Below are 72,089 nucleotides of genomic sequence, written 5' to 3' on the forward strand. Positions count from 1 at the left end.
GTATCATATAACTGATTTGTTTGCAGTTAAAAGCATTCTCTAGAGTCTCCTTGCTCCTTTATCTGTTTAAAACTTTCATTTAGTGGTTCACTGCTATTTTTCTGCTGTGATAAACATTTCTGTAGTGTTTCCTGTCTTCTGCCTGAAATAGTGTAGCTAGTAGCTGTAATAGTTTCACACCCTCCCTCCCTATTGATGTCTTGTTCTTATACTTGGTGGCTTTGCAGTTGCGTGCCCCTACTGTAAATTTGATCTGGGACACTCCTCCCAGTCTAGTGTCATTATCTCATTCTACCTAATACAGAGAGAACATTTGAGAAGGCCAACCCACTTAGGTTCTTAACCTTGAATTATCTTCTATTCCTCCTTTCTCCCTTTCCACTTTAATAAAAAAAAACTTTGATAGAATCTCCTTGTGTTCTGACTGAGTGTGCTTCTCAAACAATCTGGAAATATAGAGCAGATAAGTATATTTTTTGGCACTTTTTAACTGTTCAAGTTGAATAAAACAATAATTGAATTCAGTTAAGAATACAGTTTGAATAAATTGCATTTATTTAAACTGTATTTGCTTTAATATTGCTACACACTCAAGTGTGCTAACTTGTATTGCACTTGAATTGTTTTTAGTGCAGTTTTAGCTGCTTTTCTGTAAAAAAATTCTAAGTCTGTTTCCTGCCTTTCCTGTAACTAGTCTAGTCCAGATACAGATTTGCTGTATCCAGGACTGTTTGTAAGCTTCTGAGCCCCCCAAGCCTTTCTGTGTTGGAGGGAGGTCTTCTAGCTTATCAGTGGGAGTGGTAAGCACTAGGTAGCCTATCTACCACTAGATGAGTGGTTTCTGGCCCAGAAATTGTAGTTTATTGGCCATTTAAGGAGTTTTTCCATCTCTTTCAACATTCTGGTTTAAAAGCCTACGTTTGTACTTGTTTCCCACCTTTCTGTAACTAGTCTAGTCCAGATACAGATTTGCTGTTTCCAGGACTGTTTGTAAGCTTCTGAGCCTCCCAAGCCTTTCTGTGTTGGAGGGAAGCCTTCTAGCTTATCTGTGAGAGTGGTAAGCACTAGGTAGCCTATCTACCACAAGAGGAGTAGTTTCTGGCCCATAAATTGTAGTTTATTGGCTGTCTGGGCAGTTTTTCCATCTCTTTCAACTTTCTGGTTTAAAAGCCCATGTTTGCACTTGTTTCCCATCTCTCCTGTAACTAGTCTAATCCAGATACAGATTTGTTCTATCCAGGACTGTTTGCAAGCTTCTGAGCCCCCCCAAGCCTTTCTGTGGTGGACGGAATCCTTTTAGCTTATCAGTGGGAGTGGTAAGCCCTAGGTAGCCTATCTACCACAAGAGGAGTGGTTTCTGGTCAGAATTTGTAGTTTATTGGCCATTTGGGCGGTTTTCCATCTCTTTCAACTTTCTGGTTAAAAAGCCCATGTTTGCACTTGTTTCTGGCCTTTCCTGTAACTAGTCTAGTCCAGATACAGATTTGCTGTATCCGGGTCTGTTTGAAAGCTTCTGAGCAGTGCTAAAAAGTCTGCTCTTCACTTTTTCCCTTAGATCTGCTAGTTCTCTCCTCTCCTGCACTTTTACTAGCTTATTAGTCTAGCAGTTTACCAGACTTCTTGTAGCAATTACTGTAGCACACAAAAGTGCTACCAGCACTAAATGTTTGAATGAATGAAACAGCTCCAGTACTTATTATTAATGACCACCCCTCCAGGCATATCTAAAGGTCAGTTTTCTTTGCTTTCTCCTAGTAACCTAGTGAACTTGGGCATCCTGAGGCAATGTAGCAACTGCCTCATGTAGATCAACAAGCCTCTCCTCTTACCTCCCAACACTCAGACTTGTGAGAGATGCACTTATATATCCAAATTTGAAGTCATGCACTCTCCAGTCAAGACCAGAATAGCTGGTCAAGAGGAGAAGGTCAACACTTGCACCACAACACATGGAACACATAGCCCTCCAGAACACACACCAGCACTGCCTTCACATAAAACACAAACCACACACCCACCTTCATGGAGGCTCTCAATAAAAATCTACCCAAACAGTAGAGATCTCCAAGGCAGAAATGCACTCGACCACCACAACACAACACTAATCATAAGACACATAACTCTCTTAAACAGTATGCCACTCAATCAAAGCTCCTAAGGCAAAACAGCATGCCCAACACACTAGTCATAGGTGACTCAATAGTGAGGCACACTGATGTCCCACTCACTAGGTTGAATAAGGAGAAAGTAAAAGTCAGCTGCCTGCCAGGTGCCAGGATCTGCCACATATCGCACACACTCAGGTCCCCTCAACAATAGGTACAAATATGACTCTGTCATTGTACACGTGGGTGTGAATGAATGTACCTTCCTGGACTATATGAAAAGAGACATGGAGGAGCTCTCGGATTATGCAGCCCAGGCGGGTATGACCCTAGCCCTGAGCAGTATTCTACCATCACCCAGAATGATACCACAGTACAAGCAGAAAATGATTTCAACAATTGGATAAGTTTCTGGTGTCATTCTGAGGGGATCCAGTATCTATCTGCCTGGGATGATATGATTGACAGACCTCGATGCTTTGCCAGAGATGGCCTGCATCTGCCACCATGGGCTTCCGGATACCGGCCACGGCACTTGACACCTCTATAATGCCTTTTTTAAGTGGTGTTCCAAAGACCAAATTACCTCCATAAAAGCTACAAATAAATACAGTCTGAGGGTCATGCTGCTCAATGCTAGAAGTATAAATCTCAAAATGCACTCGCTGAAAGCACTCCTTAAAATGCAGAACATCGACATTTGTGCTGTAACAGAGACCTGGTTCAAGGCCAGCAGAAAACACCATTGCACTACCAGGCTATAACTCATTCCACACCTTTTGACCCCAGAACTTGGACTGAAGCTCAAAAGGTGATGGTGTTTCCATATTCATAAAGGATGCGCACACCCCAGACTGGTAGCTCAACATAATGCATCAGAGATGCTTCAGGTGCAGCTAATATTGGGTAAAACAGCAACTCAGGTTGTAGCCTGCTATAGGTCCCCAACCATGTTCCAAGACTCACACTCTACATTCCTAAGAACCCTGGAGAATATTAGGGTCCAACCTAACACTCTCATACTGGGTGACTTCAACTACCCCTCCATTAACTGGGAAAACTACTCATGTACAAATACACTTGCCCAACATTTCCTGGAATTCATTAATTTCAATGCCCTGGACCAGGTTGCTATTACCCCCACTATAGGTAGCAACATCCTTGACCTGGTCATTACTAACATGGGTGACCGTTGCTCTACACTAATATTCAACTCTTTCCTGGTTAGATCTGACCACAAACAAATTACCTTGGAAATTCACATCCCCCCACAAAGGTAACGGCCATGAAAAACTTCTCTAAAGTTAACTTTGAGTTCCTAAAAACAGAGGTGGCTAACTTCATGGCACCCATGCAAATGGAGAATAACTGCATGACCACAGAATCATACACCAATGCACTATACGAACACATACACAAATGCATGGATCTTGCCATCCCCAATAGAACCAAGATGCTCTCCTCCAAAAAAAGGAAGCCAATCTGGTGGTCCCCTGTCATAAACAAACTCTACAACAGAAGGAGGAAACTGATGTGGAATAAGGTGAAGTACCAAGACTGGAAAAACGTCCTTATCAGCCTCAACAAAAAGTTGAGATCCCTCATGAAAAACTCTAAAGCTAGTTATGAAAACAGAATTGCAGCAGATAGTAAAGACAACCACAAGGTCTTCTATAATTATGTAAAGAATCTCCACGGCAATACCCAGATTTGCTCTGAGCTACTCCACAATGCTACCTCCTATACCGAGCCAACAGATATTGCCAATATACTGGCCAGTAGATTCAGTGCCAACTTTACCCCTCTCCCCCAAAGGACCAATCACAATACCAGTAGATTGCCAGGAACCCAGTATTACTGCTGCACAGATTAAAACAGCACTGTCCAAGGCCAGGAATGCAGCTTCTATGGGACCTGATAATATCCCTGGCTGTGTTCTACATGAACTGCAGAGTGAACTGGCACCTTACCTGTGTGCCCTGTACAATCACAGCCTCACCTCAGGCTTTGTCTGTACCAAATGGTGCACTACTACAGTCATTACTCTCCACAAAGGAGAAGCGACTATAGACCCTGGGAACTATTGCCCCATTAGCCTGATGAGTCTGATATGCAAAGCTATGGAATGCATCATCATGAACCTAATAAACAAGGATATAGGGAATCTCCAAACTCTGGATCCTACACAGTTTGGTTTTGTGAAGGGTAGATCATGCCTGCTCAACCTATTCGACTTATATGAGTCAGTCACCAGAGCTGTGAATGAAGGCAAGGTGGTTCATACAGCCTACCTTGATCTGGCCAAGGCCTTTGATACCATTCCCCACTCTGGAATCATAGAAAAACTCACTATGCTAAGCAACAACCCCTATATCACTAGGTGGGTTGCAAACTGGTTCACAGATAGAACTCACAGTGTAAAAGTAGCTGATTCCAAGTCAGACTGCTGACCAGTCATGAGTGGAGTCTCACAGGGTTTGGTTCTGGGTCCTCTCCTGTTTGGAATCTACTTCTCGGATGTCCAGGCCAACACAAAGGGACACTGGCTGACAAAGTTCGCAGATGATTGCAAGTTGGGAGCTATTATTAACTCCCCAAGTGATGTTGACATCCTACAGAAAAGCTTCACTGAGACCAACTACTGGTGTCAGAACAATGGCCTTAAGCTCAATGCCAAAAAATGTGTTGTCATCCCCTTTGGAAAAAACATGGTTCCCATGAATTACAACATCGATGGTAGTTCACTGAACACAGAAGGCATTATAAGAGATCTGGGAACACAGGTTGACAGCAACCTCTCTTTTAACCACCACATTGCCACTGTGGTCAGAAAGCTCTTCTATGTGGCACATGTCATTACTAAGGGTTTTGCATCCAGGAAGAAAGAGGTCATTATCTCCCTCTACTCTTCCCTCATTAGGCCAGTCCTCAAGTACAATTCCCCATTTGTCATGCACCTCACTAAACACCTGCAACAACTGGAGAGGCTGTAAAAGTACCTCACTAAGAGGATCCTAGGCCTTAAACACTTGTCCTGTATAGACAGACACAAAAAACTCCAACTATTGTCTGTCTCATATCGCCTACTTAGAGGCAATCTCTGCTTGACTTGCAAAGCCATGTCATGAAATTCTATTCCCTCCACACCACACGCTCCAGAGACCTTAGCTGTATTACCACAATCAACAGAAAATGCTGGAGGGACAGGTTCATAACCCAGGGACTCCCCATGCTATGGAATAGACTTCCCATACATGTCAAACAGAGCACCTCACTGGGCTTCTTCAAGAGAAATCTTGATGAGTAGATGGGAAATGGAAAATTCACCCTGGGGATCACTCCAGTGGCTCTGCTTGACAGAGGCACTGGGAACTAAGGTGAGGTGGCACAATGCCAGGGTAATCCTATGAGCTAGGCTTGTAAAGGCTCCAGGGCCGTTAGCCTAGTACACACCTATGAACACACCAATGAAAACCCATGTGTCCATACACACACACACACACACACATATATATATATATATATATATATATATATATATATATATATGGGTTCCTATCACATCATCGAACTGTGTAATCACCGACACTCACCTCTTCGACACCAATCCATCGACGTCCATATCATCGACAATTCCGGTAAGCGATCTTCCCCCTCACAGGACCCATGGTAGCGCTTCTTCCTGTGTTACACCGATCAGGGTTTACGTGATTCCGTAGAATTCACCTTGAAAGTGCTACCATGGGTCCTGTGAGGGGGAAGATCGCTTACCGGAATTGTCGATGATATGGACGTCGATGGATTGGTGTCGAAGAGGTGAGTGTCGGTGATTACACAGTTCGATGATGTGATAGGAACCCATATATATATATATATATATATATATATATATATATATATCTAGGGTATATATTAGAACATCAAAATTTCAAAACTTTGAATGTTCTAATATCGAACCCTATTCAGTGAAAGCTGAAAACATCGAACATACAGAACAGCAAATTTTTTCCTAGGGAAAAAATTTGCTGTTCCAAAACACATACACACAACACACACCAAACAAACAACAATCCACACACATACACCTAAAATCTTACACCTAACCCTACACTAAACTATAAACACACCACTAACTATCCACTTACCTTAACCTAAACCCTAACCCCAAGGTCCGTCACTATCGAGCAGTCACCTCACCTGCGCCCTAACCCTAACTCACTTACCCCACCCTAACCCTCATGTCCACACAATCGCACACTTACCTGACCCGCGCCCTAACCCTAACTCACCTAACCCACCCTAACCCTCATGTCCACACAATCGCACACATACCTAACCCGCATCCTAACTCTCTCCTTCCAACAGACATACTCTTGCCACTACATATCTACTCCCCTCACTAATGTACGGCACTCCTCTACTAACAAATTTATCTGCCCCTCTCTCCTCTAAATTGGAAGTCTGTTATAATAAGTTTTCTAAATTTGCAAACAAAGCCAAATTCTCCTCCCATCATTGTACTGCCCATCATTTGTTAAATTGGCTTGAACTCTCCAACCATCTAGACTATCTCCAAATTACTACAGCCCACAGACTAATTTTTCAACCTACTAAGTGCCCAGCACTAACCAGCATCCTTCAACCTTACACCACTCAGAGAACTCTAAGATCTACTCACCAAAACCTAATCACATAATCACTGTCTGCAAACCCAGTCGTCCTGCTGGTCAGCTTCTTCTATCCTTTTCCTTAACTAAAAAATGGAATTCTCTTCCTTCCTCTCTAAGAACTTGTGAAAACTATGAAAACTTTAAAACTCAGCTACATTCCTTCCTACCTTTCCTGTAACAGGAAATGTAACTGCACTCTTCCCACCTAGGCTAATAATCAATCCACCCCTTAAACTCCTGACTAACTCTGAGTACAAGATAACCTAGCATAAATGTACATATTGTAAATAACATAATTGTACATATTATAAATAACCTATCCCACCTTTTTTTCTTTTTTTTCTCTCTTTTCCTTCTAAGTCTTTATTCTCCCTCTCAATTAAGTTACCACTGCCATCCTAAATATTTAGGTACTATGTAACCACAGAATTTATTCCTGTTCATTAGCATGGAATGAAATTGTAATTGTGTCTTCTTTACTATGATTGTATATGTAACTAAACTATGTAATGCAGAGCTTTTCTCCCTGGGCCACCACTGAAAACAGGCTCCCTGAGCCCAGTGGACCTCCCCAGTCATCAAACTGGAAATAAATAAATAAATAAATAATGGCTGAAAAACCTTTGGGTTTCAAAGATTCCTTTATCTGATGTCCATGACTGTTGTATCTGTTGTCTGAGCCCCTGCCCATTTCAATGTCCCTAGTGAGATTTGTAAATCTTTTAATCCAAGGGCTTTAGTAGACAGGAAAAATAAATTGATTCTGAATGGACTTCTCCCTATATTTTTTCAGAGTCACTGGCTGGAGCTGAACCCTCCAAGGTAGGCAACAAGAAGTCAAGAAAATGACTTCATGAACTGTCTGGATCCTCCACTACTGCTTTGGATCTGAACAAGGAACTGGCCCTGAAGATTTTGAAATGGTCAGATCTGAAGACCAAATCCTCAGATCCAACCGTCTCAGATGCAAGTTATGACTCATCAAATCCAGTCCTTGCAGGGCCAAAAGAGCTCCTCTAGACCCATTATGCATCCTCTCTGGATCCAGTCTCCTCACAGCTGCCTTCCTTCTTTTTAGATATGTACAGACACTCTAGATCTCTCTCCTAAGCTTGTTCCCATTCTTCCAGGTGTCTTACAGAGGCAGATGTGGATAGAATGAAGAGGAAGTTTCTCTTGGTGCAGATACAGATGGGAATTCCCCTGGCTCCTACCACTTCAGGTCAGGACACTGTTGTTAGTATCTCTCCACCCATTTTGGCTCCTTCTCCAATCCATCCTTCAGCTTTGGAGCCCTTGGATCTGAGCTTCCTGGGACCATCTCTAATGGATCTGAAGATGGTTGTATCTTTGGATCTGATAACTTCTCTGAGTGGAGTGGTTCCAAATATGTTAGAGCCAAATGACTCTCAAAACTGAAGCTCTGTTGACAGCTCCAAGGTGCTAGAGTCAACTCCGAAGTTGTCAGAGACATCTTTGCCCCTTGGGGCTTTGGCATTGGACAGCTCGGCTCTGACTTCTGCCTCAGGTGGACTGCCTTTGGGTCAGAGGAAGCAGATGGTCCAGAAGTATGTCTTCTCAGCTCTGTCTGCTTCATTCTCCCTGGGGCATTCTGCATTTGATGTAGTAGAGCGAATACTCCCTTTAAGAATTCAGACAGTTCCACCCCCCTCAGATCTGTTATTTGGTTCCCAAATGTCTTGTGCCATGAGCCTCATCAATCTACTCCTCAGGGACAGCCAGCCTGAAGTGTCCAGGCCACCCAACAGGATATCCTTATTTCTTCTGGTACTTCTCTAGAGCAACCCACTGAAGAAGTCCCGAGGAAGAGGAAGTGCAAGAGGAAGTGCTTAGATTCCTTTCAGGAGTCAATCACAGAAGATACTGATTTTGATGAAGGGGAAGGGTCCCCAAGATAATCACCTGATGACATCTCCTTTGGAGAAATTTTAGAAATCCTTAAGCAAAGGGGAGGTTGGTCTACTGATAACCATTCCCAAGAGAAATCCCTATTCCTGGATGTATTTGGGTCTGGCCCATCTACTTTCTGAGTGACTCCACCTATGGTTGAGCTCATTCAGTTGATCTCTTAGTGGGCATGGAGGGAACCCGATTCTGTTGAGCCATTCCCCAAGAGATCAGATAGGATCCTGGCACCACCAAAGGGAAAAGACTTTAGGAGCAACGGAGTACCAGTAGATGTCATGGTTGTAGTGGTGGCCACAAAGAAGAAACTTGCAGAGCAGAGTTATCTATTCATCCCCTAACAGTGGAGAAGCATGTAGAACCAGTGGTCCAAATATTCCTTCCCTGAAAGACCCTACCAGTGCTTCTGAAAGTAGGCCCAATTGTCCACCTCTGGAGGCAGTCAGGGATTGTTTATCCCTGGACCAGTGAGCTGGCTATACATTATAGAAGACACATGGGTGCAGAGGGTTATTGCCAGAAGTTATATAATTCCCTTTTCTCTACCCCCACCTTCAACAGTAAACAAAATTCTCAATATTCCACCCAGTCAGAAGAAAGCAGCAGCTCTGACAATAAAAAAAAGCTGCTAGAAAACAGTTATCCAAGAAGTCCCCCAAGACTAGAAAGAGTCTAGAACTTACTAAAGACTATTTTTAGTGCTAAAGAAAGCAAGGGACTGGAGACCATAGGTTCATAGGTTCATAGGTTCATAGGAGTACCAGTAGATGTCATGGTTGTAGTGGTGGCCACAAAGAAGAAACTTGCAGAGCAGAGTTCATCTATTCATCCCCTAACAGTGGAGAAGCATGTAGAACCAGTGGTCCAAATATTCCTTCCCTGAAAGACCCTACCAGTGCTTCTGAAAGTAGGCCCAATTGTCCACCTCTGGAGGCAGTCAGGGATTGTTTATCCCTGGACCAGTGAGCTGGCTATACATTATAGAAGACACATGGGTGCAGAGGGTTATTGCCAGAGGTTATATAATTCCCTTTTCTCTACCCCCACCTTCAACAGTAAACAAAATTCTCAATATTCCACCCAGTCAGAAGAAAGCAGCAGCTCTGACAATAAAAAAAAGCTGCTAGAAAACAGTTATCCAAGAAGTCCCTCAAGACTAGAAAGAGTCTAGAACTTACTAAAGACTATTTTTAGTGCTAAAGAAAGCAAGGGACTGGAGACCATAGGTTCATAGGTTCATAGGTTCATAGGTTCATACTAGGCTATCTGCCCAAGGGCATTTGTAAGCCTAGCCCATAGTTATTTGGCTTTTGCCACCCCTTTAGTTTGAATAAAACTATGCCTATTATTTTGCTGTGCCTCTGTCAAGCAGTGACACTGAAGTAATCCCTGGGGTATGTCTGCGATCTCCCATCCATTGGTCAAGATTCCTCTTGAACAAGGCCAGCGAGGTGCTCTGCCTCACATATACCGGGATTTTGTTCCACAGCATAGGGAGTCTCTGGGTGATGAATCTGTCCCACCAGTTTTGGATCTCAGCAATTTGAACAAATCAGTTCAGTATACAAAGTTCTGGGTGATCATGGTTCAGTCCATTTTGCCTTTCCATCACAAGGATGACTGGATGTGCTCAAAAAATCTTCAGGATGCATATTATCACATGAAGGTGATGCAGGAGATACCTAAGCTTCTGGCTGGGAGCCAGTCATTACCAATTTAGAGCACTGCCCTTTGGTCTTAACACAGCCCCCAGAGTGTTCACCAAATTCATGGCAGTAGTAGTGGCTCACGTGATACTACATGGATTCCGAGTGCTTCCTTACCTGGATGACTGGCTCATAACTGCCCTGACCAGGCATCTACTGATCAACGCATGAGATTATGTACTCCAATTATGCTCTCACCTAAGCATTACAGTCAGTCTCAAGAAATCTCAGGTAGAGCTAACTTAACTGCTAGAATTCATAGGAGCATTGTTCAGCACTATCAGGGACAGCTGCCCTTCCCTTGTCAAGGGTGCAAATGATTTGATTTCAAGTCCAAAAGATAATTTAAAGTTCCTTGCTGTCAGTCTGATTGATTTGGAGTTGATGTCTGCTGGCATAATTCTGGTTCCACTGGCAAAATATCATATGATAATTTTTCAATGGACCTTGGCAACTCAGTGGTCCATCCTATACCAGCCCTTGTCCACCCAGATCATAATAACTCAGTCATGCAAAAGATATCTCAGGTGGTGGATTTGCTCAGAAAAAAATGTACAGGGACCAAGGCCATAGTGACCATGGACGCATCCCAATTTTGGTGGGAGAACACTTCTTGTGAAAGACAGTCCAAGGCACCTGGTCCCCAAAAGAGGTTAACATGCATATCAATGTCCTAGAAATGAGAGCAGTTCTCCTAGCATTGCAGGCCTTCTAAGATTCACTCCCTTCAGGCACTATTGGGATTCAGATGGAAAATATGTCAGAAGGCTGATAGATCAAGAAACAAGGAGGAACCAGATCTTTCCCCTAATGTCAAGAAACTCTGATAGTATGGCAAACGGTGATCTCATCCAATTGATTTTTGACAGCAATGCACATTCCGAGGAAATCTAACATGATAGCAGACAGGTTGAGCAGGTCCATCCTATTGCCTCACCAGTGGTCTCTCAACAGGAAAATGGTGGAGAAGATATTCTGTCAATGGGGCTAACCATGCTGCAAGCTCTTTGCATCTCCCCTCAACAACAAGTGCAGCAGTTCTTTTCTCTGATCACCCACCGGAGGAGTCACTGAGAGATGCTCTTCTCCACAACTGGCACCCTGTCTCCTCTACTCTTACCCCCCAACTCCCCTGTTCCCCAAATTTCTTCAGAAAGAATTTAAGTTGAAGAGCACAGTACTTCTCATTGCCCATTATTAGCCTTGTCAGATTTGGTTCACCTTCCTTTGACTTCATCTAGTTCATCTTCCTTGGATCCTGAATCCAATTCCAGACCTTCTGTTTCACCCTACAGACTTGATTCATCCAGACATTGTGGGTCTAAAGTTGACTGTATGGTGTCTCCATTTCCATTGATAGCTAGACAGCCCAGACTCTCCTCCCCCATCTGCCACATTATTTTGTCTTCACAGAAAGCTTCCATTAGGAACATTTACAAAAGTAAACAGAAAATATTTTTTTTGTGCACAACAGAAAATCATTGACCCTTTTTCAGCACCAGTATCTGTAGTTCTTGAATTTTTGGCTTCTATTTTTAATGAAGGTTTCAGTTCATTAAAAATTGGATGCTATTTCTAATTTTCATGTCAGAGTTGAATTCTACCCTAGCTTCATCATGACTCTGTAAGGCATTTATAAAAGGAATTCTTTTACTGAACCCCACCCCCTTTAAAGATCCTACTCCACCATGGGATTCGAATTTAGTGTTACAAACCCTGGCTCAATCACCATTTGAACCAGCTGCAAAATGTGAATCAAAGTTTCTAACTTGAAAAACAATATTTTGGTAGCCATTACTTCAGCTAGGAGAGTTTCAGGACTGCATGTCTTATCTACTAAACCTCCTTATTTGATTTTTCATAAAGACAGAATATCCTTATGAACCAATCCATCTTTTCTTCTTAAGGTGGTGTTAGGATCCAACATTAATCAATCTATCAACCTTCCAGTCTTCTTCTCAAAATTCTCCAACAAAGGGAAATACATTTTACATTTGTTGGATGTCCATAGACAATTACATTTCTATCTGTATAGAACAGACAAATTCAGAAAATCTGATCAATTATTCATCTCCTTTTCAGAATCAAGATTGAGAAAGCCAGTTACCAATATAATCTTAGCTAAGCAACTAACTGATTGCATCGCCTTTGTCTAGAATAAGTTGAGTTTATCCCTTCCAAAACCATTGAGAGCTCAGTCAACTAGATCCATGGCAACCTCTTCAGTATTTCTATCCAGATATTCTATAGTTGAGATTTGTGCTGCAGCCATCTGTGCTAATCCTCATAGTTTTATTGCTCATTACAAAGTTGATCTAGTCTCTAGAGGAAGACCAGCCTTTAGCTCAACAGTACTCAAGAATATCCTTTATTAGAGTCCTCCTGAGAATCAGGTAGCTGGAGACTCTGTACCACATGTTGAGGAACTAATGAAAATTGACAACATCAGATAAAGAAGTTATTTACTCACCATAATGTTCCATTTGTGTTCCCCATTTTCATTCTTTCTCAACTCTCCTCTCTCCATCCCCTTACCTTTCTTGTTTATGACTTCTGGAAGAGCGATAGGATACTGGAGGAACCAAAGTTCCTCCTTTTGAGCTCCAGATACTGGTTTCTCTTATAATAATTATTTCTTACATTATTTATCAATGAGAAGCAGCAAACAGCATTTGAGGTGTGAAGGAGGACTGTAACATTATGGGTAAGGGAAGAGCTTCAGAGTTTGCAGTAGCTATGAGCTGTAAAAAGCAGCAGAGTCGGATCTGAGGATCGGATCCGAACCCAAATGTTGAGGAAGAATGAACGTAGATAACACAGATGGAATGCTATGGTGAGTACATAACTTCTTTTTTTCAATGCAAAATTCCCTTTTCTAGTAACACCTGAAAATCATTATATTACATCATGAGATAGAATAATAAAGTTATGCACTGAAATTCTGTGCCTAGAATACTGACAGTCAGTAATGGACTGAGCCAAGTATGAGAGGTGTTAGTAATCTCAACAACAAAAAAATTCTTTATAGCAAATAAATGTGGTGGCTGCATTTTTTTCTATCCTAGACACATTTTACCTGTTCAGAATACTATTTAAAAATTATGAAGTCACTTGTCAGAAACATCACGCAACAACAAGATTGTATTCACAGGATAATATACAAGAAATAATTCCTGTTTATATGACATAAATCAGGACATTACAGAATGTTTGATTGAGATACAGATTGTTAGGTTATATAAAGAACTGAATGTTTTATACTTTTCTAGGCCTGTAACCATGCTGAATGGTAGCATGTGCATTACGTATTGTGAAGTCTGTTTCTAAGATGTTGAAGAACAAAAACTGGCCAATCTAAAAGAGTGACAATTGTTTGCTGTTAGCCACTGATAAGAATTCTGCAACTTAACATTTGGCATAGGCAAATATGTTTACTTTTTGAATCTCTTACTATTAGTAGCCATATCGCTCATCTTCTTTGCTCAAGAATTCTGAGCAATGCCAAAAATAATGAGTAAGACGAAGAGGCGAAACTAGGGACAATTTTAAATATTAGTTTAATTCAGTTTAAAAAGGTTAATAGAATAACTGGTTTTGTATAAATACACATGTTCTGAGTAATAAGATGCATGAACTTTAATTTATTGCATTATTTACTGACCGTGATCTTAAGTGATTTATCAGAAAGTCAAAACTCTTAGGAGGGACAGATTAAAAATATGTAGCAAAATCAGGGCAGTTCTGTAAATCACACTTAGTTGAAATGCATGATAGCACAGTCACATATGTGTTACTAACGCTTTCTTTCCAGCATTAGTATGCTGGTTTTCATATAATCCTTTTATGAGATTAAGAAAACAAATACACAAAAGATAACTGCCTTAAAGTCAGAAGACATATTGTAAACATTTATAACTTGTTTCCTAATTATGGTTACTAAACTGTTAGTGCAGTAATACTGCTATAATTCATTGAACTGTTTTGGAAAAAAATAGCATTCATTCATGCCAAATGGTACAACAGTACTACATATAATATCTTGGAAGCTGTGAATATTTTTATGAATTGCAATTAACTTTTGTAATATATTCATTTCTAGATTGAGAATGACATGATGATTTCTAGAATGCTGATAGCAACATGGAAGCCAGCATTTTCTGTATATGATATATTTTAAGTACAGTCAAGTAATGAAATACAGTTAATATCTATAAAATTGTTCAGATCTGGAACCAGAATACCCACATTTATACTAATAACAGATTCTAAGGTCTTTATATATATCTTACCTAAAATATAAAATTTAGTATAGAAATGTCATGGGTCGGGATTATTTCAGAATATCTGTAGAAGTCTTGTAACAGTTCAAATGACAAGAAAAATGCTATGACATTAGCAGAGCATAAGCCATCTGCATTTCATTTCCGACTTTTCCTCATGTACTTACTCAGGCTTCTGAATTCAGAATTCTGCATGATCTTAAATTTGTCTTCCTTATGTTTATGCTACATTTTATTTATAAAAAAATATGGCTAATACTAAATTAAACTTTTCAGTAGAAATAATTCATGGGATCATTAAAGACTGATCATCAGGACCATGAAATAAACAAATGACATAGTGAATTCTATACAAACATGAAAGAAATGTTTTAACAATGCGTAGTCTATGGCATAATACGAACTATTTGAGGAAGTAGTTAATGTTTTGATAACTCGTGCATTACTCATGCATTATGAATTAATGCACATAAGTACATGCAACAATATTAGATCATGCTGTGAAATGTTTGTCTAAAGTCATGTGCATTGTACTTACTATAATATCATAGATATATCTAAGTATTTGACCAGGCCAGCTTTAGACAGAGTTTTGAGAAATCAAGCCCACTGTTAACAAAGTAAACTATTCTTTAAAGAGTTACATGTTGCATGGTAATTTATATCTTTATGACCTTACAGGCTGCTATATTTATAGACATGTAAACTATATGAAATGAAGCAAGGCAGTCTTAATTCTTCAGACAAATTATTTTCCTCTGTAGACTATGCTTTATTTTTTTGGTTGAATTACTTCACCTTTTTTTTCCTATAGCATTTAACAGAGCAGTTTCTTTTATTGTACTCTTGAAATTAAAAGGAATAAGAAAGATTGGTGTTGCTTTTCTCCTTCAGAAAAATTGGAACTCTGTTATGCTTGGAATGAATACAAGGCCTACTAAGAAATTTTCAGGAAAAAATGAGCTGAGATATATTTATTATACATCAGGATAAGAAATAGTACAGGAAGAATGAACCCATTTTGTAACATATAATTTATTCTATTATGAAAAGCACATTTTAATCAGAATTTATAAACACAGTGGTTTGGACATTTCAAACACGCTGATAGAGCTATAACTCTTAATTTTTGAATTGTGACAGTATTCTGAAAAACATGCCAAAACTTTTTTTAGTCTCTAGTTTGAGTCATATTTTCTGATTCACAACAGCTGAACTATTTTCAGTCAAATGCAGTAAAACTGGAAGAATTCATATCTCATGGAGTGGACAGTGTTCTCCGTTTCTATTCCTCAGCAACTAGTATTGCAACAGCATGGAATGAATATGGTAGGCGATGAGTATTTATGTGATGCAAGTTAAAAGGTGAATTAAATGACCACTATGATCAGAAACTGAAAAAAATGTTGTTTTTTTTGCCAGTTTTAAATCATTTTTGTGGCACAGTAGCATTAAATCACATGGTGTGGTTTTATTATTTTGCAGTTTATTCCATTCCCAATATGGCCTGGTGAGGGCTGCTATACTGGCACAATTTCATTTGCAGCTTAGCCTTCTCTTTGTCTCTCATACACATTGTATATGATGAATCCATAATATGACATTTTTGCTCTTCATTTTACATCAGGTTATCTTCATTTATTAATTTGGAATGGGAGTTCTCTGAATAAAGGCCAAATCCAGCACAAGGCTACCTAGGCAGCTGCCAAGGGCAGGGTGCTAGCTGGTAGTGGGGGGGGGGGGCATAGATGTAAAAGAATGACAACTCTACTAGCACTGTCTTTGAAAAAAAAATCACTGTGCTGGAGATACTGCTGTGCAGATGTGGAAACTGGTAAGTAATTTAATGTGTGTGTGTGTGTGTGTGTGTGTGTGTGTGTGTGTGTGTGTGTGTGTGTGTGTGTGTGTGTGTGTGTGTGTGAGTGTGTATGTGTGGTCAGAGGGTAAAAGTCTGCATGTCACCTATTCCCGATTTTGCATTTTTACAGAACATCTCATTTTGCCTTATGTATTTTTGTTGTCCCTCAAAGGTCTGATTTTCTGGTAAATCAGTGAGGATTACATTTAACCCTTACTTGCATTATGTGCATTTATTAAATATCTAATTATTTTTTTTTTCTGTATTGTAGTATGTGCTGCTATGCTGAATGTTGTATAAATTAATAGTGTACTCATACCAGGTTTGGAATTCTTTGCACTTTTTGTTATTTTGTCTCCTTGTCTGTTCTGTGGCTCAAAAATTGTGTTAACAAGTCATTTATCTAGATAACATATAAAATAAATACAATGAGTTTTATGAAATCAGTGCATAGAGTTTGAGAACTGGAATTTCGAAATATTTAAGCTTTATCCCCAAAATAGTTTCACTGTACTACTAAACAAGAATTTTTGTGTAGTAAGATATAGGCTTTATGGCACATAATAGCTATCTTAGATTTTTGCATTGTAATAATTTTGTTAAATGTGGCAAAATGTAACATTCATGCTTAATCTGAATTTTAGTTCTGCTTCTTATTATGGACTGTTTTTTTTTTGGCCAACATCTTGGCAAAAGCAATTTTGCAATAATGAAAAAAAGGGTTACAGTTAGTTAATACTGCCAGTTATTATAGTGTCATAGTTCTTAGTGTTCAGAAAATGGATGACGATGCAACACCCGTTGTTCTGTCATTTTTTAATTATTTCTGCCTGCCATCTGTCCCTTATTTTTATAAAGCATCTCTGATTTTGCCTCCAGCTTTTTCCCTGTTGCTCATAGGATGCTTGATTTTCAGGTAAGTCAGTGGGGATTATTGTCAGTCAATAATGACAGTCATTAAAGCTTCTTTAACTTTATAAACAATTTAGAGTTGTCTGGTAATTAATGTGCAGGAGTAAGGGTCTGAGTTTTTTTTTTGAGTTCTTGCTAAGTCTGCTGCATTATCCTATGGCCTTCTACCCCTGGCCCCGAACTACATTTGGGCTCGCCAGCTACTCCTTAACACCTCTGGCCTATTTAGATTTAGTTGGGGCTGGTTAGAGATATTAAAGGCCTCCAGGGAGGTCTTGCTGTCACCTTCTGTCTGGTAGACCTATGATTTTTATGGCCTACCTCTTTCCCTCTCCATCTCTAGGTTACATGGTATGGCCAGCGGGTGGGCATGCAACTGGAACACGTAATGTTGTACCCTGCCTCCTCAGCAACTCAGCCATGTCCCCACCCTTACCCCTCTTAGACTACACCTCCCTACATCTCTGCCTCCAGCCTTCACTAGAGATAAATGACAGAGATGCCCATGCAACCATCATAACACTAGGAAAAGTAATCCCCATCCTTCCTTGCCACTCTATCAGTCACCCAAGCTGCTGATTGAACCTGGCACAGCTAGGCATAGTCAGGACTTTATCCATCTAAACACCAGGTAACCAAGGCTCTGAGCTTTTATTGAACTGTTCCCTGTAACCATAAGTACTGGGTTTGATTCCTTTCACCTCCATTTGCCTAATGTGTGACTTTGACTAAATAGTTTAACCAAACAGTGTTCTCGGATTGCCCTAAAAAGAGATCCTTTGTCCAGTGGGTTTACCTAGTTAACAAACAGATATGATAATAATAATAATAATAATTAAACATTGTCCCTTTTAGCCCTTTGTCCCCAAATTATTTTTGGCTTTGTCCAGAATTCTTGAGCAAAGGTTTTGACATCTCCGTTGCTTATTTTAAAACTGTCTCGCTATGTTAAACTCATTTAACATAGCGAGACACTAAAAAAAAGCAACGGAGATCTTGCTTTCTCCGTTGCTTTTTTTTAAAACACTGTCTCGCTATGTTAAATGGGTTTAACATAGCGAGACAGCTTTAAAATAAGCAACGGAGATCTTCGTTGCTTATTTTAAAGCTGTCTCGCTATGTTAAACCCTTTTAACATAGCGAGACAGCGTTTTAAAAAAACGAGTTATACTAATGGAAAAAAGTCCAGGCAACCGGACCTTTTTCCATTAGTATATCTCGATTTACAACTGGCACGCTGGCCAATCAGCGTGCACGTTTTGGGGGGGTCATGGTATAATAGGCAATAAGCTTCATGATCTAGGGACACCAAATTATAAAGAAACTATATTGAGATTAAATGCAAAACCAACATGGTATACACCGATTAGAAATGCCATACAGGATGAGAAACAGCAAAATTATATTTTACTTTGATATCACAAAAAATTTTAAACATTCTAATCTGAATGCAATCTTGATCAGAAGCACATGAATGCAGATTTGTTTGACTTAGTATTTACATGGGGGCAAGTACCCTGCACCTCCATGTGGTGTCTACATCCTGTATACCCCTACTATATTTTGGGTCTTTTTGACTCTTGACAGCTGGCCATCAGTGTGCACCCAGATCATCCCCTTTTTTCCTGGGTCTGTTGATCCTATCTTTGCCTGCACTAGTCTAATCCTGAACCTCACCCAAGCCTGGTGAGGACACTGAGGACCCTGTGGCAATATCACACTGCTACTGGGGAGTATTTTATATTTATGCCCTAAATTGTCCCATTCCTTGTGTGCACCCATAATATCTCTGGGATAAGGTGCAATGGGACATGCTTACATATTGTCTTGCTACCATCTCCCTAAGACTAGTGCTCTCTATGCATTCTCAGTCTCCACTGGAGATTTATCATGAGCTGTGCCTGGATGAACGTCTTTCCTTCCAGGACTGGCACTCCTATCCTCCCTTGCCAGTGCCTCAGGCATCCAAGACAGTAATAAAACATTGGTTGCATGGGTCATAGTCAAGTTTTTCTTTCTCATATAGTGCTGGTTCTTCTTAGTCCTGCTACTTGATGCAGTCACCTCTGTGATGACCTATTACTTAGGAAAAAAGTAATCATTACTTTTTATACAACTAATTGATATCTCTGCTCTTCCCTTTCAGCAATGAATTCATAGAATGGGTCAGTTTTTGAACCATCATGCTAGACATTACATGATTTATCTTCTTGAGTTTTGATGCCAGAAACAATTTGGATCATTTTGTGGGATGAAAAATACACTTTGGAATGAGGAAGAGTTGAGCTTAGGGTGTACATTTAGTAATCCAAGCTACAGCAAGATTTTATAATTTCATAAAGAGAGGCTTGTTTGGTCTAGAGAGCCTGAGAGATATGCTGTCTGAAGTTTTATGCTCCTGGTGGGGTTACCTTTGGTAAACTGGCCTGAGAGGAAAGACCAGACAATCAATAATCCCAAATGCTTCCACAATGTTTCATTTGAAGAACTGATAATCTTGTCAGATTAGGGATACTGGAATTAATAATAAGAGCAACACCTGGGCCTGGTAATCACCTGTGAACACCAAGTGGTTAGGTGACTCAGGCAGATCATCTGAGGTCAGTTCAAAAAAGCTTGATTGTGCTGCCTTTTGGAGTGACTAGATAAAGACAATGAGATGCCAATCAAGTGACAGGCAGGTCTGTGATGAAGTAGGATAGACTAGACAATAGCAATAGAAAGCTCTTGGGAGATGAAATGTTACCTCACTGATTCAGAATAAACCAGTGCTTGTGTGGGAGGTTGAAAATACCAGAGAATTTAGCTAGTCTTACCTTTACACCCAGCACTGGTTCAGGAACCAGACTATTCGATCCAGGGCAGTCTCTCTCTTACACTGGAAATGGCCAACAGGCAAGACCCCAGCATGTGTGAAGGTAGTCACAAAGTCCAAGCTGGGCGCCATGCAGTTGGAGTTGTTATCAGTAGATCACAGGGTCACATACATATGACACCATGTTACAGAAAGGAGACATTTTCCATTTGTGCTATGTACTTAGCCATTTGGAGTATTTGGCCTTCATAGAGACAGTTGATGAGGTGCTCAGGAGGGTACCCATGGCTCCCTGATAAGCCATTGACATGTGATCACCTTACACAGCTGTAATCATAAAAGAGTAATCACCTCACACAAGGGATTCTAATTATCTGGGGATTAACAGAACATCTGTTTTTTTTCTTTTCAAATTTAAGTCAGGAACAAGATTTCCTTGGCTTTGTCATGCTTCATAATTTAAGTCAATCAATTCATATAAATGCTTGTGACAGTAATATTCTTGATTTAATTCTTGCTAACTATGAACACAGCATTGCCAAGTTACATGTTAGCTCTACTTTGGGTAATTCAGACAATAGCTCCTTCTAACTGAAAATTCCCTTTATTAAAACTCATAAAAAAGAAGCAAGGGGCAGGTAAAAAGGAAGAATAAAAAAAGCAAAAGTAGAGACTGCCTAACTTCCTTTCATTGTGAGTGCATCGTAAGATTCCAAGCGCTCATTAGAACTGTTGCCTCGATAATGGAAAAGTACCAATAAGACTAATAGTGATGAAGATATTTCCTTTGTAATGATTGACAGAGAAGATTTTACTGCATTAGAAGCTCAAGATTCTTCAGAGCTGGCCAGCAAAGATATTCTTGTAATTGGAGATTCAATTATTAGAGGAACTGATACTTATATTTGCAGAGAAGATAATGAACATCGAATAGTGTTATGCTTGCCAGGAGCAAAAATAGAAGATCTGAGACAAGCCTTGGAATATCTTAATATAAGGAAGTACAGACATTTATTTATGTTGATACAAATGATGTCATCCACAAGGATTCTCTGACTGTTAGTAGGGAAATGACAGCCCTCTTAGTATAGCGTGTACTGGTGTTAGGATGTATTTTTCACAAATCACCTATCGAAAGGATATTCACTGTGAATGAAAAGATCTTTTCGGTAAATATCTACATGGAAAAATGTCCTGTTTTAAAAAATGGAAATGTGTAGAGCATCCAAGCCTAGTTTTGGGCACATGTGTTCAGACAGGATGGTTTACATTTGTGAAGATCAGGGGAAAAAAAATTTGCAGCAGATATTCTGCAATATTTGACAAAAACTAGGCAAGATTTTTGCCAGGTCGAAAATTTAACAGTTCACAGATAGCAATATTTGATGCATCTCTGATGTTTGTTAATGTTAGGAGCATTAATAGTAAAGTTTTTTTATTGGAAGATTTGCTACGTTCCCACAACATTGATGTTGTTATTCTTTGTGAGACATGGTTAAAGAACAATGACTGGAAACCAGTTCTGTTAGGGTATAAATGTTTTTACTGTAACAGACATTCTAACAAAAAATCAGGTGGAGGTGTTATGATAGGGATTAAAGATGATTATGAGACCTGTGATTATTACATGTTCAGTGATAACACTAATACTATAGACTGTGTAACTGTGACAATAAAGACAACTCTGGAACATATAACAATTGTTGGAGTGTATAGACCACCAAAGTCAAGTGCAGGTGACCTAATGGAATTAATACATTTCTTGCATGAAACACAGGAGGGAAGAATAATATTAGCTGGGGACTTAAATTTACCAGAAATAGACTGGAATAATATTGATTCAATATTAGTAAGGAAATTATTCACAATGTATATTCAGGGACAACAGTTGCTTCAGATTGTAAAAAAAAATGACCAGGGGATGGAACATACTAGACATTGTTTGTGTTCCTAAAGAAATTACTGTTACTTCAAGTCAAGTTTTACCACCATTGATGTGCAATGATCATGGGGTTATAAAGGTTAATTTGTTGCTAGATAATTCTGTCAAACTGAAATCTAAACCAATGCACAGAAGGTAAATTACAGATTATACGGAAACAAAACATTCACTATGTAAAACTAATTGGAGTGAGATGTTCAGTGGAAAACAGCAGATGGAATTTGGAAAGTTTTAAAAAATAAATTGTTTGAGTGCAAAAAATCAAAAAATGTTTAAGATTAGGATCTAGGCATGCAACATCAGGGGGATATATTTCCATAAGGACAAGAGATCTGATTAAGGTGAGAGACAACAAAATCTAAGAAATGGAACAGAGGTCAAACTGCAACTTTGAAAACTGAAATAAACAAGTTGGACAAAAAAGCATAATGTGAGATAAGACCAAGAAAATTTATATAAAGATATTGAGCATAATAGGAAACCTTTTTATATATACATAAGATGTGGAATGTGTAAAGACACAAATTGATAAACTGTGTGCAGATTCTAAAATTTATTCTCAGACACAACAGATTATAGATATATTTACAAAATCTTATGGAAAAGAGTTTGGTTCCACAAAAGGGGTGATAAGTTGTTGTACTGACATCCAGGTAACCCCAGATACTGGAATCAAATTATATTATATTGAAAAAGAACTGCACAAACTGGATCAAAACAAAACACAGGAAGGAGACGAAATTAATAAAAATGACCTGAAAACACTGCAGCAAAAACTTATGGTACCATTATATTTATTATTCACTAGGTCATATAAATATGGGGAGATTCCTCAAGATTGGAGACATACATTTATTAAACCTGTCTTCAAGGGAAGTAGGACAAATCCAGAGTCATACAGACCCTCAAGTCTACTTTCATGTTGTGGAAAAATAATGGTGAAGGTAATAGTGGATAAGTTATTGTCAGAACTGGATCGTTTGGGACTTGAAACCATATATCAGCATGCATATGTTGAAAACAGATCTATTACCTCCTGTAACATGATGTTCTATAACAATATATGAATGAAAAATTGTGGTGTGATGTAATTTATATAGATTTAACCTCAGCATTTGACAGGGTCATTCACAAAACACTGATCGATAAATTAGCACAACTAGGTATTGATGTCCTCTTGATAAGATGGATAGCTGCATGACTTACAAATAGGACATGGCAAGTATCATACAGCAACTGGACAGGTGAAAGCCTTGGTTACAGTCAGGGTGTCCCACAGGACTCTGTCCTAGACCCTTACTTGTTTAGATTGCATCTTTCATACCTGACTTTTTCATCTGAGGTGTTCTACAGTCAATATGCAGACAACCTGAAATTGGGTAAACTGATTACATGTGTTACAGATAAGGCATGTCTGCAAAATAACTTGACTAAATTGACCATTTGGGCACATAATAATAATATGCTGATAAATACAACAAAAACTAAGTGTATGAGATTTGGGAGGCATAAATTGAAAGGTGAATATTTAATACAGCATACAGTGACTGAAACTGTAGACTCATTTAAGGACCTGGGTATATGGGTAGATTCAGCTATGAGTTTTTCTAATCATATCAATCAATTGGTTAATGGTAGTTATAGAACTATAGGTTGTATAAAAAGAATTGTAAAGTCTAGGAAGTCAAAAATGATGAAGTCATTGATTGTTAGTTACATTAGACCCAAACTTGAGTATGGAATAACAATATGGAAACCCTATAAGAAAACGAGCATGAGTAAACTTGAAAGAGTATAGTGAAAATATACCAAGGGCATCCATGGATGTGAAAATTTAAGTTATTATGAAAGACTAAAATATCTGAACTTGTACAGTGTTTCATATAGATATCTAAGAGGAGATCTTATTCAAGTATATAGGGCATTTAGAGACAACTATCTCTGGGAATGTTTGTGGTTATCAAAAAGTACTAGGCAATCATCAGACAACCTATGTAGAAGATTCTACAGAAATGAGAAGTGTATTAACTGGTTCTCTAACAGAGCAGCTGATGCATAGAACAGACTACCAAATTACATCAAAGCAAGTACTAGTTTAGATATTTTTAAAAACAGCCTGGACACTTATTATTGGAACAAGTGTTTTGGTATATTAGCAAGCTAGAAGGGCATTAATGCTCATGCTTGAAATATTTGTATGTAAGTATGACTTACCAATACTAACGAGATTGCTGATTAGTTTAATCTCTGCTTTTCCGATACTGTATCTGTTGATCTCAATATCTCACACACACTCAACTCAGATTGCTACTTAGTCATAACTTTCAGTATTCGCTTATTTCCAAGGATTTCATCTCTAAAGTCTTATTTAAATAGGAAATAAAACATCCCTGGGGCCAGATCACATTCCTGCAGTGTTAATTAATGGTATAAGGGAGATAAAGTAATTCACTTAAGCAATAACTGACAACGTTGTTGTAGTATATTAAGATTTACCCATGTTTGGTGTGGTTTAATCATGAGGACGAAACTCGAGTGATTAAATAAAGCCAACCGTGGGTAAATCTTAATAAGCCACACTACAGAGTCAGTTATTGCTATTATACAATGACATTATTTAAGAAAAAAACCCCTTACTTTTCTTAAATAATGTCTTCGTATAGCAGCGCCGTGCTGTCTTTCTGGAGCTGGTAGATATCCTGTTGCCTTTTTTTATGTACTGCGCATGCATATGGGACTTGCATTCTCACACATACCCAGTACATCAGTGCTTTGAAAAGGAAGCAATGAAGAAAAGAAGGTCTCCTTTGCTCCATTTTTGTTTTATTTTTAATAATAATAATAAAAAAAAAAACAAACATTTCAGACAGTTTAGGGGTAGGAGAGAGACAGAATGGAGGAAATACAAGGAAATCAGGTACGTGTCTTTAGTTTTGAATAACGTATCTGATTTTCCTAGTATTTCCTCTGTCCTGTCTCTCTAATATGTCTGGAGTTCGGATTACTGATTTTTTTTTTTTTTTTTGTAAAAAATAAATAAATAAATAAATAAAAGTTACAGTAATGGAAAAAATTCCTGGTGACCGTACCGTTTTCTATTGGTATATGCTAGGATTTACAATGGGCACGCTGATTGGGCCGACCAATCAGCATGCTCATTTTGGAATATTAATGACCAGCCATTGTATAATGTCAAATACTCAATACATTATTAAGTGAATGTGTTGTTCCACCTTGGGAAACAATGAATTATCTCACCAATATTTAAAAATAGTGACAAACTGAAAATTTTAAACTAAAGACCCATCGGCCTCACTTCAATTTTATGCAAATGCTAAGGAAAATGCATACTACAGCTAGTGTTAAACGCTTTATGCTATGATGGTTTGACTGCTTTATATCAGCAGGGTTTTGTCAGTGCAGATTGACATTAACAAACTTTCTTGAATTTTTTGGTCAAGTCATCTTGGCTACTGATCAAGGCTTATCTGTTGGTGTTATTTTCACAGACTTTGCAAAAGATTTTGAATAATTTTCTCACAAGTCTATTGATGACATACCCAGCCTATACAACTATAACTCCTACCTAAACAATTGGATAAATAACTGGCTTCACAGCAGAATACAGTGTGTTTTGCTGTTTGGCTCCTCTTCTAACTTTTTACCAGTAAAGTCATGAGTTTCTGAAGGCTCTGTCCTCGAACCATGACTTTTCAATCTTGTTCTTACAACTTAACCTGCAAATAGAAACTGCTGGATTTCCAAATATGCAGATAATTTGCAAAATGGTTTTCTAAATAACAATGCAAAAAGGTTCTTAACAATTAATCAGTTTCTCAGTCAGTTTTGTAACTGGGCAGGAAGGAATGAAACGTGTTTATAAAGTCACAGGTATTCTAACTACTACAAACATCCTTTACCAGTCATGTTAACTTTATTCAAGCAATGCTCTTAAAGTCAATAGATTAATCTGTATATAAGTCATATACTCCTAATTTTAGAATTTAACAATTATTTCTGCATGTACTCCAAGTCAAATGTAAATAACTTAAAATCTGCGCAGCGTAAATGTACGTAAAATATGTTTTTGAGAAATTTAAGCTATAGTGATATGTGTAAGGAATTGAAATTATTTTCTTTCCACTATTGTTACAAGACATGTAAAGCACTAGTTGCATGTAGCATTTATAATGATGAGCTCCTACAATATATTAGCATTTCCTTATCTACTAATCTAAGATTACACACATATACAATGCAATGAAAAAGTATTTGCCCCCTTCCTGATTTCTTATTTCTTTGCATGTTTGTCACATTTAAATGTTTCAGATCATCAAACAAATTTAAATATTAGACAAAGATAACCCAAGTAAACACAAAATGCAGTTTTTAAGTGATGATTTTATTTATTAAGGAAAAAAACTATCCAAATCTACATGGTCCTGTGTGGAAAAAGTAATTGCCCCCCTTGTTAAATCATGAAGTAACTGTGGTTAATGACATTTTTGGGAAAGCTGAGTTCAATTTCACTAGCCACATCCGGGCCTGATTACTGTCAGACCTGTTGAATCAAGAGATCACTTAAACAGAACCTCAGACAAAGTGAAGTAGGCCAAAAGATCCCAAAAAGGAAGACATTATGCTGTGATCTAAAGAAACTCTGGAACTGATAAGAAACAAAGTAATTGACATCTATCAGTCTGGAAAAGGTTACAAAGCCATTTCTAAAGCTTTGGTACACCAGCGAACCATGGAGAGTGCCATTATCCACAAATGGAGAAAACTTGGAACAGTGGTGAACCTTCCCAGGAGTGGCCGGCTTACAAAAATTACCCCAAGAGCGCAGTGATGACTCATCCAAGAGGTCACAAAAGAACCCAGAACAACATTTAGAGAACTGCAGACCTCCCTTGCCTCAGTTAAGGTCAATGTTCATGACTCAACCATTAGGAAGAGACTCGGCAAAAATGGCATGCATGGCAGAGTTCCAAGGTGAAAACCACTGCTGACCAAAAAGAACATAAAGGCTCGTCTCACTTTTGCCAAAAAACATTTTGATGATCCCCAAGACTTTGGGAAAATATTCTGTGGACTGACAAAACAAAAGTTGAACTTTTTGAGAGGTGTGTGTCCCATTAAATCTGGCATAAAAGTAACACAGCATTTCAGAAAAAGAACATCATGCCAACAGTCAAACATGGTGGTGTTAGTGTGATGGCCTGGGGCTGCTTTGCTGCTTCTGGACCTGGATGACTTGCTGTGATTGATGGAACCATGAATTCTGCCCTCTACCAAAAAATCCTGAAGGAGACTGTCTGGCCATCAGTTCGTGACCTCAAGCTGAAGTGCACGGGTTCTGCAGCAGGACAATGATCCAAAACACACCAGCAAGTCCACCTCTGAATTATTTAAAAAAACAAAATTAAGGGTTTGGAGTGGCCTAGTCAAAATCCCAACTTGAATCCAATTGAGATGCTATCTCATGACCTTAAAAAATGGCTGAAATACAACGATTCTGCAAAGACAAGTGGGCCAAAATTCCTCAACAGCGATGTGAAAGACTCATTGCCAGTTATCGCAAGTGCTTGATTGCAGTTGTTGCTGCTAAGGGTGGCACAACCAAGTATTAGGTTTAGGGGGCAATTACTTTTTCACATAGGGCCATGTAGGTTTGGACAGTTTTTTCGTTAATAAATAAAATCATCACTTAAAAACTGCATTTTGTGTTTACTTGGGTTATCTTTGTCTAAAATTTATATTTGTTTGATGATCTGAAACATTTAAGTGTGACAGACATGCAAAAAAATAATAAATCAGGAAGGGGGCAAATACTTTTCCATTGCACTGTAACATAAACGTCAAAAAACATATAGTCATAAGAACATGCAGAGCAAATTCTTAATTGCTGTCTCCAGGATTTGGAATAAATTGGGTGTCGGTATTAGATTGTCACCTATCATTTCCTTCTTCAAGACCAAACTTACTACTTGGATGTGGAATTATGTACATAGCATCAACTTTAATGAGTCATCATTCTCCAACGCCTTTGGGATTGAGCACTGCTATTAAGAAACAGTGAGAAACAAATTAGTAAAGCTCCTAAATGCAAATAGTATGTGAAATAAAAAAAAATTTGAAAAGGTTTTGCAGGGAGGGAAAGCTGTGCTACACCTTACCATCCCACTATTTATAACTATCTATATCTGTATCTATATATATCTTTATCTATATCTATATCAATATCTATATCTATATCTATATCTATATCGATATCTGTATCTATATTTATATATGTGTCTGAATCTGTATCTGTACAAACTCCAATGTCATGCCATAACGTTGAAAGGGGTTGCAATATCAAACTTTGGATTATGAGATATAGTGAATTCACACACACACACACACACACACACACACACACACACACACACACACACACACACACACACACACACACACACAGAAAAAAAAACATGATTTAACAATGCCCAGTTTAAGAATTTCTGTCAAAATCTTATGATATAACACAGCAGGATTACTGCACTATCATCAGAGACAAATTGTATAATAAGGGGTCTACTTCATTTAGTTGAAAACTCATTTAAGTGAAACTCAAATGACTGGGACCAATTCACTGAAAGCTCACTTCACTGAAAACTCATTTCACTAAAAGTTATATATTGCTTTTTCCCCACTGTAGTGCGATTTTGGAGTTAGTATATAATGTAAGGGGGTGTGTGGAGGGCACAGCCCCCCACATTGGGGGTTGTGGGAGGCAAAGCACATAGTTTGGTTATATGTTGTCTTCTGGAAAGAGTTATTCATTGCACTTGTAAGTATCCATCTGTATGCTTTAAAATGTTTACAATATGTGGGGGGCTACGGCCCCTTACTTTATATACTAACTCCAGGATCACACTATAGTGAGAAAAAGAACATTAATAACTTTCAACGCAATGAGTTTCAGTGAAATGAGTTTTCAGTGAAGTGAGCTTTCAGTGAATTGGTTGCAGGAAACTGACTTTCAGTGAAATGAGTTTTCAACGAAATGAAGTAGACCCATGATAAGACATCCATAACTAAAATTAAACAAGACAATTTGAAATGCCAGGATGAAAATATTCCCTGGAAAGAGCTTCAAAATGCTTTTTTTTAAACAAGAAACATCTTTATTAGATTATCATGTATGACATAGGCTATGCTGCATTTATAAAAAATGACAATAAACCATAGTGACAAAATCTCAGTAGCAAACATTATACATTCCAAACTATGCTGACACCACTGTAGCTGCAAACATTACACATCACTTTCAACATATGCAGTCATTGTTAGCCAACCATTACATCGCTCATTCAAATCCTGCCTCCTTTTAAACCCTGTTCCTCTTGTACGTGTATTGATCCCACAGTCCCCATTTTCTCCAATGTAATTTGCTCCTACCCTTTTTCGAAAGATCCCAGTTCCAGTTGTTTTAACTCTGTTACTATCTTCACTACTTCTAGTAAAGTCAGTTTACACTTTGATTAACATTTTCTAGTAACTGCTTTTTTTGGCCGCCATCATAATTAGTCTCAGCAAATCCTTACTATGTCTAGGAAATTTCGAGTTTGTATCATAGCTCAAAAAAATAATTTCCCTAGTCACTCCAATTTGCTAACTCAGCATCTCAAACAGAGCTGTCAAGAGGGAAACTTTAAAGTCGACCAACTCATTACACTCCTAGAAAATATGTTCCCAGTTACCTCTTTCTACCTCATCACTCCTCCAACATTTGCTGTCTACCTGAGGAAAAATTCTTTGAAGTCTGCTTGGGGTATAAAAATACCTATGTAAGCACTTCCAAGCAAAGATCTGAAATCTTCTAGATGTTGTTGCATATTTGAGACACACACACACACACACACACACATATATATATATATATATATGTGTGTATATATATATATATCCCCATTGTTTCTTTATGAATTGCTTATCTAATCCCTCTTCCCAGTCCTTCCTCATCTCATCTGATTGATTCTTATAGTTATCATGCAATATTTTATATGTTCTAGTAATTATTCTTTTCTTAATGCCAACTTATGTTCTAGATTCTACTAAAAACTCTACCAGTGCTAGTCTTTCATTTAGGACTCCCCCTTATTTCTTTCTCTTTGCCTATACTCTGATATCAGTCCTTGATATGGAAGGCAGTCTTTAGCCTGCAGTCCAAATAAGTTCTTGGCATCTTTCCATTCTAACACCTTTCTCTCAATAGTTATTTGCTCCCAGTATCTTGGTTCCTGTGCCAGTTTTCTCCAATATATTTCCTCTTGCTGTTGCCTATTGTCTGCATCCCTAATTGCAGTCATCCCTATCAGCAGAATCACCTTTCTCCATTCCCATGTTGGCTTAGGTCTTAGAAGACATTTTGCTACTTTATGAATATTTATTTATTTATTTTATTTTATTTTACATTTCTTTACCAGGGAGGTCCAACTGGACAGAGTTGTCCATTTTCAGTGGAGGCCCGGGGAGAATCTCTCCAGAACAATTGGTAACATACTACACATAAGCAAGGGAGCCAGCAGGATTTTTTGCAGGGGGGGGTGTGCAAATCCAGAGCCCCGCCCATGCAGCTCCTCCACCCACGCAGCCCCGCCCACACAGCTCCACCTATGCAGCCATTCCAGTGTCCCATTACTTGGCTATTTCTCCCCATTTGTCATAGACACTGTTCAAATCTCTCAGTGTGCATACTGTTTTATGCTTTACTTCTACAATGATTACAGATATTTGGATTTAATTTACAACTTTTAATTCAAATTTTATAGCACAAACACTGATAAACATTTACTAAACCTAAACAAAGCAATAGTCTTACAATGAAAACAGACTTAGCACTAAAACTTCTCTACCTTTGAAACCCACTTTCACTGAAACAGCATTGAAACCCACATTCAAAGAAAATGCATCTGGCCAGTGGCAGGGTAAGTTTACCTTTGGGCTGTTTTCAAATCATTGGCTCCTTGTACACATTTTTATAACCATGCAAAAGTTATTTGATTCACCTTCCTGATTGTATTAATTATACTATATAATAATTAAATTATATCCATTGTATAATACAGCGCCACTTGTTAGAGTGTTTTAAATTTATAGTTCTGAACATTTTTCCTTTAAGCAATGAAACAAATCATATGAACCAATAATGACAAACTGCCCAATTCAGAACATTTCAACCATAAAGGGCCACTCAGACTTCTGTCATACAATCCACCAATATCAGCCAATTTGCAGAATCTCTGCAGAAGTAAAAGTCATTTGAATAATTCCGCCTTAAAGAGATCTGAAACCAATGAAGAGGTTGTTGCTAGAAAACAACTTTATATATCAGTGTTTCATTTACAAATTCAGTGTCTTTTGCCCTTGAAGAATAACTTGCCTATGTTACATTAAAATAAATAGTAAGCTGGTATATTGCAACAGGGAATGGGTGACAAGCTGAAAAACAGGTTCATAGTTATTAGGTGTCTCATCCAAAGGAGGACATACTAAGGACTGCAGTACCATACCCCCTTAAAATACAAATGTACATGCTGTAGGAATATAACCTACAACCCTTTGCATCAAGGTGCACGTATGCTACCTGCTGTGCTAACATTGCTTTAAAATTCTATACCACAATAATGATACCATTTGCTAAACAAAACAGTTGCACATTTTAAGTAGACTTACACACACACACACACACACACACACACACACACACACACACACACACACACACACACACACACACACACACACACACACACACACACACACACACACACACACACACACACACACACACACACACACACACACACACACACCTCAACTTCTTAGTGCACGAAATGTGGACAAAGCCTAAAATAAACAGGGACAGATTACAAATATTGCTTTCATGAACTTAGAAAATTACTAGAATAACAGGATTTGTGTTGGTATGCATTTTTCTAAAGGATATGATGTCTTCCTCCTTTTATACATATATATATACACACACACACACACACACACACACACACACACACACACACACACACACACACACACACACAGGCCCCAAACTGGGGACAAATTTAGAAAGCTGCTAGAATAACAGAATTTGTGTTAGAATATACTTTCTGAAGGATATCAAGTCTGAAACTCAAATGCATGTCATTTATTTAGTAACTTTAATCCTTAGCTCATCCCAGTGATTTGTCAAAAACAGAATTTTTATGAGGAACAGACAAAAAAATATAATGCAAAAATCTGGACATTCTATGAAAATCTGTACAGTTGAGAGGTAATGACTTCAACCCCTACCTCCTTAGAAAGTGGATAGAACAACAAGTTTTGCATTAGTATGCATTTTCTGAAAGATATTAAGTCTAAAGCTCAAATGTCTGTCATTATTTTCTGAGTTCAGTCCTTAATGACTTGCCAGAAAAACACAATTTTATGAGAAAGAAATCGAAAATATGAGGCAAAAATCTGGATAATTGCACAGTATGACTCCACCCCCCCCCCCCCCCGCATTCACACTCCTACCTCCCACTTTCTCTGTCACCACAGTCAGTAACATTCTTATAGGGCACTTACACCCCAAATCACCAAACAATGTCTCTTATCAGGGTAAACTCTACATTAACATTTAAAGAGTGGATTCTCAGTTCTGATGCCAGTGTGACCCCTGCTCAGTCTGGTCTTGATAACACTGATGGTATTGCCACCAGGGAGAGTGTCAAAGGCAGCAGTTCCAGGGCCAAACTTGCTGTCAGCAAGAAAATGGAACCTGGTGAAGAAAGTCTAGGACGACTAACAGAAATATCTGGAAGCTAACTCACTAGATTCACCTTGATGCTAGCAGGGGAGGAAGCCTGAGACCACATGCATTGCACTGAAGTGAAGGACTGCCACATCTTAGTGCAATCTCATTCAATAGAATGGACCACCTAGACCTGAAAGCCAAAGATGAAAGCTGCTGAAACAGAACAGTTACAAAACTTGTTATAAGAAAAACTGAAACAAACAAACCCAGATAGTGTAGTCAGAAAGATAAGGAACATCAAGAATGGCAAGCTTAGTAAGACAAACAACAAAACACTGAATTATGAACAGTAGCCTGAGGCCATTTTCTATCACAGATAATGACTATAACATATAGCAAAGAGATCTGGTGAGAGGACAGGGGTCTTGTTGCCTGGGAAAGCTGTGATAATTTAGAAGATAGTGGTACATAGCATATATAAATACAAATAAAACTAAGAAAGATTATTATCTGGGGAACAAAACAGCATGACTGAAAGTACAAGTAACAGAATAATAATTTCAGACAGTGATACAGCACAAAGCAGCAAAATAAACAATTTACAGAACAATAATTTTGACAAAACCAGTATGAAAATACAACACAGCTTTACTTGAGATATATTTTGATAACAATGACAGGAAGTGATAGGGTACCAATGAATACGATCAGTAGCAAACTGCTATCCTTAATCTGACCATGAAATAGTATAGCACATGGAGCTCTCTCCAGAAAGAACGGTAAAAATTAAACTTTGCAATGTTAATCTAATGAAAAGAAGGTATCTAAGTTTACATGGGTAATATCACAACCACATATCAAACTGGTGCGAAGGTGGATGGCCACAACAGATTTGTATGCAAGACTGTTGTGAGTTTCTCATTTCAGGAGGCAGTTTCTTCAACACTTTACTAATTTAAGTGAAGATCGTTTAGCTACCATGTCTGTTAACTGATTTGGGGAGTATGGAATAGAAGTGCAGATTCTCTAAGGTTGGAGGGTGTTCTGATGATTACACCAGTTAATAAAAGACATTTATAGTCAAATTTATGTAGACACACACACACACACGCAGACACACACACACACACACACACACACACACACACACACACACACACACACACACACACACACACACACACACACACACACCAATGACAGTAGATTTAATGGTTTGAACATATAACAAGCTATACACAAGTGGCTATACGCATCTGTACAAACAAGTAAAATTTAATCTAGTGTGGGCAGTTTGTCTATCTGCTAAGACTCTTTTAAAAATGTCAATGTCTCTGCAGTGTCCACCTGAACAGGTAAAGAACAGTGTTATACTGCTAATTCTGTACTTTGTTATGGCATCTGTAGTTTAAAAACTTGCAGATTCCTTTGTGACATGAAATCAGTAGTGGTGAATGGTGACTTCACAACAAGGGGGAACTGCAAGAAGCAAATGAATGGGGCAAGTTAGCTAGAATGGGGTAAGACTGTATTAGAATGGTGTCAATGTTGAACATGGCTATAATTTGGCATAAATAACTGGTCATACACTACTGTACATGTAAAACAATATTCCAGCAGTAGTCTTTCTCTTCCTAATACTTGCCAGAGTTAGTCTGAGGAAGACTGTTCATCTCAGACATATGACATTACTGAACAGGTTCTACTATAAAACCATCAAATGCAACACATCTAAACACAGCAAATGGTTGCCCCTGACTGCATGACTCTACTAACTCAAGTAAACAGTAAGCAGGTTTTATCTGGAAATTCCATTCTTAGATTTGAAAAGTGAATATGTACAAGGGAAATGCACATGTGAATCTACAGTGACATAACATTTTGTACAGTCATGAAGTATTAAAATATATTACTTGTACTAACTTACTTTTGTAGCTTTCGATAACATTAAAATCTGTCTGCCTTTTACCTCATTGAAAGAAATACACAATATAACTGAAAATTCACTAGTGTCAGAGCAATGATGTGATATTATACTTCATTTATTTACAGATGCAAATATAAAAGCCTTTCACACTAAAGATTTCAGAAAAGAACTAAGACAATGTGTCACTCATTCTAGAGTTTTCTAGACATCAAACACTGGTAACAAGTAGAACAGTCTCACTAAATAAAGCCTTCATTACAAACCTGTGTTCATTGAGTACCTTAAGTAAGTCTATTTTTCTGATGTTGACATTCAAATAACATAAGCTAATTTTGTAAACATTACACACACACACACACACACACACACACACACACACACACACACACACACACACACACACACACACACACACACACACACACCTCTTAAACAATTAAAAACACAAATAAACACACCTACGTCTCACTTGTACGCTCGTACAAAGTCCAAACGGCTTCTGGATTGGAATTCAAATTCTGCGTGTGAATGCGGAAGATGACGACTTAAACCATCGGTCGCACGTATGGAGAAGACAAAAACAGGTCGTAAGCATCTGTTCCGTTTGTACAACTGGACGCAAAAGGCGTTCTTAAAGAAGAACGCCCTTAACAATTTTCTTTTTTTTAATTAGAAGTAAATGAATCTCCTGGCCAGCCGAATCCAAGGGGTGGGGGTGCAAGTGCACCCCCTTGCACCTGCCTGCGGGCACCCTTGCACATAAGATATTTACACATTCAGTTATAAAAATATAGCAGACAATAACATGATTGCACAAGATATTTGCATAAGCATAGAGATTTAGACATACAATTAAAAGTATAGCAGGTAGTAACATATGATGGTTGTTCATACAGTATGTTTAGTAGAGATAATCTTGAAGATGTACTGAAGATAAGACAAGAAAGGAAAAACTAAAAAAAGAGGAGAATATAGACAAGTTCATATGAGGTGAATTGACATTTTAAGGGAAAGCTTTTCAACTTGGTCTAGGACAGAGTTAGTGGGTATAGATGGGGCAGTGTGGAGTAGGCGGCAGTGAGTTGGTAAATAACGTGATAATATATAATGCATCTATGGGAGTTTGGGAGTTTTAAAGAGGTTGGACAGTGGGCAGAGGAAAGGAGTTAGGGTATGTCAACCAGGTGCTGGGCAGTTGCATGTCCAGGAGTTGTTTAGGTGGGAAATAAGCTGTTTTTTGAAGATGGTTTTGTTAAGTTGCACCCTGATTTGTAGTGGTAGGAAGTTCAAAGTCTTGGCAATGTTGCTAGAATAGAGGTAGTCACCAGAGCTGTAATGGCTTTTGGAGGTTGCGATTAGTGCCTTGTTAGTGGATCTAAGTTCTCGGTTATTGGAGTAGAGGATGATCAGGTCTTATAAGGCTTGAGTTTTGTCAGGCTGGTACAGTATTTGGTGAGCTAGAAGAAGTTGGTTTAGAGCTAAGGTGTTAGGGAGTTCAAGGCAGGAAAGCTGTTTTAGGGCCTGACAGTGGTGGGTGCGGTAGGAAGAGTTTTGTGGCAAATTTTGCTAATTTGTTGTAGCATACTGATAGATTGTTTAAATCGCTCTTGTTTAGATTAATTAGGACAGGAGAAGCATCATACTGATAGATTGTTTAAATCGCTCTTGTTTAGATTAATTAGGACCGGAGAAGCATCATACTGATAGATTATTTAAATCGCTGTTGTTTAGATTAATTAGGACAGGAGAAGCATACAGTAGGGTAGAGAAAAGATGGGTATGAGCTAGGGTAACTTTACTGTTGCTGGTTAGGAAGTTTTTATAATATGTTATTATGATATATAATACAATATAATATTCTGCATGATTATTGTTCTTCTCCTTAAAGGTTTACGTCCTAAATCCCAGTCTCTCCCTGTTACTTGAGCTTCCCACTTGCTTCATCATCATCTCTTTCCACTTTTAATGATAGTTTTCTGCTTGTGTTACATATAGGAGCCTTAACTGTGTTGCTCTGAAATATCCCTTTAACTCTGGTAATCCCAATCCACCCTGTTCTATTGGAAGAATAGGCTTATTGTACTGGATTCTTGCTGTTTTCCCTTTCCAGATAAAATCCTTTGGCTCTTTTTAATTGTTATCCACAACTTCTCCTCTGGTTGATGAAAATATGCCTGACCAGTGAATAAGACTAAAGGGACTAAAAACATTTTAACTGCTGATATTTTATTATCCGTATCCATATAACAGATTTTCCGTTTTCTCAGTTTTTGTTTTATCTTTTGTTTAGTCTCTTCACATATATCCTTAGCAGCCACACCAGTATCATTTTTAATCCATACTCCTAAATACTAAATACTTCATTTTTATCATGTCACCATACATATGGATATTGCTGAACCAAGTCATATGTGGGCACATAATTTACCGTGATTGCTTTTGTTTTTGCTTCATTAATTTTGCATCCCAAAAATGTTTCAAACTCTCAATATGTTTCACAGCACTGTAATGTTCCTTTCTGGTTTCGTCAGGTATAAAATAATGCCATTTGCAAACAGAGACAGTTTTTCTTGACTACCATACCAATTATATCCTTGAATTTCTGAGTCCCTTATTTTCTTTGCCAATGGTTCTATATATAATGCAAATAACAAAGGGGAGAGAGGACACCCCTGCCTGGTTCCTCTGCTCAAGCAGAAATTATCAGAGATGACCCCACTCACTTTAATTTTCTCCTCCAATCTTTCATATCCTCCTAATCAACCTTATAATTTTATTAGGGAATGCAAATGCTTACATTGCTCTGCTCATAAAATCCCAGCTTACTCTGTCAAATGCTTTCTTTGTATCAAGACCTACCAGAAAAAGTGGTATTTTCTTATATTCTGCTTCCCTCTGGATCATCACTGTTCTGTTTATGTTGTTAATTTTTTTGCCTCCCCTCCACAAAACCACATTGATCCATATCTATCAATTTTGGCATCACGTTTGCCATTATTTTAGCCATTATAGACATAAACACTTTTGAAATGGGCCTGTATGAAGCTGGATCTGATGGAGCTTCACCCTCTTTAGGTAGTACAGCTACCACTGCTTTCTTCCACGATGTTGGTACTTCTCCTCCTCTTAAAACACTGTTAAACAAAGCCTTCCAGGTTTTCATCATTTTTTTTCCCTCCTAGCTTCCACGCTTCCACAGGAATACCATCTAATCCTGGGGACTTTCCTTTAGATTGGTTATACATCACCATTTTTATTTCATCTCCTTCTATCCTAACTGTTAGTAATTGAGCCTCCTCTCCCTCTAGCCTTGGCATATTTAATTCTTCCATAAACATATCCATTTGTACCTTTTCTTGATTTCCATATTTCTCTGCTTTATACAGACTTTCATAGAATTTCTTAAATATTTCTAATACTTCTACAGGATTCACTAGTTATCTTCCTTGTAATAGGCTCCCTAAGCTTGGTGACAGTCCTTTCTAGTTTCTGTTGTCTGAGTCATTGTGCTAAAAGTTTTTGTCCTCTAGAGTTATTATCAGAAACAGTTGCTTAACAGCACTCTTTCAAAACTCATGCATATTTTCAAGGTAGTCCCTTATTTTATGTTTAGCATTCTGTAGTTGCTCCTCTTCTTGTTCTGTGAGATTTCCTCTATTTTGCAGTACTTTAATATTTGTCAGCCCTCTAAATAACTCTTGTTATGTTTTACCCATATCTCCCTTTCTCTTATTTCCACATTATTTTTAAATTGCATTTTAATTTTATCCCACTCTCTAGGTATATTTTCAGAAGTTTCTATCTTCTCTAATAGCTCCTGAATAATTTCTACTACCCATTCCTTAGATTCCTCTTTTTTCAACAGGTAGGTGAAGTTCCAAGACTGGAAAAGCTACCTTATTAGCCTCAACAAAAAGTTGAGATCCCTCATCAAATCCTCTAAAGCCAGCTATGAAGACTGAATTCTGGCACACTAAAAACAATCACAAAGTCTTTTATAGTTATATCAAGAACCTCCACGGTAATACCCAGATGTGCTCTGCGTTACTGCACAATGGTACCTCCTATACTAAGCCAACAGATATTGCCAACATACTGTCCGACAGATTCAGTGCCAACTTTACCCCCCCCCCAAAGGACCAATCACAATACCAGAAGAATGTCAGGCACCCAGCATTACTGCAGCTCAGGCTAAAGCTACATTTTCCAAGGCCAAGAATACAGCTTCCATGGGAACCAATAATATCCCTGGCTGTGTTTTACATGAACTACAAAGAGAACTGACACCACATCTGTGTGCTCTGTTCAGTCACAGCCTCACCTCAGGCTTGGTCCCTACTGAATGGTGCACTAGTCATCCCTCTCCATAAAGGGGGAGTGACTACAGAGCCAGGGAATTATCACCCCATTAGCCAGATGACTCTGGTATGTAAAGCTATGGAGCACATCATCATGGACCTGATTAACAAAGATATAGGAACTCTCCAAACTCTGGACCCCACGCAGTTTGGGTTTGTGAAAGGGAGATCATGCCTGTTCAACCTGGTTGACTTCTTTGAGTCAGTCACCAGGGCTGTAGATGAAGGTAAGGCAGTGCATACAGCCTACCTCGATCTGGCCAAGGACTTTGATACTATTCCTCACTCGGGAATTATTGATAAACTCACCAACAACTCCTATATCACTAGGTGGATTTCAAATTGGCTCACAGATAGAACACACAGTCTGAAATAGCGACCTCCAAGTCAGCCTGCCGACCAGTCACGAGTGGAGTCTCACAGGGATTGGTCCTGGGTCCTTTCCTGTTCAGCATCTAGTTCTCAGAAGTCCAGGCCAACACAAAGAGACTCTGGCTGACCAAGTTCACAGATGACTGCAAGCTGGGAGCCATTATTAATTCCCCAAGTGATGCAGACTTCCTACAGAAAGGCCTCACTGAGAGAAATGGCTGGTGTCAAAACCATGGCCTTAAGCTTAATGCCATAAAATGCGTCGTCATCCTCTTCAGTAAAAACTCAATTCTCACTAACTTCTACATCGATGGGAGCCCACTGAACACTGAAGGCATTATAATAGATCTGGGGATGCAGGTTGACAGCAACCTCTCGTTCGACCACCACATTGCCACTGTGATCAGAAAGTCCTTCTATGTGGCACATCTCATTACCAAGGGTTTTGCATCCAGGAAGAAAGAGGTCATCATCTCTCTCTACTCTTCCCTTATTAGACCAGTCATTGAATATAATGCTCTATTTGGCATGTACCTCGCTAGACACCTGCAACAGCTGGAGAGGCCACAGAAGTACCTTACGAAGAGGATCCTAGGCATTAAACACATGTCCTACATGGACAGACTCAAGACTCCAGCTATTCTCTGTCTCATATGGCCTAGTTAGAGGTGATCTCTGCTTGACTTGCAAAGCAATGTCTGACCCAGCTCTGTTACAAATGCTACATCTAAAGAAATCCCAGTCCCTCCACACCACATGCTCCAGAGACCTCAACCTCATTACCACAATCAAGAGAACATGCTGTAGGGAGAGGTTCCTCACCCAGAGACTACCCATGCTCTGGAATAGACTTCCCATACATGTCAAGCAGACCACCTTGCTGTCCCTCTACAAGAGAAATTTTGATGAGTGGATGGGTAATAGAAATCCCCGGGGATCAATCCAGTGGTTCTACTTCATAGAAGCACTGGGAACTAATGTTGGGTAGCACAATGCCAGGGCACTTCTATGGGCTAGGCTTGTAAAGGCTCCAGGGCCATTAGCCTAATACACACCTATGAACCTATATACCTATAGGTGGGAAAGTGCCAGGGTCTCATTTTTATTTCATTACCCTGTGTTTTTATTTTAGTTATTACTGGGGCATCATCTGAAATAGTTATTGGGTGTGTATTAAGACCTTCAATTAAATGCACGTTCCTGTGAAATGTAAATTTTATCTAGTCTACCCCAATTTTGTATCCTGGGGAACAATATGTAAATTCACTACTAATTCCTGGTACTGAATTCACATCTCCCATGCCAAATATTTTCATACATTTCTTTAAAAATCTACCATTTTTTTATATTTCCCTTTCTGGGCCCCCTGACACATCTTCACTGTTGCAAATCAAATTCCAACCCACCCTATAAGTAATATTCCATGCTGAAAGCTGATTATTTCTCCCAGAATTTTCTTTAGCTCTATTATAACAGTTTTTGGTGGAATATAAATACATGCCAGTGTAATCCTCCTCCCTTGCCAGTGGCCCCTTAGGATTACAAATCTACCAATATTGCCTTTTCTTTCCTCTTCTTTTACTATTGGAGCTCCTCTTGCAATTAATATAAGTACTCCTCTCTTTCTTTGCCCCAGGTATTTTGCTGAATAACCATCCTGAAAACCTTTCTTTATCAAATTAAATGTTTAGTTCTTTACAAGTGTGCCTTCTGTAGCATAGCTATTTGCACTCCGCAGTTTTTTAATATAGTTCACTACTTTTTCTTTTTTGGATTTTATCTGTGAGACCATTAACATTTAAACACACTATAGAAAGAATCATATTCTTGAGGAATTGTTATTCCCACCTTTTATGTATAACAGCTTTTTTATTAAGTGTCTAGTTCCAGCTTTTGTGTTACATGCATGCACTGTTTGGCATTCTAATCTTTTATACAACTGTTTCTTGTCATCTCCATTTCAGCCTATATCACATCTTGCAGAACTTTTTGTTTTATTGAAAACCCTCAAATAAAAATACACTCCCCTAATAATACCCCCTAAAACATACTAACTTAATAATAGCACACTCAACTATGTGCAAATGTTCAAATATTGAAGTTTTACCCCTGTAATAGGAACATAAGTTCCAAACAGCCAGACACACACAGACATGAGCCAAACAGAAAGAAAGCTTATCCGTGCTAAGGTGCATGGTAGAGCCTGTGATTCTCTGAAGTGCCATCTGGTTTTGCCTTATCTTTATAACTCTACCAGCTGGGAAAATGCTTGAATGCTTTTTAAAAATATATTCTCTGGACCATTTCTCTTTATAATATTCAATATTCTTTTTCACTTACTTGCTTTCTATCAAAACTTGTTACTATATAAAGCTAGATGCCTTAACACAGTCATTCTCCTATGCAAGAATGGGAAAAGCACACAAATGTTTCCTTTGTCATGCTCTTTTATCCAGATTCACCCTTTTTGTTTCACATTGCACTGTTTACATTTCTCAAAACTAAACAAGGAGAAAGAGAGAAGTGAAAAAGAAACAAAAAGAATAAAGAGAAGCACCTATTGATATTAGTACCCCATTACACTTAAAAATAACTGAAAAAACTTTATAACATGCAGAGAAAATCATGTACCACTTAAGTAATACTGCTAAGAAAAAAAATGTTTTACTTAGTTAACTCTCCCTTTCCTCTTCCCCTCTCCTGAGTATTTTTCTGAACATTAATGATATTAAGTAGAGCACATGCTTTAGAGTCCCCTACACATTTAACAAAGTCCAAACAAGTCCAATATTTCCAGATTTTCTTGTTCTGTTCTGTTTCACAAATATAATTATTGCTTTGTAACCCCACATTTGTCAATTTCCAGGTTACTAATTTTGCTCTCTAAACATTAATGACATGAAGTAGGGCATATGCTTTAGAGTCCCCTACAAGTTTAACAAAGTCCAAAAATAGTCAAATATTTCCAGATTCTTTTGCTCTATTCCTCTTCATCCCCATCTCACAAACCCTGCCTCTGCTTCATCTCCAGTGCAATCTTGATTCTTAGAGTCAACTTCTGTGCTTTTTTCCCCACTCTCAATCATCTGCCGTTGAAATACTGGGAAAGGTTTCACTGGCACAGTCTTTCTGTAGTCTTTATTACCAGAAGAACAAGAAGCAGAATCTCCTTCTGCTTCACAGCTCACTTTTTGTTGGGCAAACTTTTGCATTTCTTCCTTAGCATGTACTTCATCAAAAAGTGTTTTGTGTTCCTCCAAGGAAAAATATTGTGAGGATAGTTGTGTACAGCAGTTTGAATCTCACACCTGCTTCTGAGCATTCCCTATATAATGGAATAAACTTATTCCTCTTCTGCCTGGTGTGCAATGTGAAAGAGCTTCATAATGTTGAGAGGTTGCAGGAATTCCACTCATGTTAGCACAGGAATAACTTCAGCAAGCCTCATATTCAAATGTCAATTTGACAAGAATGACAAGAACAATATCCATTGTGCTTCAGGGAATATTAGGAAGCGATCCTTACTAATACATGAGGCACCTGAAACACGGACTATGAATAGAAAAGATGAAATCTCAAGCAGACACAAAAAGGACAGCAAGAGAACATGACATTCATAAGGGTCAAACTCCACAGGAACACATTTCCTGGTACACTCTAGCTCCCTAAGTTGTTTAAGAAATTAGAGTGTATAACCACTATCTCAGATGGAAACAAACTCATAACAGTTATTGTAATTTCTTGAAATACTTTGTTGAGAATGATGAATTGGAAGACACTGATAAATCTGACTACAATCTCCTCAGTGCAGGTATAAGCAGCTTCACAGCCACTGTCCCTTCAGTTGGAACTAGCACTAATGTCCAAGCCTATACCAAAAAGCTATATGAGCACCTACATAGTTGTATGGAGTCAGTAATACCTGACAAGACCAACTCATCTTCCTCAAGGAGGAGTAAACTTGTCTGGCGGACATCAGCAATAAACAAACTCTATAACAGAAGGAAAAAAATGCTGTCTAGGGCCAAAAAGGAGCAGGTGCCAAGTTGGAAGCAATCTCTCCTTTGTCTGAACAAGCAAATAAGGTTACTGGTGAAATCCTCTAAGGCTAAATTCGAGTCAAAATTGGTCACATACACCAAGGACAATCATAAGGCCTACTTCACATATTTCCACAATCTCAAAGGCAACACCCAAATCTGCTCTGAACTGGTGGTCAATAACACCACATACACAAATGCCATAGATATAGCCTGCTGGCAGACAGGTTCAGTGAAAATTTCACCCCCTTGTCCCCTCCATCAGTAAACCAGGACATCCCCAGCACCTGCCCCTCCCCCCTCATCACCAGGGAGCAGGTCCTTAATGCCCTCTCAAAGGCAAAAATATAGTCTCCATGGGACCCGATAACATCCCTGGCTGTATCCTACATGAACTCAGGCATGAGCTCTCAGCTGCATTAGACACTCTATTCAACCAAAGCCTGAGCACCGGCTTCATCCCAGCTGAATGGAGGACAGCCACTGTCATCCCACTAAAGAAAGATGGAGCGTCCACTGACCCAGGCAATTATAGGCCCATCAGCCTAACTAGCCTGATCTGCAAGACTATGGAATACATTATCATGGACCTTATAAACAAAGACATTGGCAACCTCCAAATGCTTGACCCCACACAGTTTGGTTTTGTCAAAGGGAGATCATGTCTGTTAAACTTGGTTGACATCTTCAAAACAGTCACCAAAGCCATGGACCAGCGGAAGACAGTGCACACCACCTACCTTGACCTAGCCAAAGCCTTTGACACTATTCCCCACTCGGGCATAATAGAGAAACTCTCCCAGCTAGGCATCAACATGTATGTTACCAGATGGGTAGCTAAATGGTTTTCCGCTAGAACCCACTCAGTCAAAGTAGAGGAAGCCACCTCTAGTAGTAGACCTGTAACAAGCAGTGTACCCCAAGGATCAGTCTTGGGCCCTCTACTGTTTGACATATACTTTTCTGAGGTGCAACCCAAAACCAGTGGTCTGTGGCTGATCAAGTTTGCAGATGACTGCAAGCTGAGTGCCGTCTTAAATTCCCCTAGTGATGTGAACATCCTCCAAGAGGGCCTTACCCAAACTAATGACCGGTGCCAGAAGCATGGCCTTAAACTAAATGCCAAGAAATGCATCATTATCCCCTTTGGGGAAATGCCATCCCCACTAATTATCAGATTAATAACAACATACTAAGCATGCAATCAGTCGTGAAGGACTTGGGCACCCAGGTTGATAGCAACCTGACTTTTGACCACCACATTCCCTCCGTTGAATGGAAGGCTTTCTACATGGCCCACCTCATAAATAAGGAACAAGGAGGTCATAACATACCTGTACTCCTCCCTTATCAGACCCATTATCGAGTACAATGCCCCCTTCAGCATGTACCTTGCCTAGCACATACAGAAGTTGGAGAGCACAGAGGTTCCTGACCAGAAAAATCCAGAGTCTCAAACACCTGTCCTATACATATAGGCTAAAAGCCCAGTCCCTCTACTCATTCTCATACAGACTGCTCAGAGGTGACCTGTGTTTGCTATACAAGGCCATTTCAGACCCAGCCTTGATGGAGTTGCTGCATATCCATAAGACAAACTCCACTTGTGAAACTTGCATACTAGGCCTTAACCTGGCCTGTGACATTAATAGAATTTATTGGCGGGATAGATTTGTGTCCCACAGACTCCCCTGTCTGTGGAATAGACTCCCTCTCCATGTCAAGCAGAGTACCTCTCTAGCCCTCTTTAAGAAGAACCTGGACAACTGGATGGGAAACAAAAATATACCCTTGGGATCCCACTTGTCTCCCTGCTGGACAGGGGAAACAGGTGCTGACTTTGAGGGAACATGGGTGAAATTCTTGGCTAGGCTTATAAGGGCCTCCAGGCCAATAGCCTAGTATGATAAACTGAAAGGCTGCCAGCCCAGCCAGATAGAATTTTGTAGATAATTTTATGTCATTGTAAATATTAATATAATCCACAGGCTTGTTTTACAAATGTAAAGAGAACTATATGTTATGATTGAACTATATGTTGTACTGAACTTCAGAAATGTGACCACAGTGCACCCTGCTGGAAGAAAGCTGTTAAGTAAAGAATTTTACAATGTTGTTTGATCTTAAGCTTGGAGACAGGATGTCTGGGATAGGAAATTATTTCTATTGTTTTAAGACAGAGATAATTACTAGATTTTACATGTAAAGTGTCCTTTATTGCTGTGGTTTCCTGGCAGGTGCAAGATTATAAACATATGTTAAATGTTAAGTTCTGTGAGCCTGGGAAACTTCAGCAGAGGTGTCAAGAATAATGTAATCTGAAATGACTCATCAGTACTGTGTATTATCAATTTAAGGACTATCTTGGAAAGAAAGAATAGCATTTTGTATCTTGTCTTGGATCTAGTAAGAACATCCACTCACCAGCACTTGCTTGCTCTGTATGTAAGTGGTATTTAGAGCAGTGATTTCTCTTAGATATAGATAGGAATATAGCCAGATTTTCTAGCTGTTTTCTATATTTATGTCAGGCTATCCTACAATATTGGTTATTTCCTGTGATTTCTGAACTCTGTAATGTAATTGTGTTGAAGTAATAAGTATTGTCTTGTGTTTTTATTATTTATTATTAAATATTTTTAAACCTTTTAACTGTGGCTGTTTTGTGTAGAGATAATTTAAGCTCTAGAGTACTTGCATGTATTTGATGATACTGTACAATGCCACTCCAATAGCCTTGCTATTCATCACACTTACTAACTGGATAATAATAACATTACAATGTGAAACTGGTCATCCTTTGGGAAGGGCCTTATTAGTAGCTGATAAGGGATGGTGGTGGCAGTGATTACTACCTTATAGCCTGGACAGGAGGGGGCATAGCTGGAGAACCTGTGCCAGCCTTCCTCAGGAGTGTCTGTGTGTTTGTATATAAACCAAATCCCAAAGTGTGTGTGTGTCAGCTACTTGGGCAGGGACACGAAGCACTGGTTGGACAGAGAGGGTACTGGAGGTTTTGGCTTGACTACTTGGCTGAGATCTGAGCCCTATAGCTGTGCCAGTGGGAGGTCTTATTGGGGATCTGGAGAGAAAGGGAGAAACCAGCCCCAGACTGACTGTGATCTCTGTGTGCTCTTAAGGGAAATTGCACTTTACTGTGTGTGTACTTGTTATCCTCCCAATATGGATGCCCTTCACTGGTGCTAGTGGTGGTGATTGAGGCTCTTTGATTACTGGGCCAGTGCACGGGCTTCACACTTAGTATCATCCTATGAGCCTATGAGCCTAAATAGCTCTGTAACAATAAACATGTGTCAGAATGATCTTTTGCATCAAGCATATAAAATACAGCACAAATAGGGGCACAAACAAAATTAAGAAAACTCAAAAGAATTATAAAGAAAAATACTTTTCTCTATCTACACATTATGATGTATCTTCCATTTTTATTCTTTTAGGGACTTCCGCATTCTGGAAATGTTTTCTTATTATTAATGTTTTTTTTATTTAAATAGGAAATAATCCATTGACTTGTCTTTATTTATTTATTTTTTTTTTGTTTTTGTACATTCAGGTAAAATTATTCTACAGATCTACTTTTTTTGAGAGAAAAGAAATGTGTATTAAATGTTACATCATTAATTATTTATATAATATCTTTGTCAGTTCTTTGCAATTAAAATAAGCAAAGATCTAAATGGAACCAAGGTGCTGGAGGTGAGAGGGAATGGGAGAGTCAGGCCATTGCAGGCTCATTCATCTCACTGAGAATGAAAGGGGATTGACCTCCTATTGTAATAGCCTGTAGTGAAGGCAAGACCCAGATACAGGTGGGTCACTGCATGTAAATTGAGTAGTGCTGAATATGAACATATGCATGTATCACAGGCTGTGGTGCTTGTGAAGATCTGAAAAGAGGTCGGGTTAAACCCTTCTTCCATCGGCTGTGTCTGGGCATAGAAAAACCAGAGGCTGTCAGATAGTTCTCCTGCCTAGAGAAATTTAGTGTCTGCAATTAAATGTAGGTAGCCCTCGTCTGGGGGTAATGAAATCAACCCCTCAAATCTTTAGAATAAAGATGGTCAACTAGCAAGTCAGCTGGAGAGTGAGAGAAAAGTATTGGAAATGTGGGACCAAACTCCTTTGATAACTGCTTGGATGATGCCCCCTATGGGTGATCAGAGAAGATTGAGAGCCAGCAGACAGAAGATGGGAAGAGCATATAAAATTACTTATATAATGTTGTTGTGTTGTTTTAAAAACAGGGTTGACATGGTATTCAAGACTGTTTACTGAAGTGCTTGCTGAAAGACCACTCTAATTCTTAGGTTGCTGTGAGGGTTTCCTAGTTTTTAGAGCCTGAAATTCTAAATGAATGGAGGTTCTACTAGCTCATCTATGTATCAGTGGTCTAAAAGTAATGTTTCCTGCCAATATGTGGATGAGACTGTGCCACTCAAAGAGATGCAACTGAAAGAAAATCATGTACTCCTTTTGTAAATTAAGTTTTGCTTCTTTAATCGCCAAATATGCACCATCCTTCAATTAATTATAATTCAGTAGTAAATCATTTTGCCAAGTGGTGGCCTATATCATGTTCCTGGTACATCTGTAAGTTGTCATTGACAGGTTAGTGAGACTGTACCTAAGCCACCGATCTAAACCCACAAACATAGACATTTACTGATGGAAGATTTTGATTCAAAGTTATTTATATATGTATGCAAAAAAATTGCAACTATATGTTTTTTCTACCATTTACCCAAATAAGTAATTAATAACTGGCTAAGAAACTAACTAATTAAATAATAAGGCACTGTTTATTAAACAGCACACTAATATTGTAAATGTTTTTGTGCTACTGAAGTCGGAAACAAACAATGTCCAATATTTTAGGTCATTTATTATTTATCATTTGCATGCATTTATTTTATAATTTGCTAACACAGTGCATTCACAGCCATCAGCAAGACATCTTCCTAGAAGGAGCTTGATAGTTGGGAATGACTACAGTGATGCAAAGACAATGAAGGACCAGATGTTGGAAGACATAAAAGTTAGCAGTTAGGATATATATAATGACGGGAACTGGAACATCTGGATTATCTTGCAGAAGTGATAAATTATTGGCCTTGCACTGGGGACTGGAAACTAGATGGGTGTACTGATGGGAAAGTGGAGTCTGAACAGAAAATGGAGATGTTCTTAGTTTTAGTGAATCCTGATTTTAAGTTGGTACAAAATTTGTTGTTAAATGTAAAAGGATACTAGATAGATGGAGTAGCAAATTCATAGGAATTTGATAATTTCAAGTCACTTTTAGAATAAATACAAGACAATACAGGGAATGGATTTTTTAAGTTTGTATATAAAAGAAGTGTGTGCTAATAGTAATGTGTATATTCTGTTGAAGGGTTTAAAGTTTCATAGTTTGGCAATAGATTTTGCACTTAGTTTTATGACTATATGAAAGAGTTGGGTTAGTAGGACCCATTATAAATGGGGTTCTGGATGATAGAATTTTCGTGAAGAAAGTATTATGCCAGAAGTGTGCATCAAGTTTTCCTTTATTGTCCACATATCCATGTATTAGTTAGAAAAGTGGTAAGATAAAAAGTGTTTGAAATGTTGGATTGATGGATATATTAAAGGGAAGGAGTTTCAAATCCATATAAGTGGCTGATAACAATGTGTTTTTAGCTCAGCACGGTAAGAACATAGAATAAGTAATGGATTTTCATATAGAAAGTTTACATGATATAAAGTTGCAGGTGAATGTGAATGCATTTGATGTTTACAGGGTAGCATGCAGAAAGATTTTAAAAGAAGTAATTTGAACAAACTGCAAGTAATAGCTTGGGGTAAAATGTAGAAATGGTTTGCACAACTGCTGATCGGAGTGAAAGTAATAATTAGGGAGATAGCTTAGAAAAATGAAAAGAAAGGGAAATATCAGGGATTCAACCACTTATATATTTAACCTTAAGTATGATGCAGTTATTAAATGGAGTGATGTCAGAATATAAGAATATAAGAAGGGTAAGACATTGTTTGATTCATGTATGGTTTGTGATCAGAAATATCTTGGAGTGATAAATATTTGTCTTTGAGAACCTAGAACAGAATGTAAAATAACCTTCTGTGAATTAATAAAATTGGAAACTGACATTTGAGACAAAGGGGTGAGTAGGAAAGAGGGAAAAACAAGAGGTACAGGAATTTTACATGACAGATAGCTGGATGGATAAGGAAATGTATTTTAAGGAAGTATGCAAACAAAGGAAGGGGGTATCTAGGAAGAAACTATGTCTGCTTCACCTCCCTGCTTTATCTTACACGTGTGCTAATCTTAATTTTGCTACAAACACTAACCCCGGTCCTAACCACTACCTTACAAAAAAAATACAATCCAGTTAAAGGGAGTAGCAATGGGATGTTCATCGTGCATACAGCTGCAGTCATAACAGATGGGTTCTCCTGCCGTCAGGCAGGTCCTCGGTCAGCCGAATTCCAAAGTCTAGGTCCGGCGTCGGTTGTCGTCGCTTCTTCCCTGACATCAGTGCGATAGGGGTATAAAAGAACCAGCCAACGCCATTTTCTTCAGTCTTTCTTGCCGCGCGGTGCCCGAAGCAGAAGCAGTTCGCAAGTGCCGGTCGGCCAGCTCCTGAAATTATGAAAATTTTGCAACCGAAGTCTTCTTGAAAGCTAAGTACCCCATTGGGGAAACTTTTCTTGCCTCAGACCGATGTCAGACAAAGTTAATAATTGTATTTCATGTGGGAAGCAAATACCGCATAAGGATTTTCATTCCCTCTGCATTCCTTGCTTAGGCCCAGACCACAACGTCTCGGTCTGTCATTTTTGTGCTACATTCAACAAACGCACCATTAAGCGTCGGGCAGAGTTCGCCCAGCACTATTTTGGCAAAACATTTAACTATATTATGTCGTCGGATACTCTGACTCCAGTTTTGTCTAAAAAACGCAAAGATAAGGACCAACACACGAGGTTCGTGGCCTCTACCGACACCACACCAAAGCTGACTACAGGTGGTCCGGTTTTCAGCGAGGCGCCTATGCAGCCCCTGCCTACCGACGACACTTCATTGGCAGTGTCTTCTGTGCCCGAGGTCGCAGGCTCCTCGGCCCACACCCCGACTACAGATACCGAAGCCACTCTTGGTGGTGAAACTCAAAATGTAGACAGGTCTGCCTCCTCTCAAGGTGTCTTCAGACCTTCCACTTCTTTTTCCATCAAGGCTTTCACTAAGTCTAAAGCAGCCATGCATTCTAAGAGACCAGCTACACAGGGTCCTTCTCCAGGCCCCATGCCTAAAAAACAGATGCTTAAAATGGCTGAGGATTTAATTACTCTTATCAGGGGTTCTCAACCCCCCCCGGACAAAAGGCCCAGAGTAGAGGAAGAATCCCCCTCCTCTGACCAGGCCTCCATTATTTCAGAGCACACAGATGAACAGGAACATTCTTACTCCCCTTTTGAAGATTCTGATGCAGAGGAGTCCATTCCCTCTGTCTCCCGAGGATTACTCATTTGGGGAAACCTTGCATACCTTAAGGGAACACTTCCACTGGGAAGGCCAAGAGTATTCAGATTCCAAGAAAAGGCTTAGGGATTTTCTCTTGCTACCTCAGCACAGGCCTCTGGCTATACCTCCTGTCTTAGACATACTAGATGATGTGTATTCGGAGGCCTGCCTTAACCCGGATTCTTTACCTCCAGCCCCAGTCAAGCCTGACAGGTACTACCGGGTTCCTGACTCACACCAATTTCTATACAAAAGCCATGCAGCTGACCCAGAAACTATCTCACAGGGCCCCAAGGGAATTAAGGCCGCCACTGCTAAAAATCCATTACCTTCCGAGAGAGATTCCAGATCTTTAGAAAGGTGGGGAAAAAGGTATACACCTCGGCCACCTTAACCATGAGGGCATTAAACTGCCAGTTCCATATGTTAAAGTACCAACAGTTTCTGTTATCACAGTTGAGAAGCAAAATGTCACAACCTGAACAACCAGATTTGAAGGAGTTGCAGGATTTGATGCATAGTGCAGAACAAGTGGGTAAACATACCTTGCAATGTGGTTTTGATGCTCTAGAGGCCTCATGTAGAGCTGCTGTTACAGGATCAGTCATATGTAGACATGCCTGGCTCAAGGAGCAAACCTTACCAGATCATGTCAAAGCTAAATTACTAGATGCCCCTCTACAAAAGGATGTATTATTTGGTGTTAAAGCTGAGGAGGTATTAAAGAAAATGGAAGAAAAAGCTAAATCAATGCATACAGTGAAAGATTTTCTACAGGTACAGCCTCCACGTTTCAGTAGAAATTGGCCTTCCAAAAATTGGTCCTTTCCAGCCACGGACAGACCCCAAAGAGGTAGATACAGGCGTCCGAGGGGCAGAGGGCAATCTCAAGGATCGTTTAGAGGCAGACAATGGCAAGCTCCTACATAAAGAGGTGGTGAAGATAGTTCGCAGCCATTCAGAAAGCAAGCCCAATGACTTTCCCCTTTGCATGCCAAGCAATGCTCAAATGGCAGCACCCTTAGGTGGAAAACTGGCATTATTTTCGAAAAATTGGCATATTGTCACAAAAGACAAATGGATCCTGGACATTATAAACAGAGGCTACAGATTCCATTTTCACACCCTTCCAAAAATGAGAGGCATGCCAAACCTGCCACACAATCAAAGGGCAGAGGCACAAAGACAAATTTCAGATCTCATGGACATGAAAGCTATTCAAGAGGTACCTACTCAAGAACAAGGTCAAGGTTTTTATTCCAGACTATTCCTGGTACCAAGGAAGGGAAAATATTGGAGACCTATTTTGGACCTATCTGTCCTAAGCACATTTTTACTCGTACCAAAATTCAAGATGCTCACATTACAGCAGCTTCTTCCCATGCTGGGCAAGGAGTCTTGGCTGGTAACATTGGACCTCAAGGAGGCATACCTGCATGTCCCAATCAGACAAAATTGCAGAAGATACCTCAGATTTCTTGCAGGTTCAACCCATTATCAATTCTCTGCATTGCCCTTTGGCTTATCTACTGCACCCAGAGTATTCACAAAATGGCTGGCATCAGTAATTGCCTACTGCAGACTTCAAGGGATACAAATATACCCATATTTGGACGACTGCCTGATCCAAGTGGACAGCAAGCAGATACTTCTGAAACATCTGGCTTTTGTAATAATGTTGTTGAATTCTCTGGGATACACAGTCAACAAAAAGAAATCAAGGCTAATACCCTCTCAGAAAATAATTTTCCTGGGTGCCAACTTGGACACAAACACCCAGATGGCCTACCTCATGCCAGAGAAACAGGGGCAACTAACTCAATACTTCAGAAAACTAGCAAATTTCACCAGGCTGACTGCAAGGAAAATCCTGCAGGCTCTGGGATTCATGGCATCTTGCATCCTACTAATCCCATGTGCAAAGCTGCATATGAGGAAACTTCAATGGTACCTGAAAAACCTATGGTCTCAACACAGCCACAGTTTGGAAGCAATAATACCACTAATTCCATGTCTTCAAAAGGAATTCCTGTGATGGGCTCAAGCATGCCAAACAAACACAGGTCTCCCATTCTGCAAGCCTCAAGCAAATCAAGTCATCACAACAGATGCCTCGGACTATGCCTGGGGGGCGCACATGACAGATCGGTGCATTCAGGGCAAATGGTCCCAAAAAGAAAAGCACCTTCACATCAATCAAAAGGAAATGCTAGCAGTAATAAAGGCTATTATAGCTTTCAAAGACCTTCTGCATCCAGGTTAACTTTTGATAAGGACAGACAACACCACAGTAAGGTGGTACATAAACAAACAGGGAGGAACCCATTCATACCCCCTATGCAGGCTGGCCATGTCACTTTGGAACATGGCTCTGGAATTACAAATCGAACTCCAAGCGCAGTACTTGCCAGGCAAGGAAAACACGCTGGCAGACAACCTAAGCAGAAATATGACAGATCCACACGAATGGAAGTTGCATCCTCAAGTTTTTGCAGAGATAATACAAGCATGGGGAAGGCCAGACATAGATCTCTTTGCCTCCCACAAAAATCACCAATTGACAAAATTCTGCTCAAGGACTTTTCATCCACAGGCCTGGAGAGTGGACGCTCTCTCTTTCAGTTGGACAACAATGACAGTTTATGCCTTTCCGCCTCTTCCTCTGCTGCCCAAAAGTTCTATTAAAAACCAGAGCAGACAGACCAAAGATGATTCTCATTGCTCCAGACTGGCCAAGACAGCACTGGTACCCACTCCTGAGGAGCCTGACGCATTCCCCACCATGGACCCTACCTCTAATGCCTCTTCTTCTGACTCAGCACAGCTTCAAAACTCTTCACAGTCAGCTGAAAACACTCAATCTGGCCGCATGGAAGATTCCTTAACATCACAACAGACCCTACTCTCCAAGGAGGTGCAGGATGTCATTTTGGAGGCCAGAAGGCCTTCTACTAGAAAAGCTTACTCCGCAAAATGGAAACGGTTTTGTGCCTGGAATGAGAAAAAGGGCCAGAATCCTGGAAAACTGAATTTACCTCAAATATTACAGTATCTTGCTGAGCTGCTAAGCAGTGGACTTTCATTTTCCTCCATCAAAATCCATGCCTCAGCCATTTCTGCAGAATACAACACTGATCCACCTTTATTCTCTCACCCCCTCTTAAGACAGTTCCTCAGAGGGGCTAAGAATATAAAACCCCCAAGGAAACAACCAATACCTGCTTAGGACCTCAATTTCATTCTAGAAAAGCTGACCTTGCCTCCTTTTGAGCCAGCTGCCTCAACAGATTTGCAATATTTGTCCTGGAAAACAGCTTTCCTTCTGGCTATCACCTCAGCTCGCGGGGTATTGGAACTACAAGCCCTCATGGCTGTGCAGCCTTTTATCATCTTCCATCAGGACAGAGTTTCCTTATGAACCAACCCGTCCTTTATGCCAAAGGTGGTATCCAGGGTAGCTTTGAATCAGGCTATCCACTTACCTACCTTTTACCCTAATCCTCAAAACAAAGGTGAGAGACTACTACATTCCTTGGACATCCACAGACAGCTGCGTTATTATTTGGACAGAACAAAGCCTTTCAGAAAAACAGAACAGCTCTTTGTGTCCTATGCTATAGGAGCTCAAGGAAGCCAATTTCCAAACAGACAATCTCAAAATGGATAGCCCACTGCATACGCTTTTGTTACTCTTTTCATGGTAAAACTGTACCTGCAGGCATCAGATCTCACTCCACAAGGGCCACAGCTACCTCTGCAGCTTTCCTCAGAGGAGTTCCTACCAAAGATATTTTGGAAGCAGCCACTTGGAGTTCTGTGCATACCTTCTCCAAGCACTACCACCTACCATTATACTCCAAAACTAGAGCAGGCTTTGCCACTGCAGTCTTGCAGGGCATCCTGGCTCCTCCTAGTTCCACCTAGTGCCTACCACCCCTTTCTTAGCTTTGGGATTCTACCCATCTGTTATGACTGCAGCTGTATGCACGATGAACATAGTACAGTTTTGTATCTACCATAAATGTAGATGTTTGAGTGCTAATACAGCTGCAGTCCAGGTTTCCCTCCCTCATTCCCCTCTTGGGACAGGCCTATTGGCTAACACCTCCTCATACAACCTGATTGGGGTATTCATTTATGGTGTATTTGCTTGCAACTACTGTATTTTGATTATATTGCATTGCTTTATTACATACATTTATGTATTGCCTTCCTTCTGGGGGCACCTGACATCTGGGGCAAGAAAAACTGAAGAAAATGGCGTCAGATGGTTCTTTTATACCCCTGTCACACTGACGTCAGGGAACAAGCGACGACAACCGACGCCGGACCTAGACTTTGGAATTCGGCCGACCGAGGACCCGCCGAACGGCAGGAGAACCCATCTGTTATGACTGCAGCTGTATTAGCACTCGAACATCTACATTTATGGTAGGTACAAAACTGTACTTTCTCCTTCTGCCCCAGTTTATGCCAACATTGTACTGGCCTTATGAGAAACTACTAAACTGGTATCCTTATACAAGAAATACAGAATTTTATACTATGTAAGGTTTGTGGATAACCTGTTTTTTATTTTAGAAGGTAATGACATGGACGTTGATAATTTTGTGAGAGATATCCACACTACATCTGGATATCTAAAGTTTGTTATAGGAGCCTATGCTTCATGCATCAACTTTCTAGATGTTACTTTATCCTGGAATTCAACGGAGAAAGTGTTTGACAGTAAAATATTTAGGAAGGATACTTTTACAAACAGATGTTTGCATTACCACAGTAATCACCCAGTTTTCATTAAAAAGAATATTCCCAAGGTCCAGTACATTTGGGCAAGCCGGATGACTACCCAGGAAATAGAGTTCAATAATGAACTCAAATTTATTACTGATTTATTCATAGTGAGGGGTTATGATCAAAGTTTTTTGGAAACTGTCAAGAATGATATTTTGAACAAAAGAAATGATGTCTATTTACCCATTCTTAGGAAACCTTTGGTATACAAAACCGGTTGTTTAAGTGAAATAAACAAAAAAAATGTGGCCATGTTCAGTATGGACATGACCACTGATTGTAAACCAACAAGGGACATAGTATATAACAACTGGAGATTTCTGGAAGGGAACAAGGACCTTCTAGAAGTCATAGGTATTAAACTGAGTTTTGTTTATCGGAACACCTATATTATAAAAACAATTCTTGAGAGGGATGTTACAAGAAGAAATACTAATTTGTTGCAGAAAACCCAAAAGAAGGGGCTGTTCAAGTGCTGTAACTGTAGTTTTTGCAGATTTATTCTTAAAGGACCTTATATTATGATCCCTCATTTGGATGAAACCTTTGTAGTTCCAGGCTATTGCACGTGTAAATCTAAGGGGATATGTACATTAGTATATGCAGTGGTTGTAACGCTTATTATGTGGGAATGACTAGAAGATCTTTACACGAACGCACGAGAGAGCATACATATTACATTAGAGTTAAAAATGAAAGGATAGCATTATACAAACACTCTATTGAATGTATTAATTTTAAAAAAGATTTATTTTCTATATTAGAAGTGGTACAAGATGATTTAAGGGGGTGATTTTAAGAATGTATTAGAGCAAAGGGAGGCCATGTAGCAAGTGAGAGTGGAAGCTGATAAGAAACCGGGGCTTAACGAAAGCATTAATATTAAATGTTTCCATAAAAATAGGAAACTTAAAATTGATAAATGAGTTTATATTATTCATTTATTATATTGCATTTTTTTATATAAATAAAGTTTGGTAGAGATGTAATTTTCATAATATATGGTTTTAACTTATGATAGTGTTTAACATGGACGTTTTTGTCAGTACTTTATGGGTTAATGAATTTGTTTTTAATTGATTAATTGTTTTTAATTGAACAATTGATATTAATTGCTTTGGAGAATATATAATGGCAGTTCTTGGATGTAAAAACCTTTTCTGATTAAGTCTATCTGACAAAAGCGTGTATTAAAGGTTTTGTACACTAAATCCTTGGTTCTCCTGACTTTTATTGACCATCAGGTATCCAGCCTTCTTGTGTTTTTTTAGTGGTTGTTTGGCTGGACACACTTCTTTTTTTGGTTATTTGGTGCTTGGTTCGTGGTTCCTGATGGCCGAAGTGGAGAATGACTGTTTATTGGAACTTTCCCTACATCCCACACTTTCAGTGGGTGACACAGGACTGTTGGGACTTTTAATATCAACTATATCGAATATACAAAAATCCTTAAGGATGCTGCTCACCAAACAACATGGTGTGGTTGAGGATGAACAGGCTACGGTGGTTGAACTGAACATTGCAGATATACCTAATGTCAGTATTTCCTCAAATCACAAAACATCTAATAGTTGTATGCAGTTTAACAGCATTTGGTCTGTCCTAGACTGTCGGTATGACCCTTTTGTTCAGGCAGATTATAAAACTGCCAAAGTGAAAATTGAGGAATATCATAACAAATGTGATGTACTATGTAGATTATTAAAAAACACAGGTCTTTGGAACTAGAGAATAAGTATTTTGACCATTGTTTGGAACTGGTAATAGTACCTAAGGGACTTAGATTTTTTTAAGTGCCCAAATAGTATAATGTCTGAAGATCCGTTTTTTCAAGATTTAATTTCTTTTTTTAATACTGCTGGGCTTGAATTTATTAAAATGTTAAAAGATAACAATGTTCAGAAAATGGAGATCCAGAAAGCCAAGATTTTTAAAGTAGATGAAGATGTTAATATGTTAAGTAAAGACTTTAAAGATGGGACTCATGAGCTTCTTTTAAAAGAAGTGGAACAACATGAGAACAATATTGTTGTTCATAAGCATAACAAGTTGTTAAGGGATGTTGCAGCTTATGACAACAAGATAGCCTATCAAACTTTTGACCCTTTATACCAAAAAGTTAACAAAAGTAAGAATTCCAATGCTGTTTGGGGTTCAAGTAAATTCAACAGAAACACTGTATCTTTAAACAAAACCAGCAAGTCAAATACATCAGGAAACCACCAGAATTCCAACACCCAATCAAGAACCTCGTCGTTGGTCATGAGGTTTTTTAGTGGGAGGAGGCAATTCAATTCCGCTAGTGAAGATAACCCTACTTCTGAGGAACAGACAAACATCGGTCCTAATGATGTTTCATCTAATTTGGGTGACACCGGGTCAAATGGGGCTAGACCCAAAGTTTTTTTTACCATGAAGAGAGACTAGGACAACAAGGGGCAGAACCACCAGAACCAGAGAACAACTGACCTCCAAATCTTCCACGGACGATCAATAGACAAAAAAACTGGTAATTTTGACTTAATTCATTTATCTGATGTAATGTTTGCAGAAATACAAGAAAGAGTTTTGAAATATGGCTTTGGGTTTGTGCCTATGAAAAGGGCGAAATATGAAAAAACTGTCATTGACTTTAAACAATATGCTAGAAAGTGAAACCTACAGTACTTGTTTAAAAATGTCCGTGAAAGGTCTTTTGATTTTAGAATACCTTCCTGTTCTACCCCTAATTTATGCCAAACATTAGGCGTGTTTGAAGAAATGTGTTTAAATGACTTTAAAAAGGGCTTAAACAACAAACATAGAAATTGAAATGAGAATTTATCTGTGCACGAACGTAAAGCACTTAACGAAATGAAAAGTTATGATAACTTGAGGTACATGAGAAGTGACAAAGGAGGGAATTTGGTTATCAAGAATGTCAAACAATATAACAAGGGTATGTCAAAACTGTTATCTGTTGAAACTGACTATGTACAAGTTAATTTATCTGACATCGAACATAGTTATAAGTTCATTCATTCGTTTCTTTATGATTTGTTGGTGATCCAACAAATAGATTTTGATATGTATAACCTTTATGTTGTAGAATTTCCAAAAATAGGAGTACTGTTCGGTATTCCTAAAACCCATAAAAGTGTTACAGATCCCGCTTCTAGACCGATTGTGTCTTCCCCCAAGCGGTCACCAAATGCATTTCCTTAGTGGTGGATGCAGTATTGAAACCTGTAGTAGTGAAACTTAAGTCCTATTTAAAGGACTCTTGGGATTTCCTGGATAAAACAAGGAATTTTTCCCAGTCTTTTATTTTTAATACAAATAAACATTTGATGTTGACAGCAGATGTAGTTTCACTGTTTACTAGTATCCTGCATGCAGAAGGGGTCAAAGCAGTAAGAAACTTTCTTTGTAATAATACAGATTTAGGTAGCAGTAAAGTAAATTTATTATGTGTATTAATTGAACTAATTTTAGATAATAATTATTTTTTATTTAATCAGTGCTACTACAAACAATTAAAGGGAGTAGCAATGGGTTCTCCAGCTGCCCCAGTTTATGCCATCATTGTACTGGCCTTATGGGAAACTACTAAACTGGTAGCCTTATATGAGAAAAACAGAATTTTATACTATATAAGGTTTGTGGACGACCTGTTTTTTATTTTAGAAGGTAATGACATGGACGTTGATAATTTTTTGAGAGATATCAACACTATGTCTGGATATCTAAAGTTTGTTATAGGAGCCTATGGTTCATGCATCAACTTTCTAGATGTTAATTTATCCTGGAATTCAACGGAGAAAGTGTTTGACAGTAAAATATTTAGGAAGGATACTTTTACAAACGGATATTTGCATTACCGCAGTAATCACCCAGTTTCTATTAAAAAGAATACTCCCAAGGGCCAGTACATTCTGGCAAACCGGATGACTACCCAGGAAACAGAGTTCAATAATGAACTCAAATTTATTACTGATTTATTCATAGTGAGGGGTTATAATGAAAGTTTTTTGGAAATTGTCACAAATTATATTTTGAACAAAAGAAATGATGTCTATCCACCCATTCTTAGGAAACCTTTGGTATACAAAACCGGTTGTTTAAGTGAAATAAACAAAAAAGATGTGGCCATGTTCAGTATGGACATGACCACTGATTGTAAACTAATAAGGGACATAGTATATAACAACTGGAGAATTCTGGATGGGAACAAGGACCTTCTAGAAGTCATAGGTATTAAACCGAGTTTTGTTTATCGGACACCTATAATATAAAAACAATTCTTGAGAGGGATGTTACAAGAAGAAATACTAATTTGTTGCAGGAAACCCAAAAGAAGGGGATGTTTAAAGTGGGGTAACTGTAGTTTTTGCAGATTTATTCTTGAAGAACCTCATATTATGATCCCTCATTTGGATGAAACCTTTGTAGTTCCAGGCTATTGCATGTGTAAATCTAAGGGGATAGTGTACATTAGTATATTCAGTGGTTGTAACACTTATTATGTGGGAATGACTACAAGATCTTTACACGAACGCACGAAAGAGCATACATATTAAATTAGAGTTAAAAATGAAAGGAGCGCATTATACAAACACTCTATTGAATGCATTAATTTAAAAAAAAATGTATTTTCTATATTAGAAGTGGTACAAGATGATTTAAGGGGGGGGGGTGATTTTAAGAATGTATTAGAGCAAAGGGAGGCCATGTGGCAAGTGAGATTGGAAGCTGATAAGAAACCGGGGCTTAACGAAAGCATTAGTATTAAATGTTTCCTTAAAAATTGGAAACTTAAAATTAATAAATGAGTTTATATTATTCATTATTATATTGCATTTTTTATATAAATAAAGTTTGGTAGAGATGTAATTTTCATAATATATGGTTTTAACTTATGATAGTGTTTAACATGGAAGTTTTTGTCAGTACTTTATGGGTTAATTAATTTGTTTTTAATTGATTAATTGTTTTTAATTGAACAATTGATATTAATTGCTTTGGAGAATATATAATGGCAGTTCTTGGATGTAAAAATCTCTTCTGATGAGGTCTATCTGACAAAAGCGTGTATTAAAGGTTTTGTACGCTAAATCCTTGGTTCCCCTGACTTTTATTGACCATCAGATATCCAGCCTTCTTGTGTTTTCTATGTGATTGTTTGGCTGGACATGCTCCTTTTTTTGGTACAGTAACAGGCATATACATACACAACTCAAACATCACAGGAAAAAACAAGTTGATGTCCAACATCTCGTGAAGTCAACTAACATGGCTTTTGTTTAAAAGTGAAAGCAATATAGTGCATCAATAAAGCATGCAATTGACAGAGTTTATTATGACTACATATAAATGTACATATTGTGCATCTCTCTCAATCTCTCTCTCTGTCTATATATATATATATATATATATATATATATATATATATATATATATATATATATATCGAGAGAGAGAGATACAAACACACAGACACACACAGATATATATATATATATATATATATATATATATATATATATATATATATATATATATATATATATGGGTCTAGGTCTATTCACTGAAAGCACATTTTACTGAAAGTCAAATGTCTGTGCACAAATCATCGAGTTAGTATATATAGTAAGGGGGGTATGGGGGGCAAAGCCCCCCAAATAGTTTGGATATATATTAAGTTTAGAAAAGAGTAATTTATTGAAATTGCAAGTATCCATGTGCATAGTTTAAAATATTTAAAATAGGTGGAGGCTACACCCCCCCCTTTACTATATATTCTAACTCCAGGGTTGCACTACAGTGGGTAAAAGGCCATATATAACTTTCAGTGAAATGTGTTTCAGTGAATTGTGTTTTCAGTGAATTGAGCTTTCAGTGAATTGTGCACAGTCAAGTGTGTTTCAGTGAAATGTGCTTTCAGTGAATTGTCCTAAACCCATATATATATATATATATATATATATATATATATATATATATATATATATATATATATATATATATATATATCCTGGCCTACAGAGTAGTCTCAGACCAGCCTTGATGAAGCTGCTGCACATCCACAAATCCACTGGGACAAGATTTACTCACTCTAGGGATCTTAACCTAGCCTGCGATATTAACAGGACATGCTGGAGACACAGATATGTCTCCAAGAGGCTGTCACTCCTCTGGAACAAACTCCTAATTCATGTAAAACAGAGCTCCTCAATGATCTTATTTAAGTGCAACCTGGACAATTGGATGGGAAACCGGAAAGTTACACAGATGGTTTCACCTATGACCCTGTTAGACAAAGGCAGCCAGTGTTTATCTTAGATTCACATAGCAACATAGACTATATATATTGGTCCCTAAGGGAACAAGGGTATAGCATGGCTAGGCTTGTAGAGGCCTTAGGACCAATAACCTAGTAACCTCCTATGATTCTATGATCTTATATGGGTTGACTGAAATTGAGCCAGTTACCACAAAGTTAGCATTCAATAGACTGAAAAGAAAATATCTATAACTCAAAATATTGACATGATCTCTGTTATAGCAAGGAAGGAAATATTCCCTTCCCCAATATTGTGCACCCTCTGAGTTGGTATATCTAAGCAGCAGAAGGTATGGCCCTGCAAAAAGACTGGATTGTGATTTGCATGTTGTCTTGGAGCAAGGTCAAAAAATTTTTTCTTTTTAACATATTTGCATTAGCAGTAATCACCCAGTTTCTATTAAAGAATACTCCCAAGGGCCAGTACATTCTGGCAAACCGGATGACTACAGGAAACAGAGTTCAATAATGAACTCAAATTTATTACTGATTTATTCATAGTGAGGGTTATAATGAAAGTTTTAAATTGTCACAAATTATATTTTGAACAAAAGAAATGATGTCTATCCACCCATTCTTAGGAAACCTTTGCTATACAAAACTTGGGTTGTTTTGAGGTAGAAGCCAACAAAAAGAGATGGCAGCCATGAGCACAGTATGGACATGACCACTGATTATCAAACAATAAGGGACATAGTATATAACAACTGGAGAATTCTGGATGGGAACAAGGACCTTCTAGAAGTCATGGGTATTAAACAGAGTTTTGTTTATCGGACACCTACGCAATAGCAAAAACAATTCTTGAGAGGGATGTTACAAAGGGGAAGAAATACTAATTTGTTGCAGGGAAAGCCCAAAGAGGGGATGTTTAAAGTGGGGTAACTGTAGTTTTGCAGATTTATTCTTGAAGAACCTCATATTATGATCCCTCATTTGGTTCGAAACCTTGGTTCCAGGCTGTGCGTATTGTAAAATCTAAAGGGATGGTGTCATTGGTATATGCAGTGGGATTTTGTAACACTTGTATGTGGGAATGACACAAGGGTCTTTTGAGCGAACATACATCATTGAGAAATTGAGAGTTAAAAAATGAAAGGGCATTATACAAACACTCTATTGAATGCATTGAATTTTAAAAATGTATTTTTCTATATTAGAAGTGGTACAAGATGATTTTAAGGGGTGATTTTAGAATGTATTAGAGCAAGGGGAGGCCATGTGGCTTGAAATTGAGATTGGAAGCTGATAAGAAGCAGAGACTAGCAGAAGAAAACATTAGTATTAAGAAATGTTTCCTTAAAATTGGAAAAGCTTAAAATTAATAAATGAGTTTATATTATTCATTATTATATTGCGTTTTTTTATATAAAATAAAGAGTTTGGTAGAGATGTAATTTTCATGTACTTATGGTTTAACTTATGATAGTGTTTAACATGGAGTTTTTTACGAAATGACACTTTTGTGGGTTAATTAATTTTGTTTTTATTGATTGGTGTTTTAATTGGTACAATTGATATTAATTGCTTTGGAGAATATATAATGCTTATTCTTGGATGCTTGAAATCTCTTCACATTTGGGGTCACCATCTGACAAAGCGTGTATTAAAAGGTTTTTATGCCTTCAAATCACACTTGGTTCCCCTGACTTTTATTGACCATCAGGTATCAAGGAAGGAAATATTCCCTTCCCCAATATTGTGCACCCTCTGAGTTGGTATATCTAAGCAGCAGAAGGTATGGCCCTGCAAAAAGACTGGATTGTGATTTGCATGTTGTCTTGGAGCAATGTCAGTCTCTGTCAATATTTTGACTGCAAGTCATTAAATTCTGCAGTTGGACATTTAATGCTAACAAACTGGTAAGTGCTCCAGTTATGACCTGAACATTTTTAAAGCTGTTGTTAGAAGCTGATACTAACAGTAAAATGAAGCTGTTAGAAATTCTAGCAGTAGGCAGATTCAGAGGGGATTGACTAGTTCTATGAAAAGGTGTATATTGCAGAGTGATAAAAATAACTCAGAATGCTTAGTTAATGGCACATTGTTTAAAAGAGAATTGCCTGCTTCTAACTTTAAAGTTACAAAAGGGACTGTGCAACCTCCTGTGAAACAAAATACAGCAAGCAATCAGTAAAGTTGTTTCAAACATGGGGGTGGGGGGTCACATAGCCAGAGCCAGTTACTGTAATACTGAAGAAAATGCTTGTTGTAAAAATGTAAAAACTGATATGTATTATACAAATGAAACTGTTCCAACTGAATATAAAACTGCAGCTAGAGTAAATGAGTGTGCATCATGTGCATTATGTCATTGTGTTTCATAAAAGCTAGTGAAATGCAATGGATTTTTGGAAGGGGTAGAAGATCATGCTTTGTTACTTTCTGGCAGCATGATTATCATTGCCAAGGGTTCTTTGGCCTGTAAAAATAAGTTTAATAACAAACAAAAAGTGGAAGTAATATGCATTCATGGTGTTTGAAAATAATATAGTCTCACATATGTAGAAATTTAAGCAGTTCTAGGAAAATATTTACATCCTGTAGCCATAACCCATGACTTGACTTATGATGTTATATTAGGAAAATATTTCCCAGTTTTAAAGCACTGTGGGAAATGTGGGAAGAGGAACAATCCATAGACACAACATTGCAGGCTATTACACTTAATAAGAAATAGGTCAAGCAATAGTTTGATATACCCACTCAATATAAGAATGGGGAAGGGATGGGGGGGACAAGGCAGTGACAATCATGTAGAGGTCCAGAATCAATAGAATCAGTACCAGGTTAGGGGAGTTAATGGAGAAGCTACAAAATGGCATAGAATCTGTGGTGAGACAATAGAAAAGATTATGTGTTTTACCAGAAACCTAGACCAATGACAGATCATCAGAAACCAAAAAGTATAAAGGGATGACAGTATAGGAACTGAGGGTAATATAATAGAGAACTCTGAAATAGAAGGTAATACAAGGCAGACATATGCACAGAGGCATACAGGACATGTTAGCACATAAAGCGAGAGGATTAAAATATAATAAGTTGGGGAGGTAATAAATGAGGACTCTCAAAGCAAATAAATGATAATATCTACTGAAAATGAACTAGGTCAGAAATGGCAGAGTTTTAAATTCATTTTGGTGCAAGAGAGTCAGAAAACTATAGGAAAAAAAGAACCCTTGAAGCTTGTTTATATAATGATAAGATTAAAACAGAAGGAGATCTTTTTCTAGACCTAATCTTTGTAGTTATGATATAGAAGAAACTACAGTGCCAGTGCTTTTGGAGAAAAAAATTATGCTTTCTACGTCAAGACAAGTTAACACAGAAAACAGCTCTGAGCTACTGGACTTGCAAGTGTGCCACATAAACCTAAAAAAAAAATAGAATTAGAACATAGTACTTTAAGCAGAGCAAGGGAGAATATATCCAAAGTTGCAGATGAAGGTAATCAGCTGGATGCTGACATTACTTCTTACCACTATTTTGAGTTAAAAAATGTCTTATATAGAATAAGTAAAGACAGGGATGAAACTCTGCATGAATGGCTAGTGCTGAAACAATAAAAGACTCTAGTTATGAAGCTAGCCCAAAGTCAAATGTTAGGATAAAAATATGCCAAGAGTACAAACCAGATGTTATTGTCCAGACATAATAAAAGAGACTGAAAATTTCTTCACTTCTTGCCCGGAGTGGCAGTAGACTGCACCCAGCCCTGAGTTTAAGAGCCTATTGATCACAAGACTTATTATAAAGACGCCATTTGAACATATTGCTATGAACATTCTGGGACCACTAATAAAATCTAGTAACAGATATTAGCACATATTAGTAATAAAGAAATATGCTGCAAAATTTCCAGAGTTAGTACCAATATGCAAAGCTAATGCTAAGGTTATTGCCAGAGAACTTGTACCATTATTCTCCAGACTGGGTATTCCTAAAAAGATGCTTACCTGTAAAGGTACTCATTTTATAGCTTTACTTCATCAGTAATTCCAATGCTTTAAAGTCAGGCAATTGAAGAATACCAGTCTACCAACCACACTCTAAAGGAATAGCAAAGAGATTAAATAAAACACTGAAATCCTTGCTAGGGAAAGTTACTGATGCAGATGGGAAAGGTAGGGCCAGTTATTACCTCACTTTATTGTTTGCTATATGAGAGGTGACACAAGTTTCATCAGGGTTACCCCATTTGAACTTTTGTATGGCAGGCATCCCACTGGATTGCTTGGCATTGCTAAGGAAAAATGGGATAAAGAGAAGTCACCACTTAAAAGTGTGACAGAACACTGTTAGTTTTCAGGATAGATTAAAGCTGGTACTACACATAGTCAAAGATTATACACAGAAAAATCAGAGAATGCTACAATTAGTTTATAATAGAAATGAAGAGCAATATGACAACATGCTGCAGAGGCCGGTTCTCCGGGTTCACACAGAATTGTTTATTATTCATAAACACGTCTATTCTTTGTAAACATAGAGAATTGGCCTCTGCATCACTTTTTTAATTTTGTTTTTGGTTTTGTTTGGTGAAGTGTGTTTTTGAGTGTTGTAATGAAAATGTCCAGCTTAGAAAATTTAAGCTAATAGAGTAGGTATTAGTATTAGACACCACCAAAATGACCACATTTCTGGATAAGTGGTAAACATTGTTTGAGGCAGTTGAAAAAATAATTGTAGTGAATTAAAAGGGTAGATGGCCAATAAAGAAAATGACCAAGCAAACTTTTGATGTTAAAGTACTGAAGCCATGGAAGAAGAAGAATGCTCTGTGGTGAACTTGCACATTAAAATTAATACAGAAGAAATGAAAGAACCTCTACCTGAATTTCAGTTAGAGAAAGCCTTGTCAAAAAAACAAAAGTAGGAAATAAGAGAAACATTTTTTATTGAGTACAAAGGAGTATTCTCAGACATGTCTAGGAGACCTTATGTAATAAGACATAACAGAGAGATGACACCTAGATATAAGGTTAGACTGAGATCTTACAGAGTACCCAACTCATAGGAATAATTAGTAAGAGAAGTTCAAAGGATACTCAAATTAGGAGTGTTAGAAGAGTCATTAAGGATGGTTCCTAAACCTGATAGATGTACCAGATTCTGTGATGACTTTAGTAAACTGAATGGTATGTTACAATTTGATAGCTATCCCATCCATGGGTACTTGACCACACCTGACTTAACAAAGGGATACTGACAGATACTGCTTTCCACATCTTTTACCCATGTTTACATCTATCTCCTAAAGGCCTATTGCAGTACACAGCCCTATCATTTGACCTACATGGAGCTCCAGTTATCTTTCAGAGTCTAATGGATAAAATATTGAAGTTCTAGTCACGATATGTTGTTGTGTATACATGGATGATGTAGTTATCTATTCAGAGGACTGGAAATCTCAGCTACCAAATGTGCAGCTAGTGTTTGAATCTATTAGACAGACAGACTTGACTATGCATGCCAAGAAAAGTAACATGGACATGGTGGAAGCCAACTATTTGGGATATCTTATAGGAAGATGACTGGTAAGACTACAGATAGAAAAAGTGTTGTGTACCACATGAAAATGTATAGCTAAGTTTGCAAGTGTTTTGCCTGTTCTTTGACAGACTTCACAAAAGGAAAAGCTCTGATCAAGGTTCAATGATTCCATGAAACAGAGTTTTCAATGAGATGAAAATAATATTAGGTATTGAACCAGTAGTAATTCTTAATCTTTCAAATGAATTTACCACATAAACAGTTGCACCACCGTTTTCCTGAGACATTCCAGCTGAGGAACACCCTCTATGTTACATCAGCAGAAAAATAAGCAATGCTGAAAAAAGATATTCAACCACCAAGAGAGAGCGAGAGAGAGGATTGTGTTTGTCAATGAAATGACTATTCTAGTCCTTAAATGCTATTTATTAGGTAAACACTTCAGTCTGGTAACTGATCATGCTCTATTGTCATGGCTGAGTAAACAGAAAGATGACAAGATAAAGCTGCGCTGATGGGTTCTGTCCATCTAGTACATCTGGTACACAGTAACTCACAGGCCTGGACTAACTAATAGGAACGCTAATGGGGTGTTGAGGCCCTGCGGCCCCTCTCTGTAAGCCCAAAACTGATGATTTTGTACTGGGGAGGGTAGTTGTATCAGCTTGTGCATGGGAAAAAGTGAAATGCGTATTAAATATATCTGGTGATACATTCTCATGAAAATTAGTCAGGAATTTTTTTGCATTGAACAGAGTAAATAGAAATAATCATCAATTTTAGTGATGTATAAAATGACATGACACATAAGGCACAAGCAAGAAGCAAGTTTCTCAGTCTTAGGTGCAGTATGCGGTAAGTTAGGGGCACTACACCTGAAAGCCCAAGATTCGTGGAATTCGGTAGCCATATCCAAGGCAACTGTGGATGTCGTCTGAGAAAAACTCAGATGAAGACTCTTATTTTGTTTTTCCTTTTGAACCCAAAGAGAAGGTCTAGCAGGGCCAGTGGTAATGACTCTCTTTTCAAACAGCCTATTTGTTAGAGGAACTCCATCATTCAAGGTAAAATTTACTACTCTAACCTTGCATTGCAGTTATGCAGTACTGTTGTATTTAATAATATTACAGGCATGAGATCAAGTTAATACCCAAATGTTGTTACACATTGTACAGTCAAATGTTTAAACTGATAGATGAAGCAAGAAATTATGTGAACTTGGCTCAATAAATGTTGCCTGATTTAATGTTATGAGTAACAGGCTTGCAGTTATTTTCTTCTAATGTAGAATACGCCTGGGCCAATTGGAATGTATAGATATTTAGAGAGGCTCTTTGATGCTTGTTTTCTAGCTAAAAGATGATTTGTTGTCTAGATGTTTGCATGAGATACTTTAATTTTAGTATGAAAGAGTGAAATCTGATTGCTTGGGCTTGACGTCTTCATTCACAAATCCTTAGAAGTTGCCTGTTGCATACAACAATAGAGAAAAAAACTTGCAAAAAGTTTTTTTTACAGAAGGGAAAGTGTCTACCCATTCATCCATAGATGATGCACAAGTCAGACATATATACACCAATACCATCATCAGACAACATTGGTTCATAGGTTCATAGGTGTGTACTAGGCTAATGGCCCTGGAGCCTTTACAAGTCTAGCCCATAGATTACCCTGGCATTGTGCCGCCCGAAGTTAGTTCCCAGTGCGTCTGTCGACTAGAGCTACTGGGGAAGGGAGGAGTTGCTCTAACATGAGTGAGAATGTGATTTCCAAGCTTTAGTGCATTGAGTAAATGGATATACTGATGCAGTTCTTATTTTATATAGGTGAGACTTTCGTGTTTTTTTTTTTTTTTTTTTTATGTGATGGCTGAGTTTCATTTTGCTTAATATCCCATGGCATGGAATCCTGTACTTTAGGTTCTGCTGCTAAGTTTTTCAAGGTGATTTCTAGAAGATATGAAGGGTTCTGGAGAGTAGATTCTAGTATACTGGAATCGTAGTGTATGAATGAATTTTGAACAAGGGATGAAATAAAACAGATTAATTTTAGAAGTGGGGCTAAGTTAATTTGGACTTGTGAGAATACAGGTAAAGTCTTAGCTTTGGAGAAGGTTAGTTAGTGGTATTCACTATGGAGGAAACCATGTATACATCAACAGGATCATTTTAGGCATTTCTGAAGTTTCTGAGTCTTGTTTGTGGTACTTGTCGAAACTGTAGGGAGTCTATTATATTGAGGATGACAGTAACACCCCCCTTTGTTTAGGGTTCCTTGGTGAGCCGGTAGTGTAGATGGTACATTATTTATTTTTTATTCTCTTTTCTTGTTTATTGCTTGGATGTGAAGTTGTTCTATCTCGCTGTTCATTCTTACAGATGGGTTCGGAGCCGATCCTTTGCTCCGAGTCAGCCTACTACAATGCTCGAGGTCTTCAGACAGCTCAAGGTCAAGTCCCTATCCCATGATGCACCTTGAGTTACCGCAGATCTAGTTTGCCGCTGCAATTGATCGGAGGTTTCCTAGCACAGCTCGGGCCAGTATAGCTTTTTTCTTAAAAAAAAATCTTAAATTTGTTAATTCTAGTAATAGTTAGTGATAGTTTTCATAGTTTTTCATAGTTATAACTTTGATAGCTTATTAGTACTATATTTCTTCTCCTTTTGGCCTTCGTTTTTTATAGGCCTTTAATAATCCCTTCCCTTTTTGGTGTGCCTTTATAATATTATCATAGTTATATAGCTTTATAATTTATATAGGATTCTTAAACTTTCAACAGTGTCTGAGTGCTTTGAATAGTTATAGTTCTTCACAGTTTTTTCTTATACAGCCCATTTCTTGTTTAGGGCTTATTACTACAGCTTAACTTTACTAAATTGTGTGTGTGTGTGTGTGTGTGTGTGTGTGTGTGTGTGTGTGTGTGTGTGTGTGTGTGTGTGTGTGTGTGTGTGTGCATGTGTGTGTGTGTATGTGTGTATATTCTCTTTAAAACTACAGTCTGTTGCTGTTCAGTAGAGTTTTTCATACTGTAGACTGTAAGATGGCTGACCAGGAGAAAGACAAGCATCCTAAGTCTGGATGTGGACAAAATATTTCTGTGCCAGATAGTTACGTTAATTGTGTTTATTGTCTTGGAGCCTTGCACTTGCAAGAAAGCTGCTCCATTTGCCATTCTTTTTCCTCCAGAGTTCTACATGACAGAAAAAGAAAACTCATAGACAGAGGACTTTTAAAATCGTCATTTCAGGAAGCTTTGAGTGACCAGGATAAATCTAGCCAGTCTCCCAAGTCTTCAAAGTCTTCTAAGGCTTCTTCTTCTGATGTAACAAAATCTAAAAAAAACATTGACGTCGGCTCCACAGACTTCAGAGCCGAACGCCCTGTCTTTTTGGAGCTGGTCCCCAGTCCTGGAACCAGTATCCAAAGTTTTAAAGTCTCCCATTCTTCAGTCAGTGCCTCCATTCATACATTCATCTCAGTCCTCAATCAGCCTATCCGATTTGGATGTGGATCATGTGGTGCAGAAGTTGCTACAGGCACCGGTGTTTGCTAAATTTTTATCGGCTCCGACCCAAGTGGTTTTGGAGCCATAAACTGTAATGCCATCGACTTCTTTTCCTCCTCCAAGCCATACCAGTCCTTCAGAGCCAGAGGAGTTGGACCTGATGACTGTTGAGCCTTCGGAGCTGATGCCTGCTCCAGTGCCATCGGTTCCATTTACTCGGACTTCCTCAGCACCTATCAAAGAGTCTAGGAGCTGACAATCTCTGGTCGGGTCTGGGGACGATAGTCGGACTGACCTGTTGCTTCTGACTTTGCCTCTCGAAGCCTTGGCTAGGATGAGTTTGGCTCCTACCTCTGGTTCTGAGCCCATTGTTTTGGTGCCGATGGGGATTGGTGATTTCTTTGGATCCAGTGGTCACTTCTCATTGGAGCTGAGGGGCCTTTGAAGCCATGAGGAGAGTGATGTCCCCCAAGACATCTATAACTTCAGGTCTAACTGCCTCCTCCCCAAAAGTACCTGTGTCCACTTCTGCCTCACAGATCCTTTCAAAGCATAGAGACCTTGAGCCTCAGGAAGCCCCAATGGGTGGCCCCTGTTCTTTCGAGACCTCACCAAAGGTTCCCACTGATGAGGTTCCCAGGAAGAGAATTTGCAAGAGGAAGCACCTAGACTCCCTACAGGAGTCTCTCACATCTGATACCAACTTAGATGAATCAGAAGGGCCCCCATGGT

Source organism: Protopterus annectens, chromosome 10.part0 (assembly GCF_019279795.1).
Source record: "Protopterus annectens isolate FY-2018-M chromosome 10.part0, PAN1.0, whole genome shotgun sequence".
Taxonomy (NCBI): Eukaryota; Metazoa; Chordata; order Ceratodontiformes; family Protopteridae; genus Protopterus; species Protopterus annectens.